The sequence below is a fragment of the Mus caroli genome, unplaced genomic scaffold, assembly GCF_978045245.1.
Source record: "Mus caroli unplaced genomic scaffold, Mus_caroli_1 scaffold_14, whole genome shotgun sequence".
NCBI lineage: Eukaryota > Metazoa > Chordata > Mammalia > Rodentia > Muridae > Mus > Mus caroli.
This window is the reverse complement of record NW_028227269.1, coordinates 93,537,975-93,610,063: the sequence shown is the minus strand read 5'-3', so window position 1 is coordinate 93,610,063 and position 72,089 is coordinate 93,537,975.

Sequence of the window (72,089 nt, the reverse complement as noted above, 5' to 3'; positions counted from 1 at the left end):
TAGGGTGGGGCCCTGAGGTCAGAGTTGGCCTCTCAAACCCTGTCTGGAATGCTTTTTCCTGTTTCCAAGGACTCTCACCTTTGGAGCCGCGCCCATTCCAGATGTTGCTTAACCTCTCGCCTCTATCTCAGGATTTATTTTCTCTTTGTCTCATTAAATCAGGGTTTTAGTTCTTTGCTAAACTAATAAAATCACAAGCAGGTTCTAAAAGAAAAATTCTGTGTGTCTTCAAAGAGACCTGTATGAATTGCCTTAATTTTTCAGTTGGCCTTAGCACACTATTATCATGAGAGTATCTACTAAATGCTAGGTATCATACATGACACAGGAGAAATAAAGAAGGTGGGATTTCGGTCTCCAAAGAGAGGATGCACCACCATCAAAGTGGAAACACAACATAATGTGGTAAGAGACTGTTTAATATTGGTACAATGCTCTGGCAGTCTTTAGGTGGTAGCTTCAAATTCTACCTAAGAGTAATAGCCTTTGAAGCTTCCTGAAACAGTAGATGTTTACAAAAGAAGATTTTGTAAAAGCAGAGAATAAGAAATATTCACAAAGCAGAGAAGAAAACCTCAACAACAAAAAGGTGGATAGATTAGAGAATGTTTCCTGTTCAGGAAAAATTATATCTTTTGTACATAGGATTGGATAGATGAAGTGGTAGAAGGCCCATCTACCAACTACATCCTTGGTTACATAGAATATCAAGTGCCGACTCTTCTACATGCTCTGCAAGCATTTTCTACAGTGACAGCCATCTAAGAGAGAGTCCATTAAATATTCCTTAGGGTTGGATGGTTTTCATGATTATGACTCTCTGTTAGTACTCTACTATACAAATATGAAAACAGACACCCATGTACTTGGGGGACCTGGATCATATCCATGCAGGCTCCATGCTTGCACTCGTGGCTTTAGTCCCTGTGAGCCCTTGAGCCCTGCTCAGTTAATGTGGTGAGCCATGTTCTCCTAGTGTCCTCACTTGATCTCCTCGGGATTCCTACAATCTTGACTCACACTCTTCCAAAGGGTCCCCTGATCTCTGATGGCAGAGACCAGACAGATACCTACAACTCCGATTCTCTGTCTCCTCCTCCCTGTCCGTCTCTCCTCCCCCATCTCTCTGCATAATTTCTGACTTCCTAACAGTGGGAATGGGTTTGTCTCTGATTCTTTTCTCTGCTTGTGGAACCCTTTCCCTCCTACTCTGTTGCCTTGTCCAGACTCAAAATGAGGGCTTTTGCCTTGTCTTATTCTCTCTCCTTTTGTCTTGTTTGGCTGTTTGTTGTCTTTTGGAGGCATGCTTTTTTTCTGAAGAGGAAACACAAGGGCAGTTCATCTTGGGGAGAGGAGAGGTAGTGAAGAAGTAAGAGAAGTGGAAGTAGGGGACACTGTGATCAACATATATTGTATGATGAAAACATAACTATTCAGTAAATCAAAACAAGTATGCAGTTACAGATTTACATAAGTAAATGAGTACCGTAATGTACCACATGAAACTTATAAAATAAGCAGCCACTAACAGGCCATTGGTTTGCTTCCCTTGAATGAGGGACCGAAGATGAGAACCTTCTGTATGCCTGGGTGACAAAATGGTTCTAATATTGCAGGACTTTGATTCTATCTAAACAGATTGATTCATGCACCCTTTGGTTGAAATGTTGTAATGTCTTTAGTGTTAATATTTCATCAATATGTAAAAGGCACATGTGGTGCAAATGACTCATTTTAAAGCCCAACTTTGAATATATATATATTTAGTTAAAAGAAAAATAGCCACTCTTGGATAGCTGTTAGGAGTTTTGAGCCCCTTGCAATTTTTTTCTCTTTTCTTTTTTCTTTATTTTTTTTAATCTCACACCATTCCTTACGGAAAACAGAGGAAACACCTTCTAGTAAAACCACTCTTTCTCTAAACATGCCCTAGATTTGCATTTTCTTCAGCTCATGATTTTACAACTTCATGTCTTTTAAAAATTGGTGCAGAAACACAACCACAGAACAAAATAGTTCTTTCTGAGAATTAAGGGCTAGAAAGGTTGAGTGTGAAAGCAATCAATGCCTGTTTTCCCCAGAGCTTCCTAGGTAGAACACAAGAGATCAGATAAGTAAGTGGTCTTGCTCGAGGGGGGATAATGGGTTGTGTCTCCACAATGCTATCAAGACTGGAAGCACAGGGGAATCTTTCTATTTCACATGCTCAAATAACTGCTTAGACACATTTTCCCACCCTTTTGACTTTTGTTAGGCCGGCACCTCCCTTGGGACCTTTTCATTTTTGTTCCACTGCTTTTATCTAAACAATGCAAACCGTTTAAATAAGGGCTTAATCTCGTCCATTTGACCCATGTGAATTTCTAGTTTTCACTTAGATGTCCCAGTGTCTTCTTGCAGCTCCTTTTCTCCTCCTGCCAGTTGTCTCCCTCTCCCACACCCTACTGTCTCAATATTTGATGACACACTGACTTAGTTTTCTGTGCTAGTCACATAAGCCCTTTAAAAAATAAAAACAAAACAAAACAAACAAACAAACAAAAAACAAAAACAACCTTTATTTTGTTTCTGTTGATTTGTTTCCCACTGTAAGAACGCCTGAGCACCTACTGCAGAAGCTCAGGACGAACAAATCCACTGGAGTTTTCTTACTCGTTCAGAAAGCAGGACCAGGTTTCATATGTGTTAGTGAGACCCATACAACTGAGGTCATGCTGAATGTTGGAGTCTAAAAGAGACTCTACATAAACTTTAGCTTTCCATGGAAGAATATCATTTCAACTTTTAAAAATCATATTTGGCACAATATGATTATATAAATGGTTTTAAATCTTATTGGAGAAATATCTTCTTTCTAATGTTAAAATTCTAGAATGATGTGGGCCATACATCTGTATGAATGAATAATTTGGACAGTTTTCTAACAGTGAACTTTCTCCTTATGCTCTTGCCTCTTCTTAGTAAGTACACAGTCACTGTTTGTTGTGAGTATGCCCTTTTGGAAGTTTAATTAAAGAGCTGAAAGCATCCTTGCCAGTCATTATCTGAAGGTACCTCTGCCCTCTCCCCCTTTTTCGTTTCTTTGTGCTTCTTTTGTGCCTTGGACATAATCTATGGTGGCATTTTCATTTTAATGATATGTTTACCATTTTCTCATCTCCTTAAGTGGCGAGATTTTTCAAAGCCCGGGGTCATGTTTATTAATTTTGGGACTTCTAATCATTAGGACTGCACCTGGCAATGACAAGTAATTAATGCACCAATGCACACATCCAGCAAGTGCATGGGATAAAGTGTTACATGGCATATATCCAAACCCTGGAGCCAGGTATTAGCTTTGTGGTCCTTGTTTTCATGTTAAAACATCTTTAGTTCAAGTCAGAGACAGACATATCAAAGAGGGGAATGAGTTCCACTGTTGGACAAATGTGCTCAGCAGTTCCTTAGCTTCCTCTTGATAGGGTGAGAATGTCCACCCCTTCATTGTTCTGATGAAAATTCTTTCATAACACAATTCTATTTCTTTCATACCTCTGACGGATTGAAGAATTTCTGGATCATTCCATAGTTGTCCCAACTCCCAGTTATGACAAAATGAGCTTAATTATATTTAGTTTTACCAGAACTTGTCAGTGTTATGCTAGGAAAATAGCTACTTCTGTATAGAAACAACATTCTGAGGAGGAAGAATTTTATTCATATTAGTTCTGTATTACTTATTGATCTATTTTAGGCTGGTGAGTTAATGAGGGATATACATTCATTATAAGACACAGTCATCTCTGCTCCATAATAATTTTGCCAGTCGTATTTTAGTATATAACCATTTATATGTATATAGTATATAACCACTTCTTAAAAAATTATCTGTAGCTACTGGATGAGGCTTGGAAAAATTGCTCATTTGGTAAAGGTGCTTGTCAAATTTGATAGAGCTGAAATTGATCACTGAAATAGGACCATGTGATGGAGTGAGAGAAATGACCCCTTAAGTATTCTTTTTTATTATTATTGGATATTTACTTCATTTACATTTCAAATGTTATCCCCATTCCTGGTTTCCCCTCCAAAGCCCCCCTCTACCTACCTCCCCCCCTTCCCCTGCTCACCAACCCATCCCTCCAGCTTCCTAGCCCTGGCATTCCCCTAAACTGGGGCATAGAGCCTTCACAGAAACAACAGTCTCTCCTCACACTGATGTCCAACTATGCCATCCTCTGTTACATATGCAGCTGGAGCCATGAATCCCAACATGTGTACTCTTTTGTTAGAAGACCAAATTGTGGATACTTCAATCTATCTTAGAAGGAGGAACAAAACATTCATGGAAGGAGTTACAGAGACAAAATGTTGAGTAGACACTGAAGAAATGACCATCCAGAGTTTGCCCCACCTGGGGATCCATCCCATATACAATCACCAAACCCAGACACTATTGTAAATGCCAACAAGTGCTTGCTGAGAGGAGCCTGATATAGCTCTATCCTGAGAGGCCAGTGCCTGACAAATACAGAGGTGGATGCTCACAACCATCCATTGAACTGAGATTAGGGTCCCCAATGAAGGAGCTAGAGAAAGGACCTAAAGAGCTGAAGGAGTTTGCAGCCCTTCATAGGAGGAACAACAATATGAACTAACCATTACCCCCAGAGCTCTCAGGGACTAAACCCCTTAAGTATTCTAACAACTATGTGAATGCTATGGCAAGTACACACGCACACAGCACACACACACACACACACACACACATACACAGAGAGAGACAGAGACAGAGACAGAGAGATAGACAGAGATGAGACATAGAGAGAGACAAAGGGAAAGAAATAGAGAGGCAAATAGAGAGACAAAGATAAGAGAATAAATAAATGTAAGAAATAGTTTGATGAATAATCAGCTTAATACATTTATTATATGCTGTAAAGGTGTACTATGAGGTAACCATGTTGATCATCTCTATAGGGTAAGATGAATAAGAGGAAAGAGAAAAACTTTTTCACTTGGCAGTATCTTGCCTTATTTTCTATTTACTGTGATAAAATACTCTAGCAAAAGCAGTGTAAGGGAGAAAAGTTTGATTTTGTTTCCTAGTTTCATCATAGCAGAGAAGTCAAGGCAGCAGTAGCTCAAAGCATCTCTCTATACCTTATCCCCAATCACAAAACACAAGGAGATAAATTATAATTCTCAGTCTGCTATCTCTACGCACTTCAGGACTTCTTGTGTAAGTATTGGTCCTGCCCTCAATTAAGATGCATTTTTTCCACATCAAGGAACAAAATCAAGATAATCTCCCATAGGCTTGCATGTAAACTAACAGCCTAGATCATCCCACAGGTATAACAGGAAGCTTTTCTCCTAGGATATTTAAGATTTTAGGCATATGACAATTAGTACTAATGGTTATATAGAGTAGGCATCTTGAGAACTTCCCAGAGTTGATATATATCAAGACGGAGATTGGTCTCAAATTCAAAAATGTCACCCCTCTTTCTGATACAAAGGATGACTCCAGCATGCTGCCAAATTTTGGAACACAGATCACTCATATTAAATCTTCTTCCAGACAGTCAATAGACACATACTTCTAGAGTTTTGAATTACAGTCCTGACATGAATATAGATCAGAACTGTAAGCACCCAAAATTTCAGTCTCTAGAGAGTTTGAAAGTATAGGATATTTATGAAAAATCAAGACATTCCTGTTTTTCTTTTGGCCTGAGCTACATGGTATTTGTTTAGTCTACGCTTCCCATTCAACAAGTCCTATTGACTATCATTGGCAAATGAACTACTGAGTTTATGGTAAGTAGCTGAGTGGTTTCTGACCACAAATTGGGGAAAACATGTGGGTGGCAGTGTCACATTGCACTTTCCAGGACTGTAAAGACCTTTCTTCATTTGGCAAAAAGATGCAATGTGCATTTTTGAGAATGATGGGAAACAATACTTAACTTTATAACCTTGAATCACATCCTTTCTCTTAATGACTCTAACAGGACAACTGAAATTTATATTGCCTGATTGAAAAGCAGCTTTATTTGACCCAAGCACAAAGTAAGCTTTCCACTATTTCCCCTGCCTCCAAGCCATAAAAAATTAAATGCCTAGACTTTGTACCTTACACGGTAAAATAAATGGGATAACGTTTTACTGGTAAACAATCAATAGCCTTTAAAAATAATACAGATTCTTATTCCCTAATTTCATACAGGGACAATGTTTGATTTGGGTCCTTTATGATTTTTCCACTAGAACTCAAAGCATTGTATCATAGACTTTGTAAGGAGACTCTTTAGGAATAAAATAATGCCATATGCCATGACTCAATTTAATCTCTGTGTTAATTGCAACAATACTTAGAACATATATCCTTTTTGAACAACATTTTTGAAATTCAGAAAGCTGACAATATTAAAGCTTTTATTTAAATAATTTGAGGTTTTGTTGATATCTGAAAGATATACTGATTTTCTTTGAAGTGAAGCAACTTAGTAGCTATAAAAATATGTCTTTCCTGTGGGAATAAAAAAAAACTGAGTTTGACAGCTGGCTTTTACACTGGCTATATAACTTTAGACAAAGTTGTACTCTTAATTTTCTTATCAGAGAAATAAACATAGTGATACCAGTTTCCTAGTATTCTGCAAAGATAATGGGGAACATGAACATAAGGTTGCATGTTATCATTGGTTTTAAAACTTTAACAAGTCAACATAGTCCCCGCTTCTCAGATCCAGAAATTCTGATGCCATATTTCTTGCATGGGACTGGGATCATTTATTTTCTGCTGTTGTTTGTTTGTTTTAACTTTTCTTTGAAGAAAACATTCCACAGATATAGTCCGAATGGATTATTGATGACAAATAGTGACTCATTTAGTGTAATTGGAAACTACTTGGGGCACAAACCACTGAAAATGTCTGTAAGGGACATTTAAAACTGTGTTCATTGAGGTAAGAACTAACCTTAATGTAGTAATGGTTTTAATAACTGGGAAAGTAAGCCAAGTACCTGTACTCAATATTCTCTGTATCCTGACTCCAGGAGCAATGTAACCATTTATCTCATACACCTTGGCCACAAATTCCACCCCTTGAAGGACTTTAGCCTTAAATTGGGAGTCAAAATAATTTTTTCCTTCTTAAAGTTCTCTTGTCAGATATTCTTTCATAGAAGGAGAAAATACCATCCTTCATGAAGAATGCACACACACACACACCAAAAAAATGCAGTCAACATTAAAAGTAGAATCTATGAGTATTGGAGCATGTCTGTACAGTTTACTAGGTCAGTGTCTTTAAACAATAAATTTGCATGTATCTTGAGTTTCCCCAAGTAAAATGTTAATGTTGAAAATAGTGGGATTTTAAATCTCTTAATATAATAGTTTTGGGAAATTGCATATTACAGATGCCAAAAAGTATTATGGCTAGTAGTGGTGGTGGTGGTGGTGGTGGTGGTGGTGGTGGTGGTGTGTGTTTTTGTGTGTGTGTGTGTGTGTGTGTGTGTGTGTGTGTGAGAGAGAGAGAGAGAGAGAGAGAGAGAGAGAGAGAGAGAGAGAGAGAGAGAGAGAGAGAATATATGTGTAAAATTGTTGTTCTGATTGATCACTTTCAGTCTTATTCCCTTGAATAGATATCTCTTGCCAAGCTTGAAGTTTGGCTGTGAGCCATCAATCAGAATAGCTTTTCCTTTTCTGTTTCCTTACGTTACAGGTGTGCTAGGGGCTATACCTAACTTTTTACATGGGTGCTGGATGTTTGAAGTCTACATGCTTCTACAGCAAGCATTCTTTCTCATTGAGCCACTCACTCACTTTGAACAATAATTAAAAATTGTTATTAAATAAAGTTATACTTGAGAAAGATAAGGCTCTAACTTGCAACTACACAATTATTTAGTTACAGAATTTAAGTGAAAAATATATTGTTGTTTTCAAATGCTAAGAAAAATCAAATTTCTGTCTCAAAAGTAGTGAGCTATATAACTGAAACCTTTTTACATGTCAGCTTATTACCATCTCTGTCTAAGTCTTGCTCTTAATGTCTATATCCATATGCCAGTTCACATCAATCTTTCAAAATTGATTTGTGTTTTAATGTAAAAATTTGATGATTTTTTTATTTAGAAGTGTTTCTATTCTATATGCTTGAGAATTTGAATTTCTATTCATGTCCATTTCAAAAATGTGTCTTAAAATGTGTGAATATGTGGAGGAAAGACAACTTGACACATTCCTTCATTGAATTCTGGCTCTATTTCATTTTAGTTTAATACTCAGATACTTAGGGTTTACTCACAGTTTAGATTAAAATCTATTCTATATTGCCCAAGGAAAAGTTTGTGTGTGTGTGTGTGTGTGTAGTATGTTATGTGCATATATATGTGTTTGTGTAAAATTAAATTATATTGCATACTATATTTACTTTTACTTAATTCACAAATATTAAACTTAAAGCTTCTGCTGTAAGATTCTAAACTTTTATAAGTAAGTGGTGATTTTAACTTATCAAATCTGGTACTTATCATTTTTGGCAGCCTCAGATTGCGAATGAAATTTCCAGGCATTTTATGGAAGAAAGATTGGCGTAAAACCCACACCTGATGTATGGTCTGAAAAGTCCTTGATTTCAACATAACCTTGGGAAATCAGGCTCAGTTCTTATATTTATTTTGACTTCTTAGTTTAACATAACTAAAAAAAATGATTTAATTTGAACAATCAATTAAAAATTGGTGATATGTCTATTCCATATCTAGGCATGAACATGAATGGCAATTCAATTCATTTTTTTCCTTTATTTTTTGGCTGAACTCAGAACTCATGTACTGAGGCTAAAAGAACATTCTTTGTCATGAAAATATAAGATATAATTATGGAGGAATATTACATATTTCTGGTGTTTTGCTTAAAACTCAGCAGTGTGAATCACCCTGAAAGGAGCTAGGAAGCAGATCCCAGTCCTGTCTCAAAAGTCAGATTTTCTCAACCTTAATTTCCTGGAGCAGATAATGAGATCCACAAGGTAGAAATTGGCATCTCATCTTACAAAAAAATATTGTAAATTCTCTCATCCCAGAGGGATATTTTTCATTTTTCTCCTAGATGAAAACTCTTCTGACTTCCTAGATTGAGATTTTTTTTCCAACTTGTTAATCAAATCACTCCACTATTTTCTCAATCCATCAGATCTAGGAACACCTCATACTCTACAGTTATAACTGGTCCCAAATCATTAGTAAAATCTGAGCTTTTCATCTATCAGATTTTTATTTCTTGAAGTAAGGTCAAGCTAGTCACAATGTCCTAAACATATTTCATACATTCATCTTCTGAGCTTTTATGGACACAGTGAAATAATAAAACATATGCACATTTTCCCCATGGTCCCTGGCTCACACTTCCTAAAGTCTCTACAATTTTCTGATAGCAATCATGTTGGGATGAGATTCTTTTTCAGTATTTGGTCCTTTTTTTGTTGGACCAGATATTTGTCTCTTAATATATTTGAAGACAGCAGCTCAAGGGTAGTGTTTCATCCTATTATTAGCTACTTGAGCTTGGGTCCAGACACATCTTCTAAGTACCTTGGAATTTCCTGAGTAATGGGTAACTCTTGGTGGGCTCCAGTACAGCTTGCAGATGAGGTGATAGAAGCTGGTTGCCAGGACAACCAATCATGTATTTAATGAATAGGAGCTTTTAGCACCTACTTCTTGAACTTCTTGGAAGGCGAGGATTAGAAGAATGAGTTGATCAGCGATGACCAGTGCTGCAGATAATTATGCCTTTAAAGGGAAATCTCCAGACAACCTCAAAGTACAAGGTATAAATGACATTTATTGCTAAGCCTGTGGAGATTTTGAGAGAGCCTGGCATGAATGTGGAATTAGTGAGTACACAGCTCTAAACTCCTTTTAACTTCACCTATACAATTTAGTAGAGTGTTTACTATTAAGTCAATAAACACAAGAGTTCTAAGAATTCTGTGAGCCACTCAACCAAATCAATTGTGAAGATAGAAATACAGAGTCATAGCCACTAAGAAGCCTTATTGAAACATGCTTTCTGTGGGCACCTGGAGCGGGGACAGTTTTATGTGATGGTCCTTTGATGGTATAGAAGCATCTTTTATGTTCTCTAAGTACACACTATCAGAGTTAGGGCATCTATGTGATGTCTTCTGATATATTTCCAAAATTCATTTGGTTCCATGTCTTGGTAGCCATATGTGAAATATTTACTTCTAGTATTTCTGGTTCCAACTCAGTCATATGTCATATAAATGATATATAAGTGTGTGTGTGTGTGTGTTTGTAGTGGGTATAAAAATAAAAATGTGATTGATAATGAAGATAAGGACCCTAAGTAAAGCTCCATTGCTTCAGCATGGTCAATATTACTATACAGAAACAAGTCCACTGCAATGTAGAGTTGATCACTGAACCATTGTTTGAATGGGTTCTTTAAACTAGCTACATGGAACTTTTTAAAAAATAAGTTAATTAGAGGAACATGTTTTAACTTCTTTTTAACTTTAACTTTAAAACAAAGGAACTAGAAGATACTGAAAGCAAAGCATCCAGAAGAGATAATTTCATTTCTCAAAGGGTCCATAATCTAACTAGTATCCTTAAATATTGTTTCTGGTGCCAGAAATGTTGATTATGTGAACCTGCAGTTGACAGAGCTTATGAAGAATAAAACTTATGAAATAAAGGACATCCTGTCTGTTCCATGGCTATATGTGATATAAACATTTTTTCTTTACTTGAGAAAAGGAAAATCTCAGAATAAAATAACTTTTACAGCCTCTGTTTAAAAACACCATTCTCTTCTGTGCCTCTGAAGTCTACTCTATTCGTTAGGACATTTTTGCAAACATCAGTGGCCATTAAGGAAATAATCCCCTAGTCCTTTTAATTAGTGACTGCCATGAGATCATTTTATATATCTTCTTTATATATCTGTGGTTGTATCAAAAATACGTGAAAGTAAATCTAGCAGCACTTATTTTTTTTTTTTAAATTCAACTCTTAAAACACAAACTCTTCATTTGAAATAATTCCCTTATTACATATCAGGTATTTTTCTAGACATTTGAGATACATTAACAACAGTGTGTGCTAATTTTCAAAAACTACGGAATTACTGGATTCTTGAAAATCAGAGTTTGTGGAATGTTTTCTGATTAATAATAGGTAAGGGTATTTTTAGGACATTCACCAAAGTACTTAATTTATTATTAATGAATATGATGGTTTAGCTTATTATTAGATGTTCCTTCTAGGAACATCTAATAATAAAGGCAAGACTCAAGATAATAGCTACAGAACAATAGCAAGGCATTTTATATAAGTATTTTCATTTAATATTCAAAGTTATTTGGGGACACACTTAACCTCTTACAAGATGTCTATCAGTGTTTTAAAGTGGTACATGCTTAAGAGGGCAACTGCTCATGAAACTGAAGAAGAACGAAGACCAAAGTGTGGACATTTTGCCCCTTCTTAGAACTGGGAACAAAACACCCATGGAAGGAGTTACAGAGACAAAGTTACTGAGACGAAAGGATGGACCATCTAGAGATTGCCATATCCAGGGATCCATCCCATAACCAGCCTCCAAACGCTGACCCCATTGCATACCCTAGCAAGATTTTGCTGAAAGGACCCTGATATAGCTGTCTCTTGTGAGACTATATCTGGGCCTAGCAAACACAGAAGTGGATGCTCACAGTCAGCTATTGGATGGATCACAGGGCCCCCAATGGAGGAGCTAGAGAAAGTATCCAAGGAGCTAAAGGGATCTGCAACCCTATAGGTGGAACAACATTATGAACTAACCAGTACCCCGGAGCTCTTGACTCTAGCTGCATATGTATCAAAAAATGGCCTAGTCAGCCATCAGTGGAAAGAGAAGCCCATTGGTCGTGCAAAGTTTATATGCCCCAGTACAGGGGAAAGCCAGGGCCAAAAAGTGGGAGTGGATGGGTAGGGGATTGGGGGGGAGGGTTTAGGGGACTTTTGGGATAGCATTGGAAATGTAAATGAGGAAAATACCTAATTAAAAACCAACAACAACAACAAAAAAAAACCCCCACAATCCTTAAAATTGAGAATCAAAAAAAAAAAAAAAAAAAAAAAAAAAAAGAAAAAAACCTCTCAATCTGTCTAGGTAGCTAATCCTAGGCTTTATTTTCCTCTTGTTAAGTGGTCCTTAAGCCCATATGGAGAGGTCTTTGTTACTGCCAGAATGTGAGTGTCACTATTGCACCCTTAAACTTATTACACCATGCTGGTCATTTTTTAGTTCATAGATAATATACCTAAGCTGGTCAATTGCTCCCCTCCCTTGGAACTTGGACGGTATCTTCTGGTAACCTGAAACCTAGTTCTCAGGGGTTTTCAAATTAGAACCAGTTAGATCCTTTAGGTCCTGTGTCTGGGAGGCAACAAGGAAAGTGTAGATAGTGTTATGCTTTGGAGTGTCTTGGATTCTACTGATTAACAACTTGTAAGAGGATTCTCATTCTTGGCACTAGGTCACTATGGGCCTTGTAGGATGCATTACCAGCCCAGGTAGAGAAATCTCATATGAACTGGTTGTGTATAGTATGTATATGTATATATGCATACACATATGTGTATCAGAAGACACATAGACACATATATTATGTGTAATTTAGATAAGTATAATAATATGACTGCTCATGGAATTTTAAATGTTCTGCTTTTTTTTTTTTTACCTCCTCCCTTCTTCTCTGTTATTTTCTCTAACTTCTCTTGATAACTCATTCTGCCCATTTGCCCTTATAGCTCACTTGTGTTTTGTTATTTCCCCTGTCTATTGCTCTTACCCACCCAGCACAATGATTTGGTTTTACTTTCCTGGATTTCTGTGGTTATTCCAGGTTATATGGTAACATCTGAAGATTTGGAATTAGGAAAAAAATGATAGAGAGCTTGTGATTTTTGTCATTCTTGGACTTATTTATCTTACTTAATATTATCTTTTCTAGTTCCATCTACTTGCCTGAAAATTTCATAATGTTATTTTTCTTTATACCTGAACAATATTCCATAATATGTACAGACAATTTTCATGATGCACTCATTAGAATGACATTTGTGCTATTTTCACGTCCTAGTCATTGTGAATCAAGTACTGATGAACATGGTTGAACATCTGTGGATTAGGGGTCTCTTGGCATAAGGACTGGTATACCTGGGACATATGGTAGATTTACTATTAAGTTTTTGAGTATTCTCTGCATTGATTTCCATAGTGGTTTAACCAGTTTTCAGTCCATTTTCCATTTTCTCCCCTCCAGCAGAAATACAGGGCATCAAGTGGAGGGATGGGGTTGCCATCCCACAGTCAACAAACTCTGACCCAGTATTGTTCCCGTCTAAAAGAACTACAGGGCCAAAAATGGAGAAGAGCCTGAGGGAAAGGAGGTTCAGTGACAGGTCCAAATAGGGATCCAGCTCAAGGGGAGGCTCCAAGGCCTGACACTATTCCTGATGCTATGGTGTGCTTATAGACAGGACTTTAGCATTGCTGCCTTCCAAGAGGCCCTACAAGCAGCTGACAAAGAGATTCACTGATACTTAAACCCAATCAATGGACTGAAGTCAGGTACCCCTGTAGTTGAATTAGGGAAAGTATGGAAGAAGTTGAGAAGGCGGGCGACCCCATAGGAAGAGCAGCAGTCTTAACTAACCTGAATCCCTGAGATCTCACAGACACTGAGCCACCAAACAGGCAGCATACACCAACTCATATGAAGTTCCAAACACATACACAGTAAAGGACTTCCTGGTCTGGCTTCAGTGAGAGAAGATATAACTAACCCTCAAGAGACTTGAGGCCCCAGGGAGGGAGTGGGAAGGCCCAGTGGGGTGGGTTGGGGTGGGGAGTGTGTGGACATCCTATTGGAGATAGGGGGGAGAATTTGGATGAGGAACTGAGGAGGTCAGACGGGCTGTGGAGGAAGATAATTGCTGAACTGTAAAATAAAATTAAAGATAATTAAAATAATAATAATTTCCTAATCAGTTGTTCATAAACTTTGTGCAACAGTTAGTTTTTAAGTAATTCTCCAGCATCCTCTAACATGTCCACAGTGCTGTTCTGTGCCAATATCAGTGGCCCAGAGTGAGAAGAGATCTGAAGGATTAAAGACTCCACTTGGAACACAATTGAAAAGCAGATTCTCCTTTTATTTCTGCTTCACAACCAATGCGTAGGTTTGCTTGCCCTTTGGTTTCAAACTTCAAAAGATTGACTCATGGAACTCCTGAAATACTATGTTTACAATGATAATCTTAATATAGAGATCACATCTCCAAAACTGACCCATGAAAGAAATCCATAGAGCTGAAACACATAGAAGAAATGGATAGAATAGTTGAGTTTTCTTGTGTGCTTTCTTTCCATGCCACCTCCAAGGGTCTCTTCATCACTCAGCTGCATCGCATATGCCTATGGCTTTGTGCAAGAGTTCTGTCGAACTTGTCTCTGAGTCATTAAAGCACTGGTCATTGATGATCAGTTTCCAGTTCGTGCTTCTGTTTCCTTTACGGGGTCGGGGACAGGATAATGGAAATGGTTTCAAACCTCTAATCAAAGTCTGTTTGTCTTATAGCCAGTTACAATTCTAAAGTAATGTGGGCAGTGCTTAGAATCAGTGAATTAGCAGAAACCCAGGTACAGGGGAAACTAAGACATACTGTGACTGAAAAAAAAAAAACCATACTTAAGTCATTTATGAAATTCTAACAAAGGTCAGGACTCAGGATGGCATAATACATATGTATGCAAAGTACTACTTTCTTTTTTATTTGATATTTTATTTATTTACATTTCAAATGTTACCCTCTTGCTCCCTTTCCCCTCCATAAACCCCCTATCCCAATTCCCCACCCCGTGGTTCTATGAGGGTGCTCCCCCACAAGATACCCAAGTGTCTTTTAAACAAATGTCTGGATCACTCAGCTAAAGTTTCTGCTTTAATTTGTCTAAAATGGAGGCTCCCCATGACCATTTTATAAAGGATCTCCAGATGATATGCAGCCAGGCATAGAAGCTATGCTTTAAATGTCTAAGGAACAAGATGCAGACAGGTTATATTAAATAGTTTGTAATAAATCTATTGAAATATGTTCAATGCTGAGGAAACCACGGTGTGCAAACCAGGCAAATTTCCCCTTTTATCTGCATAAAAGATGATAGAGATTATAATGCAATAAAAATTAAAGAGAAATTACATGTATAGAAAATTAGGACAGATCTGGTGTTGGGTGCCGAGGGCTATGGAAGCTTGAAGCTAGGGGCCTTGGGAAAGTGGACAGGAGAAAGGATGGCTTCCTTGAGGAGAACACAAAATGGATCCTAGAAGAAGATAATAAACTCTTGATCAGTTTCTGGGAGGAGGACTCTCTTTCTTGGCAAGTGCTTTATGAGGCCCATGAGACAGAGCATCACGCTGAAGTCACTGAATCAGCAGAGTAGTTTACTCATAGGCCAAGGTGAATCGTGTTCAGAAAGCTGCCCAGAAGTTCAGTTCTTGGCCACTTTCCAAAAGGAGCCACTTAGGAATTTTATATGAGATCCCAAGAGCAGCCCTGTTCCCTTTCTTTTAGAGAACTAATTGTACAAATATTCCTATAATTCTATAGGTTATACCTAGAACTTCCCAATAAAATTATTTTCGTTCTAACTGGTAAAATTCACATTGTATTGTTTCCAAGAAAAAGACCTTAACTAATGCAGTTTCCATTCTCCCAATGCTAGGAAAAATTGAATAAACCAAAATTATATAGGACATTTTCAATTTAACTTTAGTTCATATATTTCCAGTACTTTACACAAGATCTGAGATGTTCCTTTTATGACTTAAAACATATGTAGTTTAATACCAAAACTGAATTAGTTTTATAAAGTAATTTTTAATTCATCCTTTATAAATTTCCTATGTATATATTGTATATTTTCTTCTATGCATTAAACAATACTTTTTCCAAATATTCTCAAGACACGTCAATCTGTTAATACTTTGTTATTATTATTATTATTATTATTATTATTATTGATGATCATTTACAATCAAATAAATGTAAAGTCATCTGCTGTGGTCTGAGCAAGGTACCAAGAGACCCATTTTCAAAATACAAGCTGTTAACTCCCAGTACCTCCCAGTTAGGACTCAAGCCTCTAGAAAACACTTCATCCATGCCATGTCAAGTGTGTATGTATGTGTGTGTGTGTTTGTGTGTGTTTCTGTGTGCAGTGGATGGGGATATGGCTGATACATATATAATAAAATAGCCTGAAATAGAAGAGCTTAAGACAGCAATCTATTCTTTTTATTTCATAGGAAAACCATTTAGGAATAGCTTAACTGCCACTTTCTTGAAAGCATACCTTAGTAAGTCAGAGTAGAGACTGGCCAGAGACCTTCCGTTATGTGAAGGCCTGGGTTAAAGAAGGCTATCACCCATGACTGATATTAGGATATATTTACTTACCACATGGTTTCTGCATAGATATTTCTGAATGTGCTCATTTTGTGGTAGAGATTTCTCCCAACCATTCAGGATATCAAGGCAGAAACTGCACCTTCTTTCCTGCAGCAGCCTAGCATCTGTGTTTCCATATCCCAATATCCTCTTGATTACAGGTTTGCCCTATTCAGTCTGAAGCTATGAGAGTATCACTACACTGAACAAAGAACCAGTGGAGGTCATGTCAGAGTTCTGCTACCAAAGTGTCCACCATTCACTGTGACTCACTTTCTTGCTCAGGTTATTTTATTTTTATAAATAACATATCAAAGTCCCCTATAAAGATGAGGATGGTGAGTTGCTAGACCGTACCAGGCAGAAATCCTAGATAATGGATGTAATAATGTACATTATTGTATTGAAATATCACATCCATTATGTCCATAAAACAATGCTAAAAATTTAACAATTTAAAGTTTGAAGACTTTAGAAATTATAGAAGGCTGGTTATTTAAAAACAAAAAGAAAATGATGAAAAAGTCTGTTGGAAACAAAAATAATCTTGATGATCTATTCACTGACTTCTCAGAAAAGGGTTCAGGAGTATAAGGACTTCAAAAACCAAAGGGTACTAGGAAGGCTTGTGTGAGAGTTCTTAAGAACAGGCTGACTGACTGATCATCAAAGAAAAGCTTGGCCAAGTCTCCTGGCCATGAGACAGAAGTTTTAGAAAACGTGATCAAAGCATATAGTTGTTAAATAAAGTGAACTCCTTTCTAAGCTTTTCAACTAGAGCTTTATAAGCATATATTTAAATGTCAAGGCAAAATTATACTGGGTATCAGTATTTTGTCTATCCAACACAAACAAATTCAAAGGCCAGTGGAACACTCATCATAGCATAAAGTCTTGGGGTCAGAAGGAATTCAGAGCATCATTTTACAATCTCCATCATGGTCAAAGCAAATGCTCATGGGAAACACTATACTTTTTCAAAATGATAATTCTACAAACAGCTGAATGTCTACTGGAAACCAGTGACTAATGTATTATTCCCAGAACCTTCAGTGATTTTTTCCCCCAACATATGAAATCAATAAATCTCAAGTGGAATAACATAAAACAATTTTGTACTCCAGACCAAAAAAAAAAATTGAAGATAAAGAGACCCATTCTTCTTGACTCCAACCCATTTAGCAGATACATGAAATAAACAGTGAGAATGAAAGTTCCATGATTCATTAATTGTTACAGGGCAAGTTGGCCTCAGGGTTAGCGTTGAAACACAGAAAATGCTATCACATTCTAGGTCTTTGTCTTATGGTAATGTAAGGACAGGGGCTTTCTAAATTTATTATTGGAGTTCCTCTTAGGCTAAATCATTGAAAATAAATGCTGGTTACTTAGATTCATATTGTCTTCTACTGATACTCTTCAAGGTTAGACCTACTAACTCATGATGGTGAGTAGAATAGAAGACTATAAAAATACCCCTGCCCTTTCCTGCTATGGAAGTACAAATGCTAGGCCATAGCACCTTTGCACTATAGGGGGAAAGACACAGAGAAACCAAACTATTTCACTCATGTTCACACCCTCAACACCATGTGATATATGTAATATACAATGCCTTGTAATATACAAAATACTTGGTAATATTTTCCCTAAGTAATTTTTCCCTTTGTTACATTCCTTTTTGTTTTCAACTTAAGAAACTATTTTAGATTATGATTCCAGAAGGCAGAGGACAAAAGGAAAGGGGGGGGGCATGGTGTCAGGAGCAAGAAACTGGCTGACTATATTTTATTCACACATAAGAAGCAGAGAGAACAATCAGGGAGTAGAGCCAGGCTATAAACCTTCAAGTCTGCTTTCTTCAGCAGGGTTCAATTCCTTAAGGTTACATGGCCACCACAGAGAGGTTCACCAACTGGGGATGGAATGTTCAAACACATGAGCCTATGGGAGATGTTTCTCATTCAAACCATGACAACAGATAAGAGAAGGGATGTCTAAATTTTAATTAACTCAGAAATTTTGTTACAGCAATTGTAAATTAGCTAAGGAACATAATTTAAGAGAGCATCACTATTTTCTACTCTCAATTTTTTGTGGCTCTTTAGATTATTTAAATTATTATTATGTGTGTACACATGCATGATGTGGGGGAATACATGTGCAAGATGTTTAAGTGAAAATCAGAAAACACTATTGTGGACTACACTGTCTCTGGCAACCAACCCTGAGGACCCCCTAGGATCAATAAGGAAAGAAGAGCCTATCTTCCAAATGTTGTCCTCTGATATGCTATGGTACGTGTGGGCTGTCACACACATACACACAGTACATAAACAGATACATGTAAATTATTTCTTCAAAAATTGTATTAAGCTAAGCTAGACAGATAGCTCAGTGGCCAAAGGTACTTATTGCTCTTCCCGAGAATTTGAGTTTTCTTTCTAGCATCTACATTAGGTATCTTGTAAAATCTGTAACTCGAGTTCCAAGGTAACTGATGACTTCTACTGGCTCCTATGGGCAACTCACACACACACACACACACACACACACACACACACACAGAGAGAGAGAGAGAGAGAGAGAGAGAGAGAGAGAGAGAGAGGGAGAAAGAGAGACTCACACACACAACATATGTAAAATCTTTATATGAATACATATATGTACCTTTATACATGCATGCATGTACATATATGTGCATGTACATATGTACATGTATATATGTAGCATGTCTGTGCATCTGTGCTCATATATTGTCCCTGACAGTCAAACACATCATTGATTTGTTTTGGAGAGTCTTTTCTGAGATTTCATATAAATAAAATCATCTACTAAGTATTTTTTTTGTGGTGTGACAACTTTTTAAAAATCTGTTTCTAAGTCTCTCTCTCTCTCTCTCTCTCTCTCTCTCTCTGTGTGTGTGTGTGTGTGTGTGTGTGTGTGTGTGCACATGCACATGTGCACACACATGCACTCACTTGGGCACATATCTGGATGCATGCCTGTGTACAGGGGTTGCATGCATGGTGGTCAGTTCACCTTCCAGCGTTGGTTATTGCCTTTCACCTTGTTTGAGATCAGGTCCCTTGTTCTTTGCCTCTGCAAATACGGGAGCAGCTGACCTGCAAGCTTTTGGAGATGGTCCTCTCTTTGTGTCACATCTTGCCAGCGAAGCAGTTCAATTACAGGCATGTGTTACCTCATCTAGGGCTTATATGAGTTCTGGGAATCCAACTCAGTTTAAAAACGATAGCAAATGCCTTTCTGGATGAGTCACCTCTCTCGCCTAGATTTCTCCTGTTTGGAAGTCAGCTAACCTAGATATCTATCAAAGATCCAGACCCAGGGATAAAAGTGAAACCAGACCTGTGTGGTATCAGTGACTGTTGGCTTCTGTCAGAGTAGAAAGGGTCTGAAAATGTCTATATGGGCTGAAGAGTTACCCCAGCAGTTAAGAGCTGTTTTTGCTGAGTTCAGTTCCCAGTATCCAAAAAGGGAGGCTCATGTCTTCTTGTAACTCCATTTACAGAGTACCCAATACCCTCTTTTGTTTACCATAAGCAGGGACACACACACATACATGTAAACACATACACACATACACATATTCAAAATTAGATGACAAAGTGGTAAATAAAATGTGGACGAACTGTCCTACTGATGTGAAAGAGGAAAATGTTGTAATGACTGACAAAAATATATAAATGGCAGAATGCAAGTAGAAACCCAAGCACTGCCTACAATGTCTGCTAGCGCCTGCATGAATGCACCTTCATCCTCTAATGCTTAGTGTGTATGCATATACCTGTCTAGGGCAGAGTGTTTGTTAATTTAGATTCTCTAGGAAACTCTGCTTCTAAGTCCTTGGCTTTAGTAAAATTTAAATAATACGTTTTAAATGAAATAAAAGGTTGCAAATACGTGTTCTGGTCCATAGTGTGAATGCACAGTTGCTTTGCTATTGAACCAGTAGACAGTGGATTCCAGTAATATAACATTTGTTTCTCAAGATGAAGCCAGAACAGTCGGAAATGGTGAGACATAGAAGTAAATTCTCTGTGTAAGACCCTTTGCTTTAAGGTTCTAAACAAAGGGTCAGCACACATACCATTCCCCAGCCACTTTTCTGGTTCTGAGTATATTGACTTAATTCACACTTTTTCTCTCTCCCACCATGGGTAGGTAATAATTTATTTCCAAGAAAGTGGCTATAATGGATTCCTTTTACAATGAATTTTTGAAAAGATTAAGCCATATGCTACACGTTAAATCACCCTCAGTTAGAAAGAAAATGGCTGCAAGCATGATGAAAAGATTATCAGCTTACTGAATCTTTATAAACTGGCACATACAGGGGACGTTTCACAAACACACTTAGCAAGGCACACTCACAGAGCTGACCTGTTTGCCTCTTTGTTTACCTCTCTTTGCCTGGATGAAGCACTGATGCAAGATGAGGAAAGAGCTTGAATGGAATGCAACATTTAAGGAAACACACACACACACACACACACACACACACACACACACAGGACAGAACAACAACAACCAAAAAACAACTCACCAATTATAGAGAGGACTAATAATATCCAATTATAGAGAGGACTAATAATATTGCTTCTCAAATTTAATGGAAAACTGAAAAAAAAAGCAAGTTAAACAACAACAATGCAAAACAGAAGAAAAAACAAACAGCAGCTATACTCTTGCTTTTCTTTAAAAGGTTACTATGCTTTTGTGAATCTTAAGCATAGTTCACATCACTATTAATTTAGAAAATACTGACTTTTTTTTTTTGGTGAGTATGTTTTGGAATCCCTTCAGTTTAGCCCCTGTAAACAGCCTTACACATCTCAGAACCACATGCTAACCTGACCTTTCTACTACTTGGATGACTAGTATTTTATCAAAGGTAATGTAAAGAATACACGAGGCTTCCAGGATTTCCTCCTATGACTCCAGTTCCTTATCATATAGTAAGATTGTTTGGCCTGAAGGTATGGTTCTTGAAAGTGTGACCCTTGAGAATTTTAGGTCAATGTATGCTAATAAAGAAAAATGAACGTGTTCTAAGATCCATCAAGATGATAATCGATGTGAGTGACTGACAACCCGATATCATTTTGTTTTCTTGATGCATGATCAAAATGCCCTAACCAAGGGTTGGAGAGATGGGACAGCAGTTAAGAGTATTGGCTTCACTTTCAGAGGTCCTGAGTTCAATTCCCAGAGCACACATGGTGTCTCACAACCATCTATCATTATAGATCTGATGCCTTCTTCTGGTGTGTGAAAATACAAACAGACAAAATTCCCATATTAATAGTTGAGCACACTTTTTTCACCTTTTTTTTATTAATGTCATGACCAAAGAAACTTAATACAGTAAAGGGGTATTTTTAAATTGTTCAAAGTTCAAGGTGAAATCAATTGCAGTTGGGGAAATTAAGGCAGCAGGAGTTCCAACCATCTGGTCACCTTATGACTGCAGTCAAACACACTATGAATGCATGCATGCTGATTGTCACCTTGCTTCCTCCATTTTAGACAGACTTGGATCACTGCCCCAAAGAATAGTCACATCCAAATTCAAGTAAAATGCATCTTTACACATCAATTAGCACAATCAGATAATCACCAACATGCATGCCTACCTTCACAAACTAATTAACTATCATTGAGTCTTCTACTTGACATCCATGTAGCAACAATCCTACATATTGTCCATGTTAGAGAATACTATTTCTCAACCTAGCCTTTTCTAACTTAGATCTCATGGAGAGCTCTTTCTTACAGTGAGCCTGTTGCTAACCTTCATCTATCCTGAACAATGGTTCACTTTGAATCCCTTTTCTCTTTCATTCTTCAAACGCTTTTAAGACCTGAAGGCAGTTAATATGACGAGTGTGTTTTTGAAGCAAATAATTTTCATTTGTTCATCTTTCCCAAGAGTATAGACTATTAGTTTCCTATTAAATGGTGCTTTTTGGAGTTTAAACTATATTGAAATAGAAAGGAAAGTCTTGGCAGCCTTAGACATCATGTTTCAGTGCCCATATGGGTTTTCTAGGACTAACATTCTGCTATGCTCAGCTGGTCATCAGAAGTCTCTAATGATGTTTCAATAATATGAAATATTGCCATCAATATTTCTGGGATTTGTTTGTGAAAGTTCTTGGGATATTTTAATGTTAAGGTCTGTGCAAATACATTGTTTATTTTACTCAGCTTTGTGGGGGCATTTGCCTCGCCTTTATTTTCTCTAAACCAGGCTCAAATGACTTCAGATTAGTACTGTTTACTTACCTGGTGTCTTGGTTTGAGTGAGCTTGGCCCCCACAGTTGCATATATTGGAATACTTGGTACCCAGTTGGTGTAACTGTTTGCAAAGGATTGGGAGATATGGTCTTGTTGGAGCAGGTGTGTTCTTGGTGATGAACTGTGAGATTTGAAGTGTTAAGATCATTACTAGTTATCTTTCTTTGCTTAGTGTATATGGATCAGATACAAATTTGCAGCTACTCCTCCAGCACTCTGCTTGCCTACCTGCTGCCATGCTCCTTGCCATGATAGTTGTGGACTCCATCTCTCTGAAACTGTAAATCCTTCATAAACTTTTTATTCTAGTAATTGCCCAGGTCATGATGTCTTATCACAGAAATAAGTAACTAAGATATTGTATTAAAAAAACACCAACAATTTTGATTTAGACATGATCTCACTTTTAGATCAAAATACCCTTTATCTCTTTTGCCTGCCCCTCCCCCCCAACAAGTTCTGGAATTTCATGTGCACATCACCATATCCAGCTTAGTTTATTGACTTTCATAAAGTAAGCCTCTTCTCCATGCATGCTTGTCCTATAAGAACAGCAATTGTTTTATTGCTGAAAGAGGTTATGTGAGGATTAACAACTTTTCCTACATTGCTTGTGGGGAAGAATAATTAGGCAAATGTACACTGGTGTCCCGAGGCGATATATGACAGGTGTTCCAGGAATCAGATATATCCCAATGAATTTTCTGGATTTTAATTCAGGGAAAACACTTATCCTATAAAAAGCTATAATTAAATATAATGACAGAAATACTCTCTATAAAAACCATATGCCTATGTTGTTATATCTTTGGGACCTCATAAAAACTCATCATAGAGGAAAAATTGTATTAATGTGCTTACTTATTCCTGTAACTCTCCATGCCAATTGTAGAAGACAGGAATTTGAATACTAACTTATAACTTAATAATAGCTTTCATAATTGCAGTACCAGATCTTATGAAATATTTTATCAATTCTGAAAAAAAAATACTCCATGCAAGAAAGTTAAAAGGAATCACTTCAGGTTTAACAAGTTTACATCATCTATTTTATTTTGAGTTTCAATTTGATTAAAAGATAATATATCATCCTAATTACTATTTTAGGATAAACAGTCATTGGCTTAGGGAAATTTTACCATACCTGATTCACAGTTGAGTTAGACATAAAAGCCAAGTCCTACCACAGGGAGAAAAGCATGTGTGGTCTTGCTGGCTATTTATTTGGGCAGAATCAGTAGTATTTTTAAGTCTGGCTGCCATCTTTATTTCTAAACTATTTTCCATTTATAAGCTCACAATAGCAGCAAGGAAATACCACTATTTTTCCTGAGGGCCTTTGAACTGTTTTTTTTTTTTTTGGGGGGGGGGGTTGTTTGTTTGGTTTGTAGTTTTTTGTTTTTTGTTTGTTTGGGTTTTTTTTGTTGTTGTTGTTTTTTGTTTTTGTTTGAAAGCTGAAACGCAGGTCTGTAATTTCTGTCCTTGGGTTTAAGATCTGGTGCCAGCAAGAGATGTTTGTATTTGTTAAGAAATAAACACCTCTAGATTCATAGATAAATAAGACACCAACCATACTTATTCTTCTCCTGTGAATTTTTAAACAGGTGTCTCTACAGCCAGGAGAATGGCTTAGTGAATAAAATCACTTGCTGAGCAAATCTGGTAACTCAAGGTTAAATCCTAGGATCTCCATAAAAGTCAGATAAAATTAAACATCTTTAATCTCAGCTTTCCTGTGGGCTGTAGGCTGTGGGTGTAAGACTGGAGGATAGAGTAGAAGTTGCCTTGTCATGTAGAAGAGACATTGCAAATAAGGTGGACAATAATGGGCAATAAGTATCAGTATCCACTCCTGAAAGGATTTCCTCTAACTCCGTATGCATTCCATGGCACACACAAACCAGGGAAATTCTCTCTCTCTCTCTCTCTCTCTCTCTCTCTCTCTCTCTCTCTCTCTCTCTCTCTCTCTCTCTGTCTCTCTTCACACACACACACACACACACACACACACACACACACAGAGTCCCATAAAGGCTCAATCCATTGCCTATCCAGTGATTTCAAATGTTTATTGAATTTCTGTCAATAAACAAGAGATCTTCTTACAAGATATAACAAGGCTAAACTGATCTATGTTTTGTAAAGTAGAACTTTAACTCTTGAGCATTGATTACATTGAATATTTCAGTATTACCCATAGTGGCCTACATTGTGATGCTGGTTATGTGATGGGGTGGGTAAACACAATGAATGACATTAACTGTATGTAAAGAGAACTACGTATAGTTTAGAAAAAGTAATATCACTACCATCTTTTTTAGTCTATTACGTTATTAACCCCATTTATACCGTTTGTCAAACAGCTTCTGGAATTAAATGGCTTTTACAAAAGTGGGATAAGAACAGGTTTATAAGAAAATAGCTTCTTTTATTTACTAGATTCAGGACAATGGGTATTGATGGTTTCATCCCTCTGTATCATAATTGAACTTCAGTGTGGATGCAGGTCCTCCATAAGCATGGATTCCCCTTGAGCTAGACAGATAAACACTGTCCTCTCTATTTGCAGAATTATCTGTAAAGGACTGAAAATCAGACATAAATGGGAGAAATTTTCCCTCAAACTCTCTATGTTGTAGTAGTCTTGAAGTCCTATTGGATTAAGTTCTACAGAAATGACTTTCACAGGATGCCCACTAGACTTGTTCCCACAGGCTGTCTGACCATCTGTAGTATTAAAGAATTTCCATTACATATGTCCTGTGGCTACTGTTTTAGAATTGATTAGAGAGTGTTTGTGATGTATTATCCAAACTGAAATAATTGACTTCAATTCCCCCATCAGAAAAGTACAAAGCAAACCAGTGAAAACACCCAGCTCCCTTGCTAAAAGTGAACAAAAAATACGCTATACTTTGACTTTCCAGTTGAGTATAAGAACACACAGTGTTACATTTACTTGAATCAGAACTATGCTAATATTTTTTCAACCAAATTGTGTCCACAGAAAATTGATGCATAATATCATTTACTTGAGATACCAGTTCCTCTTTAGTTTATCTGTGAAAAAAGACACATCTCAGTATGTATAAACAATAATCTTATAAAGAGGAATGCTCAAGTCTTTTTTCCTAAATACAGCTTTCAAATACAGTGGAAATGATTATACAACATTTGAAAAATCAAAAATACGCAGAGAAAGTCTTTCAATGCTCTTAAAAGTGGTTTAATATAGTTCATTATCCTTCATGCAACATCTTCAGAGTCCTCCTAAGTATGGTATTATAAAAACATCCTCAGATACAAAGGAAAATTAATTTTCAACGTTTCCAAGAAAAAAAAATTGATGTGACTAACATGCAAATCATCTGCTTAAGTCCCTCCTACTGTTAGTCACAGGAGCTTGACTCAGAACTCATTCTAGAAGTCATTCAGTGATTGTATGCCTTTCACTTCCAAGACACCGTTGACACAGAGCAAGTAAGCTTGATGACAGTGGTCAGTTTGCATATGCCATGCTACTGCGTGGTTGGTTGTAATATGTTTGCTGAAAGATTGAATGACTTATTTGGGAACACTTTTGGCAGCTCCTGCTACTGCTGGTTAATTTTGAAAACTGAAAATTCAATTTTGAGGTGAAATGTATTGTTTCTCTGAACTTTCGATACCCATTATCCTTCTTAACGAAGAGTGACTTTCTGTCTTGCTGTCTAATGCTTTAAGGCAGAAAAGAGCCAGGGAATTTTTGTCTCTCTGTTCAGTGGCTGTGGCTAGTACCGTTCCACAGGTGTTTCCTCCCCTTTGAGTAGTGCCTGGCACATATGCTCTGTTCATTGTTCACTCTGCCTCAAGACTTTAATCATATAATATATAAACCAAAGACAGAACAATCGAACAGATAATTAGGGTTTTTTTGAGTCTCCTGAATGGTAGGGTGCTAATCAGATAGATGATCACGAATGTTTCTACAGACCGAGGTCTTCTTGAAGTAGAGCCTGTTACTAAGACAGCCTCAGCCTTGGTTCCATTTGTGTGGCTCACCCAACTTTTCACTGGATGCTATTTGCTTGGGTAACAGTCTCTCTTGTCTGTAACACTATCAAACAAGTTTTTAGTCATTTTCCATTGTGTCTCTGTGTGTACTATTTAGAATTTGTTAAGACTCACGATGTATATGCAGAACCACACTGACTAATTTCTCTCGGAGCAATGAAGACAAATATTTTTACAAATTATATTTTAATTATTTGGCTATTAGACTTTCAACATATATTTCTAGTCAAAGTTCTCTTCTAAGTATAGATTGAAACACAATTGTCAATTACATAAAGACAAAGTTCCCTCTAGCCCCTTCAGAGAGAGTTGAGCTGTTTTCAATATTGTTAAATCCTTAACCGTGTGACTACATTTAGTTTCTCAATTAAGTTCTGTTGAGATTACTGTGCTTATTGTTGTATATTCTTTACCAATTTATACTTACTAATTTTACATTTGCCTACTATGGTTTTGATATAATATGATATTAATCCTCCTATATCTTTGTTGATACAGTGATTAAAAACATTAAATAGGCTATTAAAAAGCAGCATTTAAATGTCAATAATACTATTTAAAATTCAGATGACTTAACATACTTGCACACTTAAATATACTGAAATAGATATATACTTAAAATATGCTGAGCAATATTTTAGTTCTTCTCCCCTTTCGCCATTTTTTCAATATGATATAAAATATTTATACTATACCTATAAACAGTTTAAGTAATGAAGAAATCTTAATGTCGTTATGAGCATATCTAATTCTAGCACTTTGGAGATGGAGAAAAGAGGACTCAGAGTTAAGAGTTTTACCATCTATGTAGTAAGTAAGTTTGATACAAGCCTGAGCTACATGAGGCCTTGTTTTAAATAAAGAAACAAATAAACATAAACAAATAAACAATCCATAGGGGAATAAATATGTCACAATGACTCAATTATAGATCCCATATGTATATCAAGTCGTCTTCTAAAGGAGATGTACTCCCCTAATATACAAGACAATCTATTGGTTTCTGTTCTACCCTATCCCATATTAGGTATACTTATCCTAATTTACCTTTTTAAACATTTGCCAAGTTGGATTAATTTAGCACCTTCTACCATTTCAATGCTTTCTCATTCATGCACATTTGGAGATACTGGCATGGGATCAAATTGTTCTGTTTGATGCCATACCCTTGTACTTCTGTGGAAATCTATATGTGACAGCTACATGGCCATTGATGGTAGGTAGTGAATTATTTGATTCTGCTTACTGCAAAATCATCACAGCAACTGGGCCTCTTGAAACTGTGAGTTATGCTGTCCAGGGTAACTTTGCAGATATTGAACAGACTACTGGGTTCTCTAACTAATACAATGAGATGGTAGATTAGAAAGCTGATAATTATTAAAAGACTTTAAGGTCAGAGTTCAAGAGAGACATGGGTTGTCCTGTGTTTTAGTCTATTGCTGAAAAGAGGCAACATGATCATAAAGCACTCTCATAAAGGAAAGCATTTAATTGAGCATTGTTTAGAGTTTCAAAGGTTAGTCCAATATCATCATTGCAGAGAACATGGTGGCATGCAAGCAGACATGGTTTTGGAGAAGGAGGTGAGAGATCTACGTCTGGATCCACAGACAGCAGGAAAACAGAGGCACCAGGATTGCCTTGATCCTCCACTAAGATACTTCCTTTAACAAGGCCACATCTCTTTTTGTACTTTTACTTCTAGAAAACAAATTACTGTGGTTTTAGTGACTGTCATAGTCCATCAAATGTAGACACAATATAAAAGGCATGACCCTGCCAAACATTTAGATGACTCTATGTTTTTCTAGGCAAATCTACTATTCTATATCATTTGTGTACATATGTGTTTGTCATCATGAGAAGATTCCTACCTGGACAAACCTATTATCTATTAACTATATAGTGAGATATATTGTAAACACTATAAACAGTAATGAGTGTTAGGGGCAATCCAGTTTCAGGAGAAAAAATATTTCTCTGTTGTCTTAGTCAGGGTTTCTATTCCTGCACAAACATCATGACCAAGAAGCAAGTTGGGGAGGAAAGGGTTTATTCAGTTTACACTTCCACATTGCTGTTGAGCACCAAAGTAAGTCAGGACTGGAACTCAAGCTGATCAGGAAGCAGGAGCTGATGCAGAGGCCATGGAGGGATGTTCTTTATTGGCTTGCTTCCCCTGGCTCGCTCAGCCTGCTCTTATAGAAGCCAAGACTATCAGCCCAGGAATTGCACCACCCACAAGGGGCCCGCCCCTCTTGATCAGTAATTGAGAAAAAAGCCCCACAACCGGATCTCATGAAGGCACTTCCCCAACTGAAGCTCCTTTCTCTGTGATAATGCCAGCCTTTGTCAAGTTGACACACAAAACCAGCCAGTACATCTGTCATTAAGGCAAAAGCTAATACATATGTGAGAGAGGATCCCCTTTTTAACACAGGAATGGGCATGGATACATATGAATCACTAGCTTTTTCACTAATGATTCATATGTGTAAATCCCACAAGGATTCTTTCCCTAGAATTCTGTAAAGCAGCTGTTGAACTAGATGACTTGAGTATGTTTTTCCTTTCTTTTCTTTTCTTTTCTTTTCTTTTCTTTTCTTTTCTTTTCTTTTCTTTTCTTTTCTTTTCTTTTTTTTGTCTCTTTGGACAAAAGTTTTTTTAGTAAAGATGTATCAAAAGGAGATAGTAGCTTTTGCCTAAAACTAAATTAAATGTGGAAGAAAATGGAAATCTTATCTAGTTTGTGCCATTTGATTGTTGGCCAAATTATGGGAGAAATAACATTTGCAACAGAATTCTAAGAATCTACTGGGATTTCATTTGAAGGGTGCCATGGTGTCATCCTCTGAACAACAAGCTCTGAAAGAGAGTCTGAAACAAAATGACTCAGAGTGTCTCAACTGGTTAAGTGTTAACAAGAGGAATAATTCACACATTTAAGAGATACAAAACATTGCTTCAACAGCACAATTCTTTTTCAGTCTTACTGAGTTTTCCTGGATTAAAAAATAATTGGAGTTAAATAGAAACAATAAAACAAAACATAATTCTGAATTAGTTTGCACTCTTAGTTAGCATGAATTGTTAACTTGAAGAAGTATACAGAGCTATAATAGAGGCACTGCCTCAGTTAGATTGGCTTATCTGCCTCTCTGTGGGAAAATGGTTTGATTATTAATTAATGCAGGAGGGTCTAGCCTATTTGAGCAGTACCACCCGTAGGCAGATAGCCCTGGGTTGAAAATAAACCTATTTAAACATAAGCCTCTGAACGAGCCAGGAAGTGGCACTCCTCCATGGTTTGTGCTCTAAGATTCCTCCTGCCCTGACTTAACCTCAGAGATGGCTTGTGACCTGGAAATGTATGCCAAATATATCTTTTGCCTCTCACATTGGTTTCAGTCAGAGTGTCTTATGACAGAATCAGAATGAGACAAGAAGCTGCATGTTGTGTCTTCTTCTTAGTAGCTCTAGGAGAGAAAGGACTTGACTTCTCAAGAACTCTTTATATACCGTGATAAGTGATATGTCCTACAGTACTTCGACATTCCACCAGAGTTAATTCGTCCTTCAGTGTTTCATGCCTCCTAGAATCATTTTCTTTTGGCATGATTGCCATGTAAAATAGAGAATATCCCATTCTAGCTCATAACCTAGAGGCTGTGACTGAAAGGTAAGAGGCAGACAAAGCAGGGGTAATGTGATAAAGCAGTGACTGGAGACCTACACAGAACAGGGCAGGGCAGTGTCAAATGCCATCATGCTACTCAAAAGCCAGAGTTCAGAGGTGACATTGATTCAGACAATTTATATTTACTATTTTATGCAACATAGTTGACTGAAACCATACACGTGAATCCACATATAAGGGGGCACTACTATATGACAAATAAAAGCAATAAATTAAGAATATAATTAATACAGATGGACTCCTAATGCTTAGTTACTCCAAATCTCTACACAGCAGCATGATCCCTAGAATATATACCACCTACCATATCTACAGACTCTTAGAGTCCAAGCCCTTTACAGATTTCATGCTGAAAGCATTCTCTTCCCTCTGACGATAATAGTACACAGAAATACCAAAGAAGGATTTTACACATGACAGGTACATTTCTTTTAATTCTTAATCATCTTTTCACCAGTCAAAGTATAATATACCCATACTAATAAAATATAAGTTAATATATGTCATGAATATCATTTTGAATCTATCTTTTAATAACATTTATTTTTAACCTAAATAGACAGGTACATTTAGGAGAATTATAAGAGCACATGGCTCAACTGTCTTTTAATAGTCCTTAATTAGAGTAACAATTTAAACAGAGGTCTCTACAAAAGCAATAATTAACTTCATTTCAAGATGAGTGCCACATGGAATACCCTTTTCCAATTTATATAATTGCTGTGGATTGAATGTGAAATGGGTCAGGTATTTAAACATCAGTTCCCTAGATGATAACGCTGTTTGGGAAGATTATGCAACCTTTAGAAATGAAACCTTTTGAAGGAAGTATATCGATGGGACATCTTTGAATTTTATATAATCTGCTTCTAATGTTTTGTTCTTTCTCTGCCTATTTTGTTCTTTCTCTGTCTCTTGAGTACGAATACAATATGATCACCCTAATTAGTGTTGCTGCTACCATGTTTTACTTGTCATGGTGGGCTCAATACCTTTAGAACTGTCCTTGAGTTGGTTTTTTTTTCGGAATATTTTTTCATAGTAAAAAAATAGACTAATTTAGTAACTATGCATATTTAGACTAATTCATTAACATTTTTAAAGGAGAAGGCGTGAGCCAGACTGTAACTTTAGAATTTATTAACAAATATGCTATCCCTTAGACACTTTACCTTTATTTATTTATTTAATTTTTGGTGTTGTGATTTTCCACGTACTTTATGGATGTTTACACATGTGGGCGATGACGGCATGTATTTTATGAGGATGGCTTGTATTGTCCTGGCTGGTGAGTCACTTCTGAATACCACAGCAGTTCTGATAAATCAGTGTGCAGTTGCAGCAAATTTCTTTCTTTGAAAAGGAAATAGAGCCCATTTGGCACATGGAGAAACCCTCCTTAAAACCTCCCTTTCCCAAGGTTTTGGGAACATTTCTAATTTGAGCTTCACTGGAGGACTTCAGTCCCATTTACATGCACACAAAATAGATATTTTTATGTTGCATCTGAAAGAGAAATTGAGAAATCCAGGGTGGATAACACAGTGAGTTACTTGGCATAAAAATTAAACTGGACACCTATGTCTCTTAGCCACCATCTTTAGCTATTGAACATCTACCATGATACGGTTTCTACCTCACAAAGTCATGGTTATTTTAATTTGTTAGGTCACATTAAACATCCATGTCAGGTGAAATAGCAACAGATCTTTGGATTAACATTTTACTTCAGTGTACTCAAATGATGTACGATTTATTTCAACTTCAATTTACTTAGGAAAAAACCACACAAAGGTCATGTTATCCATATAATTTATAGTCATCATTAAGTAAATGACTTTGGCAAATGTCTATCTTTATAGAAACATCAATACTGTGGGTTTGGAAGTGATGGAGGTGACAAAGCAGTGACTAAATCTTTCTTACTCCTACTGACATGGGTCCAAAACAGAAAAGAAAACATAGTGAAATTTTTGCACCAGTGCACAAGGCAGAATTTTCCGAAATGATAAAAATCTAGTACTGAAAGCAACATCCCCCACACACTTACCTTTACAACAAGTAACAGGACATTCTAAGAAATCAACCACATAAAAGCTAGGAGAGCTGGGAAGTTTGTTTTCAGGAAGCCACAAAGCTCAGGACCTGCGCAAACACAGAGCACAGAGTGCTGCTATCCTGGTGACTCCACTGTTTGACTGTCCCTCATTGTTGGTTTCCAGCTTGTCAAATTCAGTTGGCTCTTTCTACTTTGTTCTCCATGCAGAGGAAATCTGATGAACTCAGCTCATATTTTCCTAGCCTGCTGGTGAGCAATGACTGCTCTCTGAGCCATGAAGCAAATGGAATCACACAAAGCCAAGAATGTTAGAGAGAAGACAAATATGGAACCTGGTGGAGAAGAGTCCCATTTCTCCTCACCTCCTCCTAACTTCCAGAATCAAATACCCCATTGATTCCCACCACGAATTCTGCTCCATGGTACTCAAAGATCTTCAGTTCTAAGTTCACTGGGGAGAACATATAAGTATGGTCATCTTCTGTAACTGTGCTGAGTTCAATTCTTCTCATTTAAGTCCTAGACTGTGTCTCTCGAAATTTACACTTCCTGTCATCATTCTCGAGGTATCTTAAATGCACAGTCAATGGCACTCACTGTCATTGCTAGATTCTCTTCTGAATTCCCTTCCAAAGCAACTTCGTTTGGGTTGGTAATTTTCACAAGGTGTGTTGCTAAGGTATGTATGAGACACTTTAGCATAGATAAGTGCTTCCTAGAAGGGGACAGAGAGCAATATTAAGTCATAGGAGACTTTTGACAGATTGTTCTGGAAGTTTGGGCTGTTGTTAAAAGTGAGTGCTTTTGAGTGTAGTTAGTAGAGAGAGACCAGGGATGTTGCATGGCATCCTGAAGTGCATAGAACAACTCCCCCCAAAACAGCATCTACCTAAAGTTTCCAGTAGTGTCCAAATTGCAAAGTCATGTTATAGAGGCAGTTGTCACAACAATCCCAGAAGGAAAAAATATGCTGGCTAATGATGTCTTGATTAGTATTCAAGTCAGGTGAAATTCTTAGAAACTACAGACACACCAAATCTATTCAGGCTCATTAAATGGATTGTTCAAGCAAAAACATGTGTCATCCCATGTTACATTCTTTGCTAGTGTATACAGATTCTGTTACACAAACCTTCATAGAGTCTAGTAGTCCTGGAAATTTCCTTGTATATCTTGCAATACTCAGTATAACAAGAACCATGAAAAATTTCCCCAAATATCCTTCCCAGTATGCTTGCAGAAGCATCTCAGAAGGTTGAGCTAAATAAAAATTCTCATGCTCATTTAGACACTTGGTCATCGGGCCTGATATAACCATCAACTACTTCAACAAAATTAGAACTGCCTACTCTACTTGCTCTTTGTAAGTGCATGAAATTCAAATAAAGGGAATGATGCATCAAGGGAAGGAGCTAACATTATCTCTTGTGTGGTATGTGTGGGGGGGAATTATTTTCTTTATAACAGTCTATGTGCTGGCTTGGGATAAATTATAAAACTGAAACATATTCTTTCACTGATTAGATAATTGCAACTCTCAAATGAAATTTGTGTCTCCCTGTGAGTGTAATTTTCCTTTATGCCAATGACAGCATACAATGCCAGGACCACCCTCTGTGCTTACTAACTATTTTCCCAATGTGTGAATTTTCTTAACTCTTTATTGTTATCCAACACATATGGAGAATGCATTAACACTCCCACATTCCTATCAATAACAATAGGATGGATATTTTTAGGTAGCTATGTGCTAGACAAAAGTAGAACATGGATGTGAAAATCTAATTTTCTTAAGTATGTCTGACTTTCCTTACCCAGAAGGAGGAAAAAAATGAGTGCTTTCTTACAAGCATTTCAATCCTATGGAGACCAGTCTTCATTACCAAAAATATCTTTAACTTCATTGGTATCTAAAAGCCTGGTAAATCTTTACTTTAGAATTTTCTCAAAGTTACAACAGCAAAATTATGTTCAGCACTTTTCACTATTAACTATTGAACACAATTCAAATATCTATACATCTATTTAAATTATATGATGTGGTCACTGTAATCTTCTTCTATAGACAAAAAAAAAAATGTACAACAGAGCCATAGAAATCCTTCCTGCTTAGATCCTAGCCAACTCTTTCCAGAGAAAGGTACTTTCACAATTCAATTCTGATACTTCAAAGATTTTTCCCCCCTCTGGCTTTCCTATAAGAAACTCATCAGACTCAACCTCAGGGATCAGCTCTTCAGTTCACAAAATGATTCCTGCTACTTTGCAAATTCTATACGGTCTCTTCCTGATTTATCTGGCCATGTTTCATTGCCTGTTTGAATGCATACTTAGCTATTAGATTCTGTAATCTCTGGGTGTAGACATTTATATATAGGGTAACTACATCTCATGCCATCTTTATTTTTCCCCATTAATAGATTAATTAACTTACTTTACATTCCTTTTTTTCTTAGATATTTTCTTCATTTATATTTCAAATGCTATCCTGAAAGTCTCCTACACCCTCCCCCTCACCACCCTGATCCCAAACCCACCCATTCCTTCTTCCTGGCTCTGCCATTCCCCTGTACTGGGGCATATGATCTTGACAAGACCAAGGGCCTCTCCTCCTATTGATGGCTGACTGGGTCATCCTATGCTACATATGCAACTAGAGACACAGCTCTTGGGGGGTACTGGTTAGTTCATATTGTTGTTCCTCCTATAGGGCTGCAGACCCTTTAGCTCCTTGGGTACTTTCTCTAGCTCCTTCATTAGGGGCCCTGTGTTCCATCCAATTGACGACTGTGAGCATCCACTTATGTATTTTCCAGGCACTGGCATAGCCTCACAGGAGAGAGCTATATCAGGGTCCTGTCAGCAAAGATCCATCCTATATACAACCACCAAACCCAGACACTATTGCATATACTTTACATTCCTATATCTGCTTTCCCCCTCTCCTCCAGTCCCACTCTATCATCTCCACAACCCCTACGCTTTTTCTTCAGACATGGGGAGAACTCAACACATTAGATCCTTCCCATGTAGGCTCTGCTCTCTGGTTGATGGTTCAGTTTCTGTAAAAAACAAAACAAAAAAAAAAACAAGACAAGACAAAAACAAAAACAAAAACAAACAAACAAACAAACAAACAAAAAGCTATGGGCCCAGATTAGTTGATTTTGTAAGTTTTGTTATGGTGTCTTTGATGTCTCTGGCTTCTTGAATCCATTTTCATCCTCTTCTACAAGAGTCCTGCACTTCACTTAATGTTTGCCTGTGGGTCTCTGTGTCTGTTTGCATCAGCTGCTGGGTGAGGCCTTAAGATTATCGTTATACTTGGCTTCTGTCTACAAGTATAGCAGAATATCATGAATAGCATCAATTGCGGGCTTTCTCGGAAGACATTGTTCTTAAGTTGGGCCAGCGATTTGTTGGCCATTCCTATCATTTCTGCTCAATCTTTATGTCTGCATATCTTTTAGACAGGGAGAATTTTCAGTGGAAGATTACTGTGACTAGGTTGATGTTTCCATCCCTCCATTGGAAGTCATGCCTGATTACAGGTGGCAGCTCTTTCAGATTTCATATCCCCTGTGGCTAGAAGTCAGAGCTAGGGTCACTTTCATAGATTCCTGGGAGTTTCCACGTCCTCAGTTCCTGGCTTGTCCCAGGGATCCCTGCCCCTGACCAAGTCTAGATCCCTCTCCTATTTGTCTCCCCCTCAGTCCTCCCTAGACCTACAAACCTAAGATATCTTTTATACATCTTAAGAGAATGAACCTGGAAAATATGAGGTTTTGGTGTAACTTATAAGAGACAAAGTCAAGTAATTGATACTGATGATGACCTAACTAATATGAAACTTGGTAACAGAAACCACCAGAGGGGTCAGTCAAAAAACTTGGACTTTTGGAGTCTCACAGAGACTGGACCTAGGGGCTGTATCTGGGCTCCTTAAAAATTTGTAGCACACTTGCATCTTGGTCTTCATGTGCGTTGCTTAACAATTGGAGCAGTGTCTGTCTCTGACTCTGCTGCCTGCCACTGGATCCCCTTTCCCTAGCTGGACTATTTGGTTGGGCTTCACTGGGAGAAGATGCACTTACTCCTGATGGGACTTGATGTCTCAGTGCCAGGGCAGAGTAATATTCAAGGGGGACTTCCTCTTCTCTGACAAGAATGGGAGATGGTAATTTGGGGAAGGATTTTTAAGAGCACGACTGGGAGGAAAGGATCCTGGATGGCTATGATCATGATTACGGTGAATATATTAATAAAAAGAAAAAAAAAAAGAAGAGCACATTGCCACTGTAGTTGAAGGGCTAGGAAATGAAGCAAGTATTTGTATAACCAATATTTTAGAAAACCTAATATAGGTCTCCTCCTAACTCAAGTTCCAATGCTGGATACCATATGCAAATTTTATAGTTCACTCTTTCAGAATAAGAAAAGCTGTGTATGACTCAAGTGTCACAAATACTTTACATGTTTTTCTAAGCAGCAGGTTTCCTGTACTGGGAGTTAAAGGGCAAGTGTAAACTAGAGAACACAGTCTACATCTGCCTGACAGATATAAAAACACTCCAAACAACCTCTATAAACAACCAGGCTGGCCACTTTTATTCTGGAGACAAGAGACAAGACTGAACCCACATTGTGATCAAGTTGCTGCTATTACAACCCGAGGCTCTGCCCTTACTGTGCTCTGCTGTGTAGTAACACTGACAAGCCCTTCATGTCCTTTGTATGGCATCAAATGGCAACAGTCACCGTTTTTTGTCTTAACACTGAGGTGCATTCTGGAAGGTAGCTTATCCAGATAGGACAGATTGCTCTTTAATTGGATTGTAATGGATTATAACCTTGTAGTTATTTTTTTATATGCTTAAGATGCTCCTCAAATCATAATTGCCAAAGCACACAATAAGTTCTCTACATTGAAAGCATCTCTTGTCCTATAGTGGACTGAGAGGACTTGAAAGCACCAAGTCCTCTCAGTCTACTATAATTTTTAAAATGAGGGAAGAAATAATGTGAGAAGAGATATTAGATATTAGGAGGTTGTGTCTGGAGTAAGAAATGGTGCTTTCTCCTTAGAATTGCCTAGGGCAAGAGTAATGGATAAACATTTCTTAAACACATTCCCATTTTCTTCTTCCCTTCTGTGTGCTACCTTAAAGAAACTCCTTACATGTTTTATTTACCCACAATGTAGAAGACTGACTTTATAAGCCATAAAAAAGATATGAGAGTTTAAACCTCAGGAAGAGATCTCAGTTTTAAAACTCAGATTGCAGTCAAAATGAGTTTAGTAGCACCATTTGCTTTAATCACTCAGAAAAATTAAAGTTTAAGGTGAATGAACTTTGATAAGCTGTCATGACATTTTTGATGGGCTTCTGTGATTTTCTTTTCTGGTTGAAATACTGCTCTCAAATTGGACTCAGAATACAACAAAAACATACATAGCATAAAAACATCAATGGTGGACGTACATAGGGGCCATTTGAATTCTGGGGAAATCATATTTAACTTGAATCGCTAATATTTCTAGTGATCTTGCTGCTTTACACTAGTTCCAAAGGGCTTCAACAGAATGCTAAAGAATGCGTTCAAGCCCAGCTCACTGCTCATACGTTCAGAAAACTACCATACAAGAATGTTTTCTTCTCTGCCTCAGACTAAAAGCCTAAAGAATGTGAGTCTTAAGCACACCGGATCTTGAGAATTAAGTTGTTACATATCTGGATACTCAAGCTATTTATTTTTGTAAGAAACACTTTACAAGGCTCCTTTTTAATGTGAGCCAATAGTGCAGCCTTATGTACACTGAGAAGACATGAGCTTAAGAATCGCTCCAGCACACTAAATGAATTAAGATCTTCAGACATGCCTTTGAGACCAGTGTGGAATCTAATACATAACTTTGGGAGAGTTTATTTTTCCATGTATCTTCCAATTCCCGCCCAAGCTGGCCCTGCCACTTCATGTAACATATTGTAAAGAATTCCTTGCTGCAGTTATACCAGTAAACTCAAGTGCTTCTGGTCCACTTTGCATGAGATAAACATGCACATGTGTTATTCATTTCAAGTACATTTCATCTGGGGCTGCTGTCATTCCGTCCAGATAACTGACAGACACACATAGACACTAATGTGGTGTAGAAAATAGTATTAGTATTATTACTTTATCTGGGTGTTTAATCCAGCCTGCAAGATTGTTTTTCATGTCTGGATAAAAGGGTGGACAGGGCTGTAATCCTACCGTTGGGCAATCTGTCAATCATAAACATCAAGGAAATGAAATTCATCTGCTTTGATAAGTTTGCTGAAGGAGTTTTGGAGTCAACTCTGAAATTTAACTGTAACCCATTTGGAGGGAAAATATGATTTTATGAAACAAAGAGATTTTTTCTCTTTTCTTTTTTTTCCTTTTCTTTTCTTTTTTTTGAATTGGATGTGGCTACATTTTTGAGATTATTTACATAAGTTTTGAAATTATAGTCCTCTAAATATTTAGATCAAATATTAAGTTTATGTTTTTTTTAAATCCTGATGTTTAGTTTTTTCCACTTGGAGCCAATTATTTATTCTGTATTTTTATTTTGTCATCTAACATAATTCTCGTTATTACTGTGACATTCATTTGTGTTTAGTAGCTTTAAATGCTGTCTAATTCTAAGTATTTTAATGTTGATTTATTTGTTATATGTTGGGGTTGGGCAGGTGTGTGTCATGGTACACACATCAAGGTCAGAAGACATTCTAAACAAGTTCCTCTGTCTTAACACCAGGAATGTCCCAGGGATCAAACAGTTTGTCTAGTTTGACAACAATCATACTTACGACCTCTTTGGCCAAGACCCATGTTTTTTAACACTAGTCTTTGTTACCTTGACTGGCCTAGAGCACTGAGAAAGACTTAATGGCTTAGTATATTTCTCCATAAAAGTTGAGATCATACTGGCTAGAGAGAATGACTAAGACTACATATATAATCTCCTGCATTGTGACACATATCTCTCTTTTCTTTTTGATTGTCAACACTGATTGATCTGTCAGTATCCTCTCCCTTTAGTATACAGAAATCAGTCAGTAAATGTTTACTGAATTGAATTATTGCTCAGTTTGTACTTAGTGGATAATATACCCAGTAGTGTAAGAAGATGAGAAGCAAGAAACACACTTTCCCCCTAGGGGCTAAAGTACATAATTAGCCATCCCCGTTCGACAGTATTTTTTTCTCCATGTATTTTCTAATGCACTATTCTCAGTGGCAATCTTTACCTATGTTATTTATTTGAACAAAAAGTTCCAATGTCAAGTTATAGAGATCCAATTTTTGGATAGTGTCACTTAAAATCTCACCTAGATTTCTTTAAAAACTATAGTTCTTAAAAAATGTTAATAGGAAATAAATGGCCATAAAAATTGTGGAGACAATTGTACATCAGAAGGGCTATTGATCACTTTGGCACTGCTATATTCTCACTTTCTTCTTAAGTTTCTAGAAATGGCATGCTGATATTAAGCAAACAACAAAACAATAAAATTGAAACCAATTGTCCTGTATGTTCACATTTATAAAATATAAACATATATCTATAGTCAACTGATATCAACCAGATATTTAAGACTTTATTTGATGAGGTTTCAGGTTTCTTCATAATAAAGAAAAGAAAGCCTCTGGAGAAATGAATGGCACATCATTACAATTCATAATAATATCTCTACAAATAATTGTCTAATCAGAAGGTAAAAAATGTGCGTTTCAACAATGTTTATGTCTTCACATTCATGTTGAATTGCTGTTTCTCATAAGTCCTGGTATTGCCTCACTTAGAAGTTGGGAGCTGATTTTTAAGTTACACCATGAATTGACACTTTATGAGTTTAACATAATGCATACAGTGAGCCTTGGGTGAACTGGGACTGAGCTAAGTTCATTATTTTTTCACTACTGCACTATAAAATGCATTTTAGTTCTTGTCCAGGTTATTTATGTCTCAAAATTGAATGTAATCATGTCAAAAAAGTAAGGTGAGATATTGGGGAGAAAGAACCAGATGTAACATTTTCAGATTTCCATTTGTGAACAGTGTTCTAGGAGCCCAGGGAACACTGCAACCCAATTAAGGAGGTATTGATCGGCTCCCATCATTTAACTGTAGACAGAAGGACGGGAGCTTTGCAGTTTACAAGTTTATGTGGTTTCTCTTGGTTTGGTGTTGTTTTAAAGTGAATTTCAACTTTTTAAAACTCTATAAAGTTCACACTCTTAGGACCTCCAGGTTTTCATGAAATCACAACAAAGGCTGTCAATGCTGGAGCTTCCACTCCAAAAGGAATTCTAAGAAACAAAGGAATCAAGGCAAGAATATTGGAAAGCAAAGGAAGAGGCAGAAAAGGCAAAGTGTGGCTGAAGCCACATCCCCTCCTACCTCAGACTGAGCCCTCTATCCATCTGCCTGCAGATGGAAACATCAGCTACTGGGTATTTTTTTTAATATATATATTTCTTATGTTAAAGCCCATATGGCTATTCTTTGTTTGAACCCCGCCCCATAAATTCAAAGACTGTGTAATATGATCTCATCTTGCAGATGAGAGATGGAGACTCAGACAAGTTAAATAACTTGTTTCCTATCATAAAGCTACCAGGGGACACAGTCAACACTTAAATCCAGCTTTGAGTCTGAAGCCATTGCTTTATCTGCAATAGCATTGTTGTTTCACTGGTCCCCAAGGGCAGCCTGCCTGTCTGGATCTCAAGTTGTTTTATTCCTTTCTCAAATAAACCATTTTTTTCCCAACATAGCCTCTTTTTCCCCCCGGAGTTGTTTGAGAGAAGCCATACTTTGAATGTAGTTTGTCTCTCAATGATTCATGTGATAAAAGTTTGGTCCCAATAGGATTCTATGAAGACAGCATAAAACCTTTAAGAGCTGAGTACTTGATGGGAGGTCACTATGTGATGGGTAGCATCCCAAGAAAAGATTGCTTCTCCCCTTGTGGAGTTGTGTTCAATCTCCTGGGACAGCATTAGTTATGGCAATGTTAGATTCCTATAAAAGCAGGGTTATCCCACATGTCTGGCTTCTTCCATACATAGTACTTAACAGACTTATACATATTTCTAGCTTAGAGTGTTTTCAATGGATTATGCTGAGGCAAGGGACCTTCACTGGATTTAGCCATATAAGTTTGATCTTTTTAGTCTTCAAAATTATAAGCCAAAACTAAATTTATTTTACTTCATCAATATCTAATCTCAAAAATACTAGTATAACAGTCCCCAGAGAACTACGAAAGGAGAATTCCTCTTAAAAGCTCTGCTTTTGTACTTACAATTTTACTTAAGATAGTGAGTCTTCAATTAAAATATATAAGCTAGTCCTCTCACGGTGGACCATGGACTTTGGTTTTTATCTTTTAAGGGTGTAAAAAGAAGCCTTAATTTTCTGCTAGTTAAAATTTTTATAAGATGTAAAATCTAGAGGAGGCTAGTGTAATTCAAAGACAGTAGTAGGAAGGTTTTTGCAGGTACATGCACATGTGCCACATGCCTTTTCTTACTTTTGCTATATCTATCCACATGCAGCTCCCTCTCTCTCTTTCTCTGGGTGCAAAAAAGAGTAATTGCATAAGCTAGGCTATTGTGGTGCATTATCTAATTGCTTCTGGGTTAACATAAGCCACAGTTTGAATGTGGACAAAACATTCAGAGGCTCTAAGTCTTGAAACAATTGACTTAATCTCTTTGAGCTTTCATTCCTGGTATCTAATATAGGAATAATACTTAGAGAGATCTAGTCTTCTTTGACTCTTAATTTTTTTTAGTTGCACAAAATACTAGGTACTACCATGGGGGTTGGATGCTATACTATGTAAATTGCCAAAGAGAAGTGCATGAGCCATCTACTTTGCTAAGCACTATTAAATAAGAAGGGGTGGTAGAATCAGAAGTGCTTAATAGAAATGCTGTGGGTTGTTGGAAACCTTGGTTGTCATTTCAATGTGGTAGAAAACTGGATGTTAGATTCAGACACAACTGAAAATACAGAGGCTTGCTTTTATGGTGACATTGGTCCAGTGAGACATTTTGACCCATAGCAACACTGGATGAAAGTCATTGCATGTTGATTTTACATTGGGGTATATGTGAAAACAACTCAAGCAGGTATATCAGTAATTTCTGCTAAAGGTATGTCTAGAGGCAAGGTGTGTCCTTCCAGTGCAAGAAGCTCCTAGATAGGAATGCTTCTGTGATAATATATTCAGGTCAGTTGAAATGAATACACCAAGTGTAGTATGGTTTTCAGATTCTTTTCTTTGAAGTATAGAGTCCCCATGTCACATACCTGTAAACTGTGGCTGGCTCTCACACAACCTGTGACTAACTGCACTGATTTTTTTTCTTACACTTTGTTTTTGTCATTCACAACAAACTTTCATCTTTCTGGCTTTGCCTTCACATTCTTCCCACTCTGGAGTGCTGCCCAGCCATGGGCACTTGCCTTATCCCTGCTCTTATCTCCTCACAATGAATGTTCCTTTGAAGACAATGCAGACACAAATCCATATGCCATCACAACCATTAACAAATAATCCTGCCATCATAAATAGCTGTTCCCCTGAGAATGAAACCACCCAAATGATTTTACAATCTAAAACCAAATATTAAATCTGAAGATTTTCAAAAGAACCTTAATTTGTACGTGGTGTGCCAGAAGACATATACGAAGACTAATAATTATCCAGAGAGGAAAATGATCCTTAATTCCTCTTTCTCTACACAAGAGTCTTAAAATCCTTTATTCATTTTTTTATCTCCATTTTAATGAATTACTAAAAAATAATTGGTTGTCCATCTCCAGATGGTCAGCACTGAAAGCATACTTACAAATAACATTATATAAGTGTTGAACCTTGAATTTAGTTATTTAGGAATAGATATGTATATACATAGACATAATGTATGCAACAATTAATTTTAAAAGTGGCTTTTAATTTAAGAAGGTTTGGAGGGAAGGAAGGGAAGGAAGATGAGGCAATTTTAATCTCAAAACAGAAATAAAAAGAGATTTATTATTTTTCAGGAGATCAAACATTCTAGCTTCCAGATGTTGGCAATATTTCTTCAATTTCTTCTAAGGGCTCAAGATTCTTTCATTTTACAGTTTCTAAAGGATGGTACTAGGATTTTATCATTATGTGGTAGATTGTTGTACATTAACTTGACCCAACCTAAAATTTTGTGAAAGAAAGGAACCTCAACTGAGAAAACTTCTTCAGAGGATCCAACTGTAGGGCATTTCATTATTTAGTGATTGATGTGGGAGACCCGTTATTGGGTGGTACCATCCCTCAGCTGTGGGCCCTGGCTTCTGTAAGAAATCTCACTGAGCAAGCCATGAGAAACCAGTTAGCAGCACCCCTCCATGTCTACTGCATCAACTCCTGCATCCTGGTTCTTACCCTGTCTGAATTCCTGTCCCGACTTCCTCTTACTATGACAGTGTTATAGAATTGTAAAGCAAAAATGCACATTTCTCCCCAACTTTATTTTTGTTATGTTTCTGGTTTTCATCAGCAGTAGGAACTGTCACTAAAACACAGGGAACACCATTGTCAGAGATAATCATTTATAAAAGAGGTGGTGTTTATCTTGGCTCATTGTTTCAGAGGTTTTGGTCCCTGTTCCTTTGGCTATGTGTTGTGAAATTTATACTGAAGTAGAATGTTATGGAGGAAAACAAGCATACAAGAGGTCTTTATCCAACATGATGAACATTAGGCCACAGGAAGGGATGGAGAAGGGTCCAAGCTCCCAATATCACTTGCAAGGATACATCACCAGTGATACATTTCCTTCCCAGTTTCCTTACCTCATCAGTCACCACTCCATCATATCCCCAAAGAACCATTTACTGGAAAACAGGTACTTGGCAATAGAGCCTTTAAACAACATTGAAGAGCCAAATAACAGATACATTACAGGGCTTGGTTGTTGGGCCAATTTTCATCTCCAAAACTCCTCTTCACGCTTGGGCTTTGTCATCATATTTTTCTCTCTGTCCTCGTGCTCTTTTGAGGTTCCATGGGATTGCATTGAGTCCATTTGCTAATCAAATCCCAAGATCATTTACCTAATCATATTTATAGTTAATTTTATCATGTAAGGTAACATAGTTACAGCTTTTAAGAGCTGATATTCAGCCTTATACATTAATCAATTGATGGCTATTAATTATTTATCAGCTTCCTATGGTGTTACATTGACCAGTACTTATTGAGATTTGGTATCTGTTAGAGACTCTGGCTATCTATTTATATCTTCTTTTTGAGTCAGGATAATCCTCTGATATAGCCTGCCTCAATACATACTTGAGGATTCAGTGTCACTAACAAACTAAGACATTTTCTAACAGTTAGTAAGAGGTAAAATCAGGGTCTGAAAAAGCAGCATGTAAGAAGCCTGTCACAAAAGCTCACCTTTGGAAAAGCCCCACTTTGCAACTCCGTATCTACTTCTTATCTGGCTAGATCCTTCGGGCTTCAGCTAGCTTTCAGAAAGGGATGCATGTGATGTGTACATTCTAGTAATGACAGTGTTGATGGCAACAGCGGTTAGGGTAATGACAATTTGTCAAACAAATTGGTTATTTTTATTAGGGGAGGGTGGAAAGGCTGAACTCTAGTGCTTATTTCCTCAAGCCAGGAAGATGCAGACTGATTGACTTAAAGGGTATTTGAGGAGCCGGGCCCCATGAGTAAGAAGAATAAGCCAGTCCTAGATTGCCGTTTTTATCTGGTCTGCTCTCATTTTTGCTGTCTGTTCTTTGAATGAGGCAACATATTTATTCAGAGGCTCTCTAATTATCAACTAATTAAGAAAATGATGGATAACACTGCCTCTTCCCAGGAACATAACAAGATAGGTGGGCCAATGCCCTAAGCAAACGGGTATGACAAACACACAAGGCATCTGTGGTTAGCAATAGCATCTCAGTTCTGAGCACAGTCAACCAGGCAGTCTTTGTAACCATCCTGTGATTAGATTTTCTCTAAATTGGGTCTCTCCTCAGATTTCTAAATCCAGGAAATTCTACATCATCTCACACTTGAGTGAAATAGACGGAAAGTACACAAATTAACATCTGAGTTTATTAGCAGCCATAAAAGGAAATGTCTACAGATGCAAACTCAATCATGATAATTGAATTTCTATTAGCCATCCTGGGGAGTATAGGTTTTGCTCACAGGGAGGGAAAGTCATTTTAGTGGCTGCCTGGATAAAGGGGCTTCCACAGAGGTTAATTCCAACAGTTTGCAGACGTCAATCTTCTCTTAGAGTTTCCCAGTATTCCTCACCTGCCACACTACCCCTACAAATGTCCAGGAGTTGAACTTTATTTTTTTTATTTAAATATCAAACAATATGCTTCTTTGTCTTAAAAAAAAACAGATATTGAGACAAATAATTCCATGCAGATTAATGCACTTGGGAAGACTCCATGAGTCATACCAGTTAGATAGTCTGAAAAGAGGGACTGGGAAGAGGAGAAGCTAATGAATTGTACATGTGGGTTCCAGTGAGATTCAACCATCCTGTGGGAAGGCCCTTTGGTTAACTTGGTTTTCCATCATTAGTTCAGGCAAAAAGGCTCATCTTCATGGTCTCATGGTGGGTGGCCAGGCTCCCTGTTGGAAAGCTGGAGATTACATTTGATTGACACAATCCATGGTGGTAAGCATTTTCCTGTTAGGGCAGTAAAGGAGGTAACATTCACACTAGCTGAAGGACACTGGTGACAATTCTGAAGGCATGATCTATGTGCAGCATGGCCATGTCATTCCTCAGATGCCATCTTCTATGTCTTTGTTGAGATAATGCCTCTCATTCGTTTGGAACTTGACAATGGGCTGGGCTAGTTTGTCACTGAGCCATAGGGATCCACCTGTCTGTATGTCTCCAGTTTGGGATGACTTGGGTGTGCTGGATGTTTTTGTGTTTTATATGGATTCTGAGACTCAAACTTGGGCCCTCAGGGTTGCAATACTAATACATTGCCCCATGCAATGTGTCCCCAGCACTTCCCTCATGTCTACTGAACACCAGCATCCTCTTTCTTTTTTCTTTTTTTTCTTTTAATTAGATATTTTCTTCATTTCCATTTCAAACCCTATCCTGAAAGTCCCCTATACTCTTCCCCCACCCTGCTCCCCAACCCACTCAATACCAGCACCCTCTTTCTTTTTTAGTAACCATATTGTCTGTTTCTAGTTCCCTCACTGGATCTCTTAAGTTTATTATTCTTCCACCAGTTCTTTTATTAACAACATTTTGTCTTTTGCCTTGGTCTGTGTCTTATTCATTCCCTACTGAATCCATGGTCTATCAGTTACTATGGTTTGAACATTTGTAATCTAAGAATTCCAAACCTAAAATGCCCTGAAATCAAAACTTTTATCATTACTATAACAGAACAAATGACATTTTTATACCTGCTCTCATGAGAGAGACAGAAGTCAAAGTACAGGCACACTAAAAATATCGTGCAAAATTACCTTCAGAGTATGTGTACAAAGTACACATGAAGCATCAAGGAGTTCAGACTTGAAGGCTAATTAGTTTCCCATCACATCTGCTAACTTATATGTTAATACCTTCCAAAAATCACCCATAGAAACTTTGAAAATTGTGATTGATGGGGCATCTTGCCATAGTATCTCAGCCATGGCAACAGAAAAATAAGTCAAAATGCATTATTGTATCCTTTTGGTTGTAATTTAAAATAGAGATTTATGCAAGTGTAACTCTTGCATATTGGGATCACTGCCATATATCCGAAGTGCCTGTTCTGTTCGGCACAGAGCTAGTGTTTAATGAATGCATACTGAATGAATGGCCTTTAGCACCATGGATGACTTTCAAGTTCATTTTTTTTTTTTTAGAGACTTTTCCTTGTACTCCAAATGCATTTATAAAGAGCTGCCTTGGACATGCCTCCATTCTTATCTTGCATGTGTATGACATCTCAATGCAGTGTAGCCATTGGCATCACCTTGGCATTGCTTTACTTTAGAACTCAATCTCCCTCACTAAATCCTTAATATAAATGGCATGGCATGCCCTCCAGCTTATCCTTGGAATATTTGTGTTCCAGACTCTGACTCTTTTTTAAAGAGGTTCAGAGTAATTTAGGAGGTTAGACCTAGTTGGGGAAATAAGTCACTATGTTAAGACCTCTGCTGTATTTTATCCTGGACCTGTACCCTCTCTTCCTCTGTTTCCCGGAGACCAGAATATAAGGTGTTCTGATTGCCCACATCTTCTCTATCATGGCAGGAACCCTGTGAGACAACGTAAATATTTCCTACTTTTAAGACGTTATATTAAGAATTTGAACACAGTCATACAAAGGCTAGCACAATCTTTCCTTGACCTAAATAACCCTCTACCTTCTCTTTCTCTCTTTTCTGCCCCTTCTTTCTTTATTTTCCTCACTGCGTCATATCTTACACGATACCTATTACACCAGCCTATTGATTTATAGCCAGTAAGTCTCTTATGTGAATTACATTCAGAATTTTCTTGCTTTCTCCTGTTACATTCAAACTGTTTTGTACTGTATAATTATACAGCCATTGCTAAGCTAAATGCACTGTACATTTTATATAAATATAGATCTTGCTTCTCAAAATTTAGGTAAGTTACAGGACACACGTTCGTTGCAGGGGATTAATGTACTTACAGACCACACAACTGTCCACCTGCACTAGACAAAGACTGCTGCAGAACTCAGATAGGCTGTGGACCTTCTAATCTGCAGACTTTTCAGAAGATCCACAATTCATTGTATAAAATATTGTAAACCATGAAAGTTTCACACTTTAGTTATACACTTTTTCAGTAAGAGTTTTACTTTTATATTAATTGGCTAGGAGTAACTGTTAAACATTGATATTTTTTCTTTCTAATTAATCTGTGCTGATTTTGCCTAATTTTATAAAAAATTAAAACTTGAGGGTATAACCTATAAACTTGTCAGGCATAATGATACAGAGTACAATACTTGATATAGTTGAACAATTTCATGTAAAGTGGAAACTTAATGAAATACTTAGCAATGCCAAACCAGTGTTGTAATTTTTATATTCTGGGACCAATGGGATCTTTATCAGTTATAGACAATGGACCTTCCCAGAACTTTGGGAACAAGGACAATTTTAAAACTATCTTGGCAGAGAGAAATTTGTATTGCAAGATTAGTAAAATAAGAGCAAGTCAAGATTCATAGTCTCTTTACTCTCACAGTGACTCAATTTGCTTATAAAAGTGGATGAGGGCAGTGTTCAGCATGTGCCCATGGGTTTCATGGCTAGCTGTCTTCCTCGTATTTGGGGCTAGCTGAACATCTCTGGAGGATCGGTACCTTTGTTGTCTGTCTAGCACTGTACTGAGGGTAGGCTTTACCAGGGAAATTTTCAAACAGAGTCTGACCACATTGATTTGGATGTATAACAGGTAGTTCTCTCAGCAGGGATATTGGGCACAGCCCCAGTGAGAACTCTTGGGACCTTTGGAGGTGTGCTGTGGTAGGAGGCACATGCTAATCATTCATCTTTCTTTCTTTTCTTTTTTCCTTTCATCTACCCCTCAATACATTTCTTGAGTTTTTCTATATTGGAATCTGCTTCCTGCTGGAGTCAACTGTGACAGAAACATGACCTTGGACACTTTTCATGGCCTTTAAAGTCTTCATAAACTGGAGCAGCAATGCCTGCTCAGGGTGCTTTCTCCCTGGTTCCTGCACAGGACAGCCTGGTTTGGAAAGCATGCACTCTTTGGAGGGCATCAACTTTTGATTCATTCAAAGATAATGCATCAAAATCTAAAAAAAAAAATTATTGTAGTAAAGAAAAACTTTATAACTTATTTCTTAAAGAATTTAGTAGTTTTTAATCTGTTTAATTTCAAGACTTTCAAGGTCAATTAATTTTTGTGAATTCTCTTCTCTCTTTACCTAGTAGATTTCTGGTTACACATTGGATTATAAGATTTTTGTTGTTGTTGTTGTTGTTGTTGTTTTTATTGATCAATTTGGACCTATGTGCCCAAAGATTGAAATACTTAGAAAATAAATTACAAGTCACTAAAGTCTGATAGCAGTTACTATCAGCTATAAAAGTAAAGATCTGGCTCTCACAACTCACAATGAAGCAGTTGTGTTTCTAATTACATGGCAGACTTGTTAGAAGATTCTACGATGATTTAATGATAATAGGAAGTCTGGACACGAGAAGGAAGTGTAATTCAGAAGTGGCTTTATCATCTGAATCACCACATGAGACTAAAAGAAAAGAAAAAGAAAATCACATACAACCTTAACTGCTATTAACTTTACTAATGCAAACCACTTTCTGGAGGAAGGGAGAAAGAAAAATAATCTTTGTCTTCTATTTTTTTCAAAGTCAAAATTTACTTTAATGAATTCAGAATGGGATCATGTTCAGGAAATAATCTTGACCAACTTATGCTTATCTCCTTTTGACAGCAACAACAAACTGAGAGGCAAGGCAGCAAAGGTCAGGAAGAAAAGGCATTGTGTGAGTTAGGTGTGTGTGTGTGTGTGTGTGTGTGTGTGTGTTTGAGAGAGAGAGAGAGAGAGACAGAGAGAGACAGAGAGAGACAGAGACAGAGAGAGACAGAGAGAGAGATGTAAATTACATCTCAGAGTCGCCACCCATGAACTAGACCTGACTTAGCCAAGGAAATGAGTATGTATCACCCTTAAAGAAAACGAAGGCTCTTTTGTGAAAGACAGCATGTGTATGACTCAACAAGACAGCATTTATTGGAGTCGTGGGAAAGAAAACAGGCAGTGTTTGCAAGCCTGGCACCCATCACTATGAGAGCCAGTTATTTCCTGAAGGCTGGCTAGGCAGAGTCGAGAAACATTGAGCCCTGATCTCGCTCCAAAAAAGAGAAGTCTTGACACAGGAAGGATGCAAGTAAAGTCCAGGGTAATAGAGTAGGTGCCTCACTTCCCTGTATTCTTTAGCCTTTTGCTTTTTGAATTAGAAACCACACATCGATGAAAAACTTACAGAAAGAGAAAGTTCTGCCAACTCTTGTAATTATAGTGGCCAGCTGACTCACAGAAGTTCAGGACATAATTTCTTCCTTGTGATTTTTCTACATTACAAGTCAATTCAGGGAATACAAGAATGCATAGGGTACATGGATTTTTAATTCATTTGAGGCCCTTCTTGTACTTACTTTGTTCAAAACCTGTTAATGGCAGGATTTATTTTCCCATACATGATACATTATTTTAACAGTAATTTTTGCAAATTAGAAGAGATCATTGGGGCGAAGTGCTTCTCTGCATGGCTTTGTTAATATACACGGGCACACATGTTTCATCATCTACGTGCTTTATTTTTTAATTCTCCAGAAGCTAACAAATATTCTTAATTACAATCTCTTAGAAAATTTTGCAGCAATAAGAACAAAAGCTTCGTTCCAAAGTCCTTCCATTATACATGTAGCATTTCTAATTCTGAGATTAGGTTTGGGTTAAGACAGATAACAGTTGATTTAATGAGCTCAAGCTCAGAATCTCTTTACGTCTTTTGCTCAGACAAATTGTGTTTATGCCACAATCCTTACTACTGATTTTTTATGAAACATATCAGTAAGGATTAGAGGCTTCCCCAATTATCTCTACAAAGTTCCAAAGTTGGCTTCTGCAAATACAGGACCACATCCCGTTGTCTATAGAAAGAAGAAAAGCATTGATGTTGTTTGTAAAGAACTTCTCTGTAGTGACTCTTCTACAAAAGCTGGTAAACATTAGACTAGGCTTTTTACCCTACCTTCTAAATGAAGCTAGTGACGTCTGTTGTTTTGTCTTATAAGAATTTATGTGAGGTAAAATATGTAGGTCTTTTATCACTGATATGAGTCTTGGATACTTGATGCTTTATGTATCTTAAATTTATGGGGAAATATCTGAAAATTAAAAATCTAAAGTTGAACAAATACCTGCAGCTCTACTTAACTCAAATTATCTGCTATGATAATCAACTATGTATCAGATGTGCCAGAGTCACAGCAAAAGAATACTGTTTAATTTCACAAAAGGCTTTTCTTTCTTTTTCTCTTTCTTTCTTTCTTTCTTTCTTTCTTTCTTTCTTTCTTTCTTTCTTTCTTTCTTTCTTTTTTTGTAAAATGCCTTGTTTAAGGAATGATGATAATACATTCTTGGTAATGTTTAAGAAAAGTATCTTAGGTTGTAATGAGAAAATGCTCCTGTTTTCTATAGTAATTGAAGAAAAGAATGTGTCTCTTTTACAAACTTTTACTATAAGATAAAACAAAGACATTGGTCACTAAATAAATGACATTTTTTGAAACATGAGCCTTGTGGGAAATTAAAAAACAAAGTTAAGATGTTGTCCTGAATAAATATTATGCTCGTGATAATAAAGGAACAGCAAAACTTTAAATATTGAGGTTTTTAGAACTGTCACATCCTAACATTCAGGACAGCCCTCAGCCTCCAGATACCAGAGAAAGAACTTAGAACTATGCTTGCAGTGTACTCCGTGAGAGTCTAGTATCCCTCTACTCTATCTAAGTCACAAAGCTCACAAATACTGAGCTTGACGCTCAACCATACTACAACCTGATTGAATTCCTATATATTCTTATAGATTCCCTTCATACCCCAATGGCAATGCTTATAAAGATGGCAGGAGGGTTGCAACACGGCACTCTGCATTCCTCAGTGGAATTTAGCCACTGAGACTTTCAGACAATGCTTGTTTGTAGGTGACATTGATATTCCCTTTGTAAACAACACACCAACCTCTGTTGATAATTGTACTTTAATAGGCATAGCTAGTCGACATAGCCACCATTCCTTTTAAAGCCCTATAAACATCTGCCTTAAGTAGGGCCATGGAGTTTCCATCTCCTTGTTCAGCATCCAGTCAGGGCAGTGAAGTCTCCGCGTAGTGTAGGCAGGAAAAATGAGGTGATTCTCACAATTCCACAATAAACCATTGAATCAGATTAGAAGACCGCAATGAATCTGTCACCCAGAGGTCCTTAACAATGCAGAACTCCGATTCCATTCCACCTTTACAAGGTGGGGCAGGAGGCTACATTTAGGAATCTGGATGTCTGAAATAACAGATTACTTCTGATGCCAGGAATTCACCAGCTGTCTCTGTAAGAAGTCAATTTAAGTAAATGAGGCTTTTGATATCTTCCCTAACTCCCAACTTCCTTTTAAAAATAACCTTTGAGTAAGGGAAGCTATAAAGTCATCACCGTGTTCTTGAAGACAGTAGGTAGCTGACTCATCATCTGTCCCACGGGCACTAATTGACATTTATCCTCTGTGCTGACACTTCCACAGCCCCCACATTTAATGATGGCGCAACCCTGTGGCTAGAAGTCTCATAAGTGGAAATATACACAGCAGTGGTGGCCTTTTATTTATATACTCATTTCAAAGAGAAGGCAGGGCAGTTAGCTGTGCGCAGTCTGTTTACTAAACAGAGTTTAAGCAATGGGCATAGACAGGGATCCTTTCAGCTTAATGTCTACCAGATGATTAAACAAGTTTCCAGTCGGCTTCCTCCCTGCAACCTCGCCAGCAAAGCAGCAATACCTGTAAAATAATTAGGGTAGAGCATGTGCTTAATTTATTCCAAACATCGCAAGATTTTCACATTAGCATTAACGGCTTGCTTATAGTGGGACCCTTGAGGCCACATAAAATAATAGGAAGCTCAAAAGTTACAGCGAAAAACGGAAGTTTTTTTTTTAGCTCTCATACTGCTCTGGGTGTGCGACACCAAAAAAGATCCCTGGTTCAATGTTCACATTGTTCTCTCCAGACAGCACTAATTTGTTTCCAATTAAAAGAAAATGGATTGCAAATGACTTCACAGAGAAGCCTGGTCAAAGGCATAGGCTTAGCTTATATAATGCTGCCTCAGGAGTAGTATTTTTACTTCGGGGCACTAATCTAGCCCTGGGTTGTGCAGAATAACCGTGTCTGAGGAGAATAAAGTTACTTTGCTGATATATTGTGCTGTTGAAGCCAGTCATTAACCGTGTATGTAGGTAATTTTTATAAACAGTTAGATCCCATGGATGGAGATTAATAAACTTGTATCTCAATTTATACTGAATAATTGTTTAGGCTTAGCCTTATTTTTAATAGTATAAAGCTTTCCTTCCAACCCCTAATCACACGAGAGTAATTGTTTCCTCATGATACTGACTTCTTTGGTATACAGGCAATGAGCTATGAGGAAGGCTTCTGATGAAATAAGAGAAGGCAGGGAGAAAAGACGTATTCTCACTGGTAAGATTAAGGCACCGTGGATATGTGACCTTCTCAAAACCCCCCAAAGGAGAAGTTGGAAAAGCTTCCCATTCTCTCTGTGTGTACTAACACATCCCGGAAGCAGCAGTTTGGAGCTGTCACCTGATGGAAAGGGAAATTTCCTTGTGAAGTTTGGAGTATGCAAAACTGGACTTTACTGATATTCTCTGTCGCCTTTGCACAGTTATGGAAACTGGGATTTTGACAGTGCTTGGCAAGAAGCAATACGCAGATTCTCCCAAGGCATTGCGTTCTAAGGAATGGGTGAGTCTATGTAGAATTAACTAACCCGATGCATTAAAAAGTCCTTGCCAAAGTCATGTCTTTAAGAATTGTTACTTCTAAAATCTGAGTCAAAGTCTGGAACTCAGGGAACTCAACCAGCTGTTGCCCTGAATTCTGATTTGTTACAAATGAGGAGAAAGCAAAAGAGGGGGATTCCACTTAAACTCTGTGTAAGCAAATCAAAGGGGATTATTGAACGAAAAGATTGCTATGTGTGGGAGGCTGTATTTGTCTAAGTTTCTTGAGCTTGCAACTTTAACTTCAGAGATTGTCACAGATGGCAGTCCCGATGATAGGCTACTACACCACACATATATGATGTATGCCACTACTCTTCGAAAGGCATTTCTCTGAAAGTTAAACAGAAAAGCTCTTACTTAACATGGAAATCAAGCAAAAAGCAACTAAAGTATTATTTCAATATAATTTAGAAAGATGGGGGTCACTCCAATTGCTGGTTTTACTGATTAAAACCTTCTTATACGTTATTATGGAGATAGTCATTCTATAGAAAGGCACATAAATTTGTATGTTTCAAACACAATCCCAAAATTCCTGGTTCTTAGGCTCTAGGACAATAGCCAGCCTTATGTCTACTCCAGCAATCTGATCCTTATTCCCTTTAATTAAATTAAGGATATTTCTGGATCAACAAGTATACTTTGAACTGGTCTTAATATCTCACTGAACCTTTCATTAATTAAAGAATTAGAGTCTCTGACAAGGGCCTATTTTTGAGTTACTTAGATGTTGAGATATTTACTTTTTGGAAAATTATACTTTAGCAATAACCAAAATGTATTTGTCCTAAGTCACTGATGAAATGTAACATAACCTTAGTTTGGAAATTCTTTCACAAAATTAGTTTTGTACTCCAACATTTCCCTAAGTAGATTACTTCTCTTTGCAAAAAATGAGCCTGTGATTGTCTGATGCTCTACTTAGTTCTTTATGCCTCTAGGGCCTTTGAGTTTCCAGTTCCCTGAGCTATTCTCCAGTGCACAAAGCATTCAGATCTTCATTTATTCTGGTTGGCTGAAATATCAACTTCTTGGAAAGATAATCACAACTATTTCTGAAGAAAGATCCTTTCTGTCACTTGAGATCATTTGTCTTCATCGATGTCACATTATATATACATATTTGTTTTTTAACTGTCTTCCTTCATTAGAATATAAACATTATAGATCTGGTGCAGATTTATTTTTGTGTATGTGTCTGTATTGCTCTCCTGGCCACGTTTATGTTTTCTGACACAGTGTTTGTAGGAAGGTAGTTAGAAAAAGAAATGAGAAATTTGAGGCTACCAAATGTATGGCTTTGAGATAAAATGAACAATAAAGACAGGTGGAACTGCTCACTTAGTACTGACCAAATCACATTCTAAATACCATTGTTTTATATAACTTATTTATATATTAAAAATGTATAAATAATTTGCTATGTCATCAATAATTACTACTTAATAAAAAGAAGAAGGTGTTTAACTTGTATTAATTTATACAAGAAAACTTATTATCTTGATGGTAAACAATGCATTCAGGCAATCCTTAATGGATTTTGATTATGATGATAATTATCAATATTATTATTAATTATTGTTTATAAAGTGTCCTCCTGTAGGACCTATAGGGCCATTTTTATGGGGTTTTTCTTTCTGTGTTTCTTTTAGAGATCAATCCTAGGCTATTATGTTTGCACTGAATTATTTTTTACCACAAAATAGATATAAATATTAACTCTTTTACTGTATATCACTGTATAACTTGCTTTTGCTTTTTTTCCTGTTACTCTATACCAAGTATTTGTCTCATAACAAGTATTGAATAATATGAATTGTTGATACTTTCTTTGCTTGCTATGTTTCAGAAACAGTCTTTGTACTAAATGTGTGAATGAGGGTAACTCTGAAAACCAGGCATGTTCCCTGATGCTTGCAATCTCAACTTTTAGAAGGTAAGGCTGGCAGATGGAAGGCCTGCTTTGCTGGCAGCTTGGACTGTAGAGTCTGATGGCATCTCTAGAAGTGAAAGTAAGCAACAACAACAACAATAAAATCTGTGTGTATGTGTGTCTGTTTGTGTGTGTGTGTTTGTGTATGTGTGTGTGAGAGAGAGAGAGAGAGAGGGAGAGAGAAAGAGAGAGAGAGAGAGGAGAGAGGAGAGAGAGGGAGAGAGAGAGAGAAAGTGAGAGAGAGAGAGAGAGAGAGAGAGAGAGAGAGAGAGAGAGAGAGAGAGAGAGAGAGACTTTGACCTAAATGGTGTTTGTGAACGACAAATTCTTCCCTGATTCTGGAAATCTCTCTCCAGTCATGGCAAAGTCATGGCAAAACAGGGACATCTGAGGCTAATACTAGCATTGCATCACTTTAGGTGACAGCCTGGCATTCTGTGGGAAAGTAAGACTGCAGCCTTCAGTAAGTGTTTCTGCTTTCCATACTTTCCTGCTTCAGAGTACATCCCTAACTGAGTGATTCATTTACTGATCTTAGACAGCTAAGGGGTTAGATAGAAGGACTGCTGTTTCCATGGGACCAGTTGTTAAGATTCATAGTGTCATGCTTTGTTCCACCATTGTTCTGTAAGAAGGTGGGAAGAAAAACAGCACCTGGCATATGTTAAGAAGTATGTAAAGAAGGGGAAACAGAGAGAAATAAAGAAGGAGGGAAAGAAAGAAAGAAAGAAAGAAAGAAAGAAAGAAAGAAAGAAAGAAAGAAAGGAAGGAAGGAAGGAAGGAAGGAAGGAAGGAAGGAAAGAAAGAAAGAAAGAAAGAAAGAAAGAAAGAAAGAAAGAAAGAAAGAAAGAAAGAAAGAAAGAAAGGAAGGAAGGAAGAAAGAAAGAGAAAGAAAGAGGAAGAAAGGAAGGAAAGAAGGAAAGAGAAAAACATACAAAACCCTAGCATAGTCATCTGATTGGTCATGTGGCTTCTTTTTTTTTTTTTTGGCAGAGGCTCTTTACCCTAAAATGTACAACAGGTGACCAATATGAAGCCAACTGAAAACACCTCAGAATATCTATCTCCTTTGAGCTCTTACAGAGCTAATATGATTTAGCAATGCTGGTCTCAACAGGAGAGTGCTTTCTGATTTCTTTTTAAATATAAACTGTATCCCAATGTAATATTTTGAACTTTTATAAAAGCATCTTTTTCAAGGGAAACATGGTCTGTAGTTTTGAGAAACAATGTTCAAACTATGGCTGATAGAAAATAAAAGCTTTCTGTTTGAGAAGTAGACACTTCTATGCTCTTCTTTATTTCATAGTACTGAGAGTAGAAGTTGAGAAAAGGTCTTGGTTGAACTGTTCTCTTCCCTTTATAGTGGACAGGGGGATGCTAACCATAAAGGTCTTGTCTTTTAACTATCTAAACTGAGTGAAAACCTGGGATGGGTACTAGAGGACAAAGGAGGAGATATTTAGGAATATTGCTTCAATAGCATAAAGAAGTGTGTGAAATTTCCTCATGATAAAATATATGTCCCAAAACAGATCCAGAATTCTACTGAATTGGTTTCATGTCAAAATATTCAACTTTGTCAAACAGAAGACAAAAAATATGCTACTTTCCCCAGGTAATGATTAAAGCTCCCATAGAGCCCTTGAATCATAACATGTTTAACTTTTTAGATTATAGGAGATAATTTTGCTAGGATATGTCTTCCCCGAGGATTACAGAATTTGATTGAGTACTTCTATTTTGCCAAGGGCAAAATGACTTTTGTACTGAACAAATAAAAATTAATATCTTATTGTTGAGGTATGTAGAATGATTTCTTAGCTTTGGAGAAATTAAATAGAAAATAGACCCACACGTTTTTAACTCCTGAGCAAAAATTACCAAAGTAAAAGTCATGATGGCCAAGGACAGAAGGAAGAAAAGCCTTAAAGTAGCTACCTGCCCTCTGCCCCAAAACAAGAAGAAAGGTGAACTTCTAAAATACAGATTAAGTTTCTAGACTCTACAATTCATAACTCTTGCCTTACAAGGCAATAGATATGGATTTTTAAAAAATGAGCTCACATTTGCAACCCTGTAAGATGTACCGAACTTTTGCATGGCACGTTGACTTGTTAAAGCATATTCAGCACTCTAAAATAACTAAGGGTATAAAGTTGGTTCCTACTGTACAAAGAGTTTTACAGGAAGTGATTCATTACCTTAATCTGTCTCCAATTGTCCATACTCAGGATCTGTGAATAAATCTTGAGAAACCAAAATGTCTTTGTGACACCATGGAGAATCACTGTCATCTATCTAGCTGACTGAGGAGAGCTCGGGAGTAGTGAAAGGATTGGGAGAAAGTAACTATGGAGAGTGTTTTACTTAAGGTTTCCATTGGTGTGAAGAGAAAACATGACCAAGGCAACTCTGTTTTTGTTTGTTTGTTTGTTTGTTTGTTTGTTTGTTTGTTTGTTTTGAGATAGGGATTCTCTGTGTAGCACTGGCTGTCCTGGACCTCACTCTGTAGACCGGGCTGGCCTCAAACTCAGAAATCTACATCCCAAATGCTGGGACTACAGGCATGTGCAACCACTGCCCTGCTTAAGGCCACTCTTACAAAGGCAAACATTTAATGGGGACTGGCTTAAGGTTTCAGGGGTTCAGTCCATTGTCATCACAACAGCAAGCATGGCAGCAGGCATGCAGAAATGATGCTGGAGGAGCCAAAAGTTCTACATTTTGATCCTCAGTAAGTCAGCAGAGCATTATCTTCTGCAAGCAGCCAGGAGGAGAGTCTCTTCCATATTGGGCATAGGACCTCAAAGCCCACTCTTCCAGTGACAAACTTCCTCCAGGAAGGCCACACCTACTCCAACAAGGCCACACCAACTAATAGTGACACCCCCCATGGGCTATGCATATTCAAACCTCCACCCAGGGCTTCACCAAAAAGGTGATTGTGGAGGCAGCAATACAGCACCAGGAAAGGAAGTGGAAAAGAGAATACCTCTATTGTATGTTCACTTCTCCTAACTACAGGGTAGTAGGCAGTTCAGATTGCACTGTAGTCACTCCGCTAAGTTGGGAACAGAGGGCAGAGGGGAAGCAGATAAAATGGAAAATATAACATGAAATAGGCCTGTCTGACACTTTGCTTGTAGCCCTAACAAGCAGTAAGCCCCAACTATGTGCCATCGGCACATCCAAAATGTAAAAAAGTAAAGTTTGCAGATGATTTACCAATTTGCCTTGATCCCATGTGTAGTCTTTATTCCATCTCCTAATGTACATCAGTCTCCTTGCCATTTTTCATTAAGATTCTCCTATTCTTGAGATAACAGCAAGTGCTACTTGTTTTGCTTGACATATCATTCCTTCAGAGCCTCTGTATGGCTCCTTCAAGTTGCATCTTCGCAGAAACCTCCCATAGTGTCTTTTTTTTTTTTAATTACATATTTTCCTCAATTACATTTCCAATGCTATCCCAAAAGTCCCCCATACCGCCCCCCACTTCCCTACCCTCCCATTCCCATTCTTTTGGCCCTGGCATTCCCCTATATTGGGGCATATAAAGTTTGCAAGTCCAATGGGCCTCTCTTTCCAGTGATGGCCGACTAGGCCATCTTTCGATACATATGCAGCTAGAGACAAGAGCTCCGGGGTACTGGTTAGTTCATCATGTTGTTCCAACTATAGGGTTGCAGATCCCTTTAGCTCCTTGGGTACTTTCTCTAGCTTCTCCATTGGGAGCCCTGTGATACATCCAATAGCTGACTGTGAACATCCAATCCTGTGTTTGCTAGGCCCCTGCATAGTCTCACAAGAGACAGCTATCTTTGGGTCCTTTCAGCAAAATCTTGCTAGTGTATGCAATGGTGTCAGCGTTTAGAAGCTGATTATGGGATGGATCCCTGGATACGGCAGTCTCTAGATGGTCCATCCTTTCATCACAGCTCCGAACTTTGTCTCTGTAACTCCTTCCCTGGGTGTTTTGTTCCCAATTCTAAGAAGGGGCACAGTCCACATTTTGGTCTTCATTCTTCTTGAGTTTCATGCGTTTAGCAAATTGTATCTTATATCTTGGGTATCCTAAGTTTTGGGCTAATATCCACTTATCAGTGAATACATATTGTGTGAGTTCCTTTGTGATTGTGTTACCTCACTCAAGATGATGCCCTCCAGGTCCATCCATTTGGCTAGGAATTTCATAAATTCATTCTTTTTAATAGCTGAGTAGTAGTCCATTGTGTAAATGTACCATAATTTCTGTATCCATTCCTCTGTTGAGGGACATCTGGGTTCTTTCCAGCTTCTGGCTATTATAAATAGGGCTGCTATGAACATAGTGGAGCATGTGTCCTTCTTACCGGTTGGGACATCTTCTGGATATATGCCCAGAAGAGGTATTGCTGGATCCTCCGGTAGTACTATGTCCAATTTTCTGAGGAACCGCCAGACTGATTTCCAGAGTGGTTGTACAAGCTTGCAATCCCACCAACAATGGAGGAGTGTTCCTCTTTCTCCACATCCCCGCCAGCATCTGCTGTCACCTGAATTTTTGATCTTAGCCATTCTGACTGGTGTGAGGTGGAATCTCAGGGTTGTTTTGATTTGCATTTCCCTGATGATTAAGGATGTTGAACATTTTTTCAGGTGCTTCTCTGCCATTTGGTATTCTTCAGGTGAGAATTCTTTGTTCAATTCTGAGCCCCATTTTTTAATGGGGTTATTTGACTTTCTGGAGTCCACCTTTTTGAGTTCCTTATATATATTGGATATTAGACCCTTATCTGATTTAGGATAGGTAAAGATCCTTTCCCAATCTGTTGGTGGTTTTTTTGTCTTATTGATGGTGTCTTTTGCCTTGCAGAAGCTTTGCAGTTTCATGAGGTCCCACTTGTCAATTCTCTATCTTACAGCACAAGCCATTGCTGTTCTATTCAAGAATTTTTCCCCTGTGCCCATATCTTCAAGGCTTTTCCCCACTTTCTCCTCTATAAGTTTCAGTGTCTCTGGTTTTATGTGAAGTTCCTTGATCCACTTAGACTTGACCTTAGTACAAGGAGATAGGAATAGATCGATTTGCATTCTTCTACATGATAACAACCAGTTGTGCCAGCACCATTTGTTGAAAATGCTGTCTTTCTTCCACTGGATGTTTTTAGCTCCCTTGTCGAAGATCAAGTGACCGTAGGTGTGTGGGTTCATTTCTGGGTCTTCAATTCTATTCCATTGGTCTATTTGTCTGTCACTATACCAGTACCATGCAGTTTTTATCACAATTGCTCTGTAGTAAAGCTTTAGGTCTGGCATGGTGATTCCACCAGAGGTTCTTTTATCCTTGAGAAGAGTTTTTTCTATCCTAGGTTTTTTGTTATTCCAGATGAATTTGCAGATTGCACTTTCTAATTCGTTGAAGAATTGAGTTGGAATTTTGATGGGGATTGCATTGAATCTGTAGATTGCTTTTGGCAAGATAGCCATTTTTAAAATGTTGATCCTGCCAATCCATGAGCATGGAAGATCTTTCCATCTTCTGAGATCTTCTAGAATTTCTTTCTTCAGAGACTTGAAGTTCTTATTATACAGATCTTTCACTTCCTTAGTTAGAGTCACGCCAAGATATTTTATATTATTTGTGACTATTGAGAAGGGTGTTGTTTCCCTAATTTCTTTCTCAGCCTGTTTATTCTTTGTGTAGAGAAAGGCCATTGATTTGTTTGAGTTAATTTTATATCCAGCTACTTCACCGAAGCTGTTTATCAGGTTTAGGAGTTCTCTGGTGGAATTTTAAGGTCACTTATATATACTATCATATCATCTGTAAAAAGTGATATTTTGACTTCATCTTTTCCAATTTGTATCCCTTTGATCTCCTTTTGTTGTCGAATTGCTCTGGCTAAGACTTCAAGTACTATGTTGAATAGGTATGGAGAAAGTGGACAGCCTTGTCTAGTCCCTGATTTTAGAGGGATTGCTTCAAGCTTCTCACCATTTACTTTGATGTTGGCTACTGGTTTGCTGTATATTGCTTTTATCATGTTTAGGTATGGGCCTTGAATTCCTGATCTTTCCAAGACTTTTATCATGAATGGGTGTTGGATCTTGTCAAATGCTTTTTCTGCATCTAACGAGATGACAATGTGGTTTTTGTCTTTGAGTTTGTTTATATACTGGATTACGTTGATGGATTTCCGTATATTGAACCATCCCTGCATCCCTGGGATGAAACCTACTTGGTCAGGATGGATGATTGTTTTGATGTGTTCTTGGATTCGGTTAGCAAGAACTTTATTTAGTATTTTTGCATCAATATTCATAAGGGATATTGGTCTGAAGTTTTCTATCTTTGTTGGGTCTTTTTGTGGTTTAGGTATCAGAGTAATTGTGGCTTCATAGAATGAGTTGGGTAGAGTACCTTCTGTTTCTATTTTGTGGAATAGTTTGTGAAGAACTGGGATTAGATCTTCTTTGAAGGTCTGATAGAACTCTGCACTAAACCCATCTGGTCCTGGGCTTTTTTTGGTTGGGAGACTATTAATGACTACTTCTATTTCTTTGGGGGATATAGGGTTGTTTAGATCATTAACCTGATCTTGGTTCAACTTTGGTACCTGGTATCTGTCTAGGAACTTCTCCATTTCATCCAGGTTCTCCAGTTTTGTTGAGTATAGCCTTTGGTAGAAGGATCTGATGGTGTTTTGGATGTCTTCAGGATCTGTTGTTATGTCTCCTTTTTCATTTCTGATTTTGTTAATTAGAATACTTTCCCTGTGCCCTCTAGTTAGTCTGGCTAAGGGTTTATCTATCTTGTTGATTTTCTCAAAGAACCAGCTCCTTGATTGGTTGATTCTTTGAATAGTTCTTCTTGTTTCCACTTGATTGATTTCGCTCCTGAGTTTGATTATTTCCTGCCGTCTACTCCTCTTGGGTGAATTTGCTTCCTTTTGTTCTAGTGCTTTTAGGTGTGTTGTCAAGCTGCTAATGTGTGCTCTTTCTAGTTTCTTTTTGGAGGCACTCAGAGCTATGAGTTTTCCTCTTAGAAATGCTTTCATTGCGTCCCATAAGTTTGAGTATGTTGTGGCTTCATTTTCATTGAACTCTAAAAAGTCCTTGATTTCTTTCTTTATTCCTTCCTTGACCAAGGTATCATTGAGAAGAGTGTTGTTCAGTTTCCACGTGAATGTTGGCTTTCTATTATTTATTTGTTATTGATGATCAGCCTTAGTCCATGGTGATCTGATAGGATGCATGGGACAATTTCAATGTTTTTGTATCTGTTGAGTCCTGTTTTGTGCCCAATTACGTGGTCAAGTTTGGAGAAGGTACCATGAGGTGCTGAGAAGAAGGTGTATCCTTTTGTTTTAGGGTAAAATGTTCTGTAGATATCTGCCAGATCCATTTGATCCATAACTTCTGTTAGTTTCACTGTGTCCCTGTTTAGTTTCTGTTTCCATGATCTGTCCATTGGTGAAAGTGGTGTGTTGAAGTCTCCCACTATTATTGTATGAGGTGCAATGTGTGCTTTGAGATTTACTAAAGTTTCTTTAATGAATGAGGCTGCCTTTGTATTTGGAGCATAGATATTCAGGATTGATAGTTCCTCTTGGAGGATTTTACCTTTGATGAGTATGAAGTGCCCCTCCCTGTCTTTTTTGATGACTTTGGGTTGGAAGTCAATCTTATCTGATATTAGAATGGCTACTCCAGCTTGTTTCTTCATACCATTTGCTTGGAAAATTGTTTTCCAGCCTTTCATTCTGAGGTAGTGTCTATCTTTTTCTCTGAGATGAGTTTCTTGTAAGCAGCAAAATGTTGGGTCTTGTTTGTGTAGCCAGTTTGTTAGTCTATGTCTTTTTATCGGGGAGTTGAGTCCATTGATATTAAGAGATATTAAGGAAAAGTAATTGTTGTTTCCTGTTATTTTTGTTGTTAAAGTTGGCATTCTGTTCTTGTGGCTGTCTTCTTTTAGGTTTGTTGAGGGATTACCTTCTTGTTGTTTCCCATAGTGTCTTGAGTTAAGGTTTCCATTGCTGTGAAAAGACACCATGACCTTGGCCACTCTTATAAGGGAAGACATTAAATGGGGGCTGGTTTACAGTTTCAGAGTTCTCCTTCATTCTTGTCATGGAGGGAAGCATGGTGGCAAGCAGGCTGACATGGAGCTGGAGAAGAAGCTGAGCATTCTACATCCTGATCCACAGGCATGTGAGCTGGTTTGAGCTTCTGAGACTTTAAAGTTCACCCCCTACTCCAGCAAAGCTACACCTAGTCCAACAAGGTCATACCTCTGACTAGTGCCGTTCACTAGTCAAGTATTCAAATACATGAACATCCGAGGGCCACTCCATTCAAACCACCACACATTGTGCCCCCTTACTCAACTTTATTGTGCCTTTTCTTAGGTGCCATCATACCCAGAGTTCTATGGAGCATTGCTGCCACAGCCAGGTCTTTTATATCCTGATATATACCAAGTATTTAGTACACGTGACAGAATTATTGAAAACAGGAAGGACTTCCTATCTGAGAGTTTGCATGCATGACTCTGAAGCTGCTTGGATTTCTGTTATCAATAGTAAAATATTCCGTAGATGTTGAAAATGCATGTAAATTATGTAATTTATTTTCAAAATAGACTATGATTTGTAATTACAAGAATGAGAACCAAAAATTGTGAGATGAAAGTGATAGGCAGTCTTTATCAAGATAATATAACATGAGAGAGAAAGATCACTTAGTACAATTGAAAAATATCAGAAATACTGACTAAGACTTTATTTAATCATCTCATGGTCATGTGCTTGCACACACACACACACACACACACACACACACACACACCTCCCCTGTCACTATGTTCTCCTTCTCATCTTCTGCATTCACTACTAGTTTGTTCTTCTTGTCAAAAAGAGAAGCTAACACATATGTTTCAAATTCACATCTTCACATGGAGAATGGTCACACAGACAGGAACAGAGGAGGTACCAGCACTGTATACACAGATGGGGTCTTGACACTACTGGCAGCAGTTTGTGCAGCTCTCCTAGTCAGCTAAAAGGTGCCTGTGAGTCTGTCCCTGAAGCTCTTTTTAAAAGCATCCCAGAAAGAGATGCATCCTTGGGTGGGGATGGGGCAGTGGGAGGGGCGGTTTAAAACAAATGCTGCCATAACAGCATTAGGACAGAGAGAGGTGGTGTGATACTGGAATTCCCATCTCCCCCTTTCCTTTTCTTGTTTCTCTGAGCACTTGTCTTGTCATGCCAAACGTCACAGATCATGAAACAAAACAACAACAACTAGAAGTAAAAGAAGGAAGGAAATAAAGGAAGGAAGGAAGGAAGGATAGATGGAAGGAAGGAAGGAAGGAAGGAAGGAAGGAAGGAAAGAAGGAAGGAAAGAAGGAAGGAAGGAAGGAAGAAAGAAAGAAAGAAAGAAAGAAAGAAAGAAAGAAAGAAAGAAAGAAAGAAAGAAAGAAAGAAAGAAACCTTGAGAATAAAATTATTCTTTAAAGGAGAATTGAGCCACTTCCACTTATTCCAAGTGGTGGAGAGTCAATATTTGGGATGATAGGCAAGTCTGCTGCACTGCACAGATGTGGACAACTGTTGCCAGCTGTCCTAGAGGTATGTGGCTACTGGAACAGAATGAGACTGATTAGGTGTTGTAAACAATAAACATCTACTTCCTCCACATCTGGAGCCTGAACAATCCAAGGTTAAAGTGCCATCAGATCCTGTATCTGAAGAAGATACTGTGCTCCTTTGTGTGCAGATGATTGCTTTTTGTTTATTTATTTGTTTGTTTTTCTTTCTATGTGGGAGGGGTAAGTTGTCTCTTGTCTCTTTCTATAAAGGCACCAATCTGAAATTATATACAGTATTTTCTTGACCTATTAACTTCCTGAAGATCATGTCTACAAATAGGATCATGGTGCAAATGGGGTTTACGATGTCAGTGATGATGGGATAAGTGGGAAACAAGCAGTTCACAGCAACACCTAATCATGCTAAATGTGTGAGAAAGAGAAGAATTTTAAAACTAAATGTCAACAATTTCACATTTCTCTAATCTTTTCTCAGTGGCCCTGAATGGTACAATAACTACTTTTATATTTATTGAATCATAAAGAACATCACTATGTAAGCCTCAGTAGGAGACTTTTCTCAGCCTCTGTTATGTGACATCACTGATTGGCCCAGAGGGCATGCACTCAGACACTTTCCCTGCTGGAATCCCTTCCGGAAGAAATCCCCCTCCTTTCACTGCTGTCTTAGTTTCCTATTACAGTAATGAATACCTTTACCCACAAAAGAAGAAAAGGTTACTTGGCTTCCCAGGTTTCAAAATTGCTAGTGGCAAAGAAACACCTCATGGTCACTTCACTTAAGAAACCAGATCACCTCACAGCCAGCAAAGGGAAAAGAGGAAGTGCCTTAGGATCGCAGGGTTCCCTCCTTGACACAGTCCCAACAGCTGGAAGCTTTCCACTAGACCCCACTCTTAAAGGTACTACACGCCCCAAATAGCTTCTCTTAGAGGAGGAAGCCTTTAACATATAGGCCACTGTAGAAATTTCCAAATGTAACTATCTCATTTCTTCTGTAGATTCTTTGATTTTTTTTTTCTCCTCAAAAATCTCTTTCTTCTGAGAGACAGTATAGGCTCTGCCCATCTCTTAGCATAGGGCAGAGTAGGGAGACACTTCACTGCTACCAAGTTTGAACTCTAAGAAGACTTTAAATTTCATGCATCCTCATTATCATTCTCATTTATCAAATGGTAAATCTTCTCAGGCCTTTGGCTCTCTACCTACTACTCAAAGCAGTAATAGATTAAAATGATTTAGAAAATATCCCATAAGTGCTAAACATTCATATCATTTCTTATTATTCTCTATAAACAATACATAGCATAGCCGTATTACATACTGATTCTATTTATCAAGTATTGTAAATAATTTCAAGGTAACCGAGGTATATGAAAGAATACGGAGAGATATCATCTTAATTTGTTTTGTTTATGAAGCTTGGCCATCTGCCAATTTTGGTACCTGGGGCATGTTCATGGAACTAATATTCCTCAGGTACCCTGGGGCGGTGTCATAGAACATGGAACTCAGACAGAGATAACCATGCCCAGCTCCAAACATGAAATATTATATTTCCTTGAACATTACTCTGGGTGAGCCAGGGCCTGGCTCAGATTTCCTGAGTGGGCATGCCGGCTCACACTTCTGCCCTCTGTGGCAATTTTCTCTTGTCCTTTCTTGAAGTTCTTGTGCAATGTGCCTTACTGCATACTTACTGTTCTGCGTAGGATGTGAACCTGGTTTGTCATGTTGGCTTGAGGTGTAATATCTACAACTCTGACATGCTGTGTGTAGATCTGTATGAATGGTGATAAATAGCAAGTGCTGTCTCCTTACTGTTCCATTGTGTCTCTTCATTTCCTCTGACCCTCACCTCTTCCCATTGTGAAGTTCAAATTTGTTCCTTTGCATTTATATATGTACTGGCTAGTTGTGTGTCAACTTGACACAGCTGAGTTATCACAGAGAAAGGAGCTTCAGTTGAGGAAATGCCTCCATGAGATCCAACTGTAAGGCATTTTCTCAATTAGTGATCAAGGGGAAAAGGCCCCTTGTGGGTGGGACCATCTCTGGGCTGGTAGTCTTGGGTTCTATAAGAGAGCAGGCTGAGCAAGCCAGGGAAAGCAAGCCAGTAAAGAACATCCCTCCATGCCCTCTGCAATACATTTAGGAGTTTAACATTTACTTTGATTTACCAGGCTGTAAAATGAAAAAAAGAAATGCCCTCATTGTGAAAAGCACAAGAACTTGAAAAAGGGTAATGTAAGAACATATCTTTTGTGAAGAGGAAAACAAGCACTTTTCAAATAGCATAATTTTGTTTATATTCTAGAGGTTAAGTAATTCTGGATGTCTGCTTTAATTATTGAATCGAGAGGGCAGCAGTGTTCACAGGAGTCTTTACAAGTATGGACTCTATATACATGTTTTTAATGTGCCCACATTTGCCATTTAATGTTTGGTTTCTGAATGTAGGTCCTTAAGAATTGAGGTCTCATCGAGGAAGCTGTGTATCAATGTGAGTACTAATAATGGCCCTTGCAGCATAACATTATAGACAGGAAGCACCCATGCCTCTACTTCATGCATGCAGAGACTCGCACGCATTGAGCGTTCACATTATATTAACAATAGTCATTAATAATGTTGGGTTAGGATCGTAATCCCTTCAAAGTAAAAATTTACAGCCATTTCTGAAACTGTACAAACTGTGACATTGCAAATAGATTGCATTACTTTATATCGAACATAAAAGGCATATATTATGCTAAAAATCCTCTACCCTCATGTGATGGTTTGTATATCCTTGGACCAGGGAGTGGCACCATCTGAAGGTGTGGCCTTGTTGGAATAGGTGTGACCTGGTTGGAATGGGTGTGTCACTGTGGGTGTGGGTATAAGATCCTCACCCTAGTTGCCTGGAAGTTAGTCTTCCACTAGCAGCCTTTGGATGAAGACATAGAACTCTCAGCTCCTCCTGCGCCATGCCTGCCTGGATACTGCCATGCTCCCACCTTGATGATAATGGACTGAACCTCTGAACCTGTAAGCCAGCCCCAATTAAATGTTGTTTTTTTTATAAGACTTGCCTTGGTCATAGTGTCTGTTCACAGCAGTAAAACCCTAACTAATACAGAAGTTGGTACTGGGAGTGGGGTATTGCTGTGATAGGCCTGACCATGCTTTTATTTGAAAGAATGTGGATTTTGGGACTTTGGATTTGGAAAGCAGTGGAATGCTTTAAATGGGGCTTAATGGGTCATCCTAGTAGGAATATGGAAGATTTTGTTGCTGGGAGTGATTTGAACTGTGTTGACCTGGCCCAAGAGATTTCAAAGGAGAAGAATTTCAGAATGTGGCATAAGGACTGGTTTTGTGGTATTTTGGTGAAGAATGTGGCTACTTTTTGCCCTTGTCTGAAAAGTTTGCCTGAGGCTAAGGTGAAGAGACTTGGATTAATTGCATTGACAAAAGAAGTTTCAAAAAAGCCCAGCAGAGACTTTGTTCTCTGGTTAAGTCTTATGAAGAAAAGTTTGAACAAGCATAGCAAGCTTAGAAAGGAAAAATATAAAATATATGAGTATTAAAGGAGTACCAGGAAGTGAATGGAGCAAAATCTTGTGTTCTAGGAGATAAAGATTAAGGGAGTGGGACCTTGGGGCAAGATCCTACCCAGCTAAATTAGATCCAGGCATGGTGGTACACACCTTTAATCCCATGAGACAAGCATGCTGATCTCTACATTCAAGCTCAATCTACAGAGCAAGAACCAGGATAGCCAAGCTTAGACAGTGAAGGATTTAGAAAACATAAAGCTAGTGATAATGTAATAATACAAGGGGATCATGTTCTAGTTCCTGTAAGCAGCAGAACTCAGCAGCTTCAGCCATGTGCCTCTGGCTCTAGAGTTAAGAATGGAAGGAACTACTGGGAAAATTGATGCTGGTTAGCTGGAGCTAGGGAATTAGCGGTGATTAAGAAGAGACCAACATCGTTGAGGTGAAATCTTCTGGAAATTGTTTTCTGGGAGCACAAAGAAGCTGTCTTCCAGAGATAGCCAAAGTTGTACCACTTGCTGCGGCTGGACTTGGTAATGTGTAAGAGTCACTCAGGTGGTACTGCTTGTGAAGGAATGAAGGGATCATGGAGAGAAGCTGAGGCTTAGCACTGTGAGAGGCTAGGGAAGTCCATTGGAGAAGGTGAAGCCTCAGCTGTAGTTGATGGCCCAGGACCGAAGGGGTCATGCAAAGGATTTGAGGCTTGGCACCCTGAAGAGAGCCTATGAGAGGCTATTGGTGAAGCCTAGTTGGAGTGGAATACCCCAGTGTATTAGAGATGTCAGTACCATGGAGTGATCACCAAGAACAGAAGCCATAGTGAAGTGGATCAACCTGAGCTTTGAGTGCTACAGAGGGCAGAGCTGGAAAAGTGATGCCAGCCCTTAGGAGGAGTCCAAAAGATCAAGTGGAATCCCAGATACTGAAACAAGAAGCTGTAACATTGAAATTGCCTTGGAGACTCAAAGATGTTAAAGATGCCAGAGCCATGGGACACATGCTGAGGAAAGCTGCTAACAGGGAGTGGAACCAGCCCAGGAGAAAGCAGTTTGTTGCAGTCAACAAAGATGAAAAAGGAGTGGAGATCTGAAGACCGCTTTGACATCAGCCATGGAGGTGCAGAGTTTGGAGTTTGCCCAGCTGGTTTCCTGCCTTGCTTTGGAGATTACAGTTAATTAAGTTGGATGAATCTCAGAAGAGACCTTGAACTTTGTACTTTTAACATTGTTGTGACTGCTATAGACTATGAGGACTTTGAAAGTTGGACTAAATGCATTTTGCATTATGATATGTTTAAGTGTGGCCCCCATAGACTCATGTTTTTGAACAAGTCTATGGGGACCAGGGAGTGGAATGTGATGGTTTGTATATCCTTGGACCAGGGAGTGGCACCATCTGAAGGTGTGGCCTTGTTGGAATAGGTGTGACCTGGTTGGAATGGGTGTGTCACTGTGGGTGTGGGTATAAGATCCTCACCCTAGTTGCCTGGAAGTCAGTCTTCCACTAGCAGCCTTTGGATGAAGACATAGAACTCTCAGCTCCTCCTGCGCCATGCCTGCCTGGATACTGCCATGCTCCCACCTTGATGATAATGGACTGAACCTCTGAACCTGTAAGCCAGCCCCAATTAAATGTTGTTTTTTTTATAAGACTTGCCTTGGTCATAGTGTCTGTTCACAGCAGTAAAACCCTAACTAATACACCTCATTTAGTGCTTCAATTCCATCTAAACCACAAACTTATTGAGAACACGTACTTTATTTCAAGACTCAGGGCCTGGAATGCTCATACTACTCAATGACTCCATGCCCACCCTTAGACTGCAAATCAGGAAATGTATTTGAACTAAGAGGATTGTTTTTGGTGAAAGCATAAATGGAAATGATGTACAGATTTTTTTCTAAATTCCATATTTATCCTAAAAGCACCAATGAGAATTCTGTGTTATATAAAGAAGATTGGATGACTGTTTCAGTATGTTATCCTTTACTCTATTTTTCCTTACGATATTGTTTTTCTTTCTTTCAAAATATTTCTGTACATGTGGGGCAGGTGCTTAATATTTGTTCAGAGAAAGACTGCTTGACTACTTGGAGCTGTGTGTGAGCCACTCTGCTTTGCTCATCATATCTGCTCTGACAGTTGAAAGAAGATGACAGTGAAGCAATACCCTGTTTCACACATCTCCTATGTTATATTTAATTTCTCCTCTTATCTATACCACATTGCTCCTTCATATCATATGTGCATTTGCACCCCCTTGCACACACATGCACACACAGACAGCTATTTTTCTTAATGTAGCAGAGCTCTCAGGTTGTTTGAACAATGCACCCTGCACCCAGAAATCATCACCATCTCTGATCTTGAAAAGCAAGTCTGAATTGGTCCTGCTCCCTCTGCTCTGAATCTGCAGTATCAGCTTCCGTATGAATTATGGGGCTGAGATAGTAAACATAATATTGATTTTGACTTTTCTTCCTTGCAGGCTGTGTCACAGTTCCTGGCTTTGATTTCAAATGTAAGATAGATGTTAGGCTTTATTGTCTAGCAGAAGGAGTGGTAACATTCATTTTCTTCCCTGGCACCTCATTCGCATTTCCTACCATGGGCACGTAGCATCAGTATGAAAATGAATACTAAAATTTACTTA